The sequence below is a fragment of the Cricetulus griseus genome, chromosome 5 (genome assembly GCF_003668045.3).
Source record: "Cricetulus griseus strain 17A/GY chromosome 5, alternate assembly CriGri-PICRH-1.0, whole genome shotgun sequence".
NCBI classification, from domain to species: Eukaryota; Metazoa; Chordata; class Mammalia; order Rodentia; family Cricetidae; genus Cricetulus; species Cricetulus griseus.
Window position 1 is genome coordinate 61640485 of NC_048598.1, and position 72089 is coordinate 61712573.

The 72089-nt window shown below is 43.4% G+C and overlaps 2 protein-coding genes across 2 annotated transcripts; both read right to left on the reverse strand.

The window, feature by feature from the left end:
* Positions 1 to 14964: 14964 nt before the first annotated feature.
* Positions 14965 to 15917, reverse strand: LOC100761043 (tudor and KH domain-containing protein-like). Its single transcript, XM_035445834.1, is given in 2 exon segments — positions 14965 to 15788; positions 15791 to 15917. Coding segments are annotated over 2 exon segments (951 nt in total).
* A 36815-nt stretch (positions 15918 to 52732) lies between these two features.
* LOC100760752 (peptidyl-prolyl cis-trans isomerase A-like) lies at positions 52733 to 53261 on the reverse strand. The gene has a single exon (XM_027418120.2). It carries the CDS (start codon positions 53259 to 53261, stop codon positions 52737 to 52739), a length of 525 nt encoding a protein of 174 aa, XP_027273921.1. The 3' UTR covers positions 52733 to 52736.
* Positions 53262 to 72089: the final 18828 nt, after the last annotated feature.

Here is a 72089-nt window from a genome sequence, read left to right on the forward strand (position 1 = left end):
GAGCCTAGTGGCCTGCAGGTGAAATAAGAATAGGAAAATGGACCGTGAGTATTGACAGCTGCCTTTGCTTCTGTGTAAGGTTATGGAAAAGGGGTGAAATGGTTTGTTATTACTATATATTGGGAAAACAGGAAACAACCAAGGGAAGTAAAACACTGTTTCTGCGCAGCGGTGCATTCCATGGACAGCTGGAATACACACCTTGCTGATGTCCGCCTTAAAACCTCTCTCGGTAACCCCACTTCCACAAGCTGCGCTGTATCAGCTCTATCTAAGGCTGCCTTCCTTCTGCTAGCCGTAAGAATACATTCATTTAATCTAAATTTGAATTGAGTCTAAGTCTCTGGTTTCTCCCAGTGGACTTGAACACCACAATGATAAGGGAGACAAAGGCAGGTAGGTCACTTTAAGATCCAGGGATACCTAGCTTGGCTTATATGACAAAGTCAAGGCCTGTAAAGTATCCTGCCTCAAAAAATAAATGCTGGAAGGTGGCAGAGGAAAGATACCCTAGGTGGGCCTCTGTTGTAGCTATCTTAACTGTCAACTTGACACAGCGTAGAGTCATTTGACAAGTGAATAACAATTGAAGGGATTTCCAGATCAGGCTGACAATGCCCTATGGTGCATTGTCTTGACTATTAATGGATGTAAGGAGCCCAGTCTACTGTGGGCAGCACCATTCTCTGGGCAGGTGTCTTAAACTAGCTAAGCTTGAGCCCGAGGACAAGACAGCAAGCAGTATTTCTAACAGTTTTTGTTTTAAGTTTCTGCCTTGACTTCCCTCAGTGATATCATGTGGCTTGAAAATATAGACTGAAAAAAAAAGCCCCTTTCTTACCCTAGGCTGCTTTTGGTCAGTGTTTCAGTGTTTTATCTCAGCAACAGAATGAAACTAGAACAGCTTCTGCCCTCCATATCCCTACACACACACACACACACACACACACACACACACACACACACACACACACACACACACCATTTAATCCCCAGCTTTGGGAGGCTAAGGTAGGAGGATCATCAGTTGAAAGCAAGCCTGGGATACACAGTGAGTTCTAGACCAGGACCAGCCTGGGTTATAGAGTGCAACCATATGTTTAATTTTTTTAAAATCAGAAACAATTAATTGTCAGGGGCCAAAGAAACTCAGGACAAATGACAACTGTGATGCACAAGCTGGCCTCTTGCATCATCACAAGTACCTGAGCTTTTCTTCCCTTCCTTTCTTTTCTTTCCTATATAACCCTGCCATTTTAGCTACACCTTCTCTCAGTTCTCTCTTTGCCCTCTTGGTTCCCCCCGCCCCACCCCATCTGTCTTTTCTTTGTCATCTTGTTCCTCTGCTCTTGGCTCCTGGTTCTCTTTCTCTTCTCTTCCTCTCTCGCTCACTCCCTCTTTTCTCTCATGGCTCAGTCTATTCTGCTTGCCATGCTCTCTCTCTGCTCTGAACTCTTCTAGATGGCTCTGTCATCTCCCTCGTATTTACAATAAAAACCTCTTCCTCAACCATACCTAGGAGTAATAACATTTTTATTCACTAGTCAAATGTTTCAAGTAAACTTTAACATCCATGGCATCTTCCATTCAGTGAAAATTGCCAGCAGAGCCCATTGCTATCAGTAAGTATGTGAATGTGTGACTCTCTTACAAGCCTCAGAAAGTCCTTCAGGGGAGAATTTTGGGAATTGGTCATGGGGAATTCAGGGACAGGGCTTTCCTTGTGTATGTATGGGCCAAAGGACAATTTCTTTCCCTTTTTTGGTGTCTTTCCTCAGGTATCATTCAGCGTTTCAAAAAGGCAGGATTTCCTGCTGGCCAAGAACTCACCAAGTAGGCTAGACTTGCTGGCCTATAACTCCCAGGAAACCTCCTCTCTCCACCTCCCCAACTCTGGGATTATAAGCACTGATCACCTCACTGGCTTTTTAATGTGGTTTCCAGGGACTGAACTCAGGTTCTTGTGCTTGCAATTCAAGCACTTTACCCACTGAACAATAGCCCCAGCCCTCCTTTAGGTTTCTTTTTTTCTTTTTCTTTTTTTCTTTGAATTAGAAACAAGATGGTTTTACATGACAATCCCAGTTCCCTTCTCCCTCCCGTCCTCTCCTAACACCCCCCAAATATAACCCTACCTATCACATATCCTTTCTGCTTCCCCTGGATGGTGAGGCCTTTCATAGGGTGTCATCAGAGTCAATTGTATTAGAAGGGGATTTCTTGAGCTCACTTCATGGCTGCTTTCCTTCTACCTTCTTCACAATGGTACAACAAACAAAATTTGGAAGGACAGAACACATTAAAGGCTCTGCACACACCTGAGGAGTATCTCATGATCACAGGTGGCTTAGGTAAGTGAGAGAAGCCCGGGGAACACCGGGGACAATATTCTTTTTTTTTTTTTTTTTTGAGACATGTTAACTAGTTTATTATATGCCCGGCAGAGTAAGGAGACTAAGAGAGAAGAGGAACAGGGGTAATGGCTGACCGCCATGGTCGCCATAAAGAGGCAGAGAGAGCACGTGGGTGAAAGAGAGTGAGGAGAGAGAGAAGAGTGTGAGCAGCAGGGAAGTTGGGACTTTTAAAGGGAAGACTGTGCATGCACACTGAGATTCCACGCATGCCCAGAGTCCTCACACAGGCCTAATGTGTGGCAGGTGACGTGTTGATGACATAGCACATTTTCCTGTTCATGCCCTGACTATTGTCAGGGGGTAGGGTCTGTCTCTTAAAGAGATATTGCCGATCAGTATTAAAGCCTGAACCTTTCATTCCCACCTCTACTTATTATTAAAAAAGGAGGGGTGTTAGATATGGCAGGCTAAGGGATAAGGGCGTCGAATTCTCAAGACTGCTTCCTGCTGACGTGGGGGGTGTTGACCATCTTTGGGGGACCTGAGAAGGTTGGAGTGCTGCCATGTCCTGGGGTAGATGGTTGTTTCATTGCAGTCCAGGCTGTGCAGAACTCCCTGGCGCCTCTTAGACCTGCTTGTTTGGATCCAATTCAGCTCCCTGGAACTTACAAGAATCCTTAGAGTTTGTGGAAACACAAGTATTAGACATATTAGCAGCATATCCATGTTAGAAGCAACTTGGCTGAAAGCATTAACATTTTAAAATTGACAGATATTTTTTAGGACAATGAAAAGCATCTTAATCCTGACCTAGTAGTTATGATCGTACAGTGGTATTGGAGAACTGACTATGAACAGTAGCATGAGAAATAGAGAAATCAGGAACATATTTCATTCTTTTTAATGTCTCAACTCACTTTATCATCACTTAAGCCTTTTTATCCTCAGACCCTCATAACTTTAATTCATACACCTTACATTACCATCTTAGACCTTCCATTTTCAGACCTTTATACCTTCCATTCTCAGACCTTCATAACTTGCACTTATCTACCATGTTAGACCTTTCCATAACTTACATTTTTAGACCTTCATAACTTGCATTTATCCACTGTACTAACCTTTCCATCCTCAGACCTTCGTAACTACATTCCCAGACCTTCATATATCTTACAGTTTCCTATCTTCACATAGATAAATCCCAAAATACCTGTTCCTGAAATCTGTTTTGCTTTAAGCTGGCAAGACTACCAGTCATCAAAAGCATCAGAGTTCTTGAGAAGGATAAGACTTTACCTGAATTAATGATTAAAGAATAACAGAGACTTGCCAGCAGGCTACATGGACAGCCATCCCCAAGGTCCTCCATTCATAGTAGCGGGCTGCAGGACACCTGCCTTCTTGCTGATAGCATGTGACCTGTGGATTACAGACTATAGGAAGACTCGCCTACCATTGGCCCAAGCAATGCAAGGAAAGTCAATTCCATTGTCCTCTTGTCCACGGTCTGGAGTACTTTGTAGCAGTTGAGGTGAAGGGCAGGGTTGCTCAGTGACCATCGTTGTCACTGACTTGAGATGAAGTTTCTTCAGTGCCCATCAGTCTTCTTGGTAGAAATGGGGTGGAGCCAGCAGCTGGCCTATCTCTCTGTTATAAAAAGCTTTTTAACAAAACGTTTTAAATGCCATATTCTCTAGATCTCTGAGCTTTTGAGGACTGTCTGCCTGTTTAGTATCTCAGCAGTCAAAAATTTGCCTTTGGTTAGAGAAAAATCCCCTTTTGTAATAAAAGTTGTACCTTTGTAAACAGCTTACAGGATGGACTGAGTGGTATAAATATTTTGTTAATTTGAAATAGACCTTTGTGATTTTAAACTTTCATCATCATTTAAAGATACATGAGTTAAATTTAACTTGTATAGACTTAGCTTATATTTTAAGTAGTTAAATTAGACCTTTATGACTTTAAATGTTTACCATCATTTCAAGATACATAGCAATTTAGAAATATGAGACTTAGAACGGTTTAAGTTGTATATAGAGTTAGATAAGTATGAAGTTAAATTACAGGTACAGAGACAAGCAGGACTGGATAACAGTAAAAGGGGGAATCAGAATGCAATCTCTGATCTGTACATTGTAGCAAACAGACAGGAGATTTAAAGGGACAGAGTAGACTTAAACAGAGGGCCCTGGAAAGACACAGTATTCTGTAAGGAAGCCATGAGCAACAGAGCCAATGAAAGAAGAAATCACAGACAAAAATAAAATAAAAAGCAAAAAGAATCTGACAGAAATCAAAAATCTGGCAGTGGGCGTGCCTACAGGTAGGTCACATGACCAAGATGGTAGCTACCATAAGCCGCTTTTTTGTCTGTTTACCCGCTTGTTGGCTGCAACCAGAAAGGTTCCTTATGCATTTTCCATGGGTGAGGCAAACAAAAATGGCAAAAATCCACTCTCCGGAAGCTCGTCAGCCTGGAAGTGGTGCCAGGGGCCATGCCGGGTAGACACAGGAGTCTGATAAGGAGCCAGCAGCCCTGATACCAAGGACCCAGAAGTCCGAAACAAAACACACCGCTCCCGGAGCAGGGTGCTAGACTTGACCTATGGGAGATGCACCCAACAAGTGAAAGAAGAAAAAAGCAAGATGTTTGGCAGCAGTGCTTGCCTGTGCAAGTCACTGAACTGAGTGGGCAGGCCTAAGCTAGGTCACGTGGTCAGGATGGCAGCCCCCAGGTCAGACCACACGACCAAGAAGGCGGCCCCCCCGTAAGCACATTCTCAACTGCCAGAAGAAGTTTTTCTCCATGAGTCAAACCTCATTTGTGTGGAAAAATGAAAACCAACCAACCAACCAACAAACAAAAAACCTCTCAGAGGGTCTCAAGCAGACACTGCCAACCAAGAAGAAATACAGTTAGAGATAGAACAGAAGATGAGGGACATTCCCAGGTGAAAGAAAGTTCCCACAGGGAGGCAGAAGAACTCCGCTCATTTACCTACTTGCTGGCAGTAACCGAAACGTCCGTTAAATGTATTTCCCGTGGGCAAGGCCAAAAATGGCACAGATTGCTCTGTCTGAGAGCACCCAGCAGAAAGCCCAAAAGAGGCTCAGCAGTCCGAAACCAAAAAATGGACCCAGTAGACCAAAAGGCAGTGAACTCCAAAATGGAGTGCTGGGGGGTATCTTACTGGATAGCAGTGAACAGGCAGATGAGTGAGTTCCAGAGATCCTTAGTTTGAAAAGTGGCGAGTTAAAGTGTACAGAGTCCCAGCATCTCAGGCCACTGCAGGTAGGAGGAAGTGTCAGGAAAATCCAGGATGGAAGTGTGTTATGAGTTCAGATTTTAGGATCCTGGAAATTTCCCATGCCCCTGGCAGAAGTTACAGAGAAAGCCTATCTTGCCAGCAAGCTTCGTGAGAGCTTACAGAGAGAGCCTAAACCTAGTCGGGCGCCAAATGTTATGTTTTTGAAGAAAAAGAGGAGAAGAGGTAGATGAGACATGTTAACCAGTTTATTATATGTCTGGCAGAGTAGAGGGAGTCTGAGAGAGAATAGGAACAGGGGTAATTGCTGACCGCCATGGCCGGTCACCATAGAGAAGCAGAGAGAGCCTGTAGGTGGGAGAAGAGAGAGCAAAGCAGAAGCAGAGAGAGAGAGAGTAGAGTAAAGAGTAAAGCAGAAGCAGAGAGAGCGGGGACAATATTCTTGACCATGAAAATTCATGGTCCTGATACTATGGCCTTGAAGATATGCTAAGTGTCTATAAACCTGTGTTAGGTTACATATACTATAAACTATTGTATTAGAGAATATGCTAGATATTAAAGTATTAATTGAGTTCCATGATGGATGGAGGAGGGGCTTCTGAGGCCCTATCCCTCCCTGAGGGGCTATAGGTAGTTAATGGTGGCTGGGGAAGGAAGAGTTATGTTCTTCAGCAAGTGTAGACACTGGTAAGTTGCTCTTGCTTAAGTAAAAACCCTCCCACTCATGTTCATACAAGCAACATCAGTTAAATATAGTGGGACACACACATATCAAGGTAGTAAAGAAGGGGGGATTGTAGGGAAGAAAAGGGGTTCAGTGGGGGAGGGAGGGGCATAAGAGAGAGTAAAGAGAAATCCAACCAAAGTGCATTAGTGTTATGATAAATCTTTCTGCCATAAGCCGCCGAGCCCAACCGCCACATGTGTGCTCTACGAAAGCTGCCTGCCTGAGTTAGGGCCCCAATTAATGCACAGATAGACTTGTATTAGGTACAATGCTGCTTGGCCAATGACTAGGATTCTCATCTGCTAGCTCAGTCTCAATTATTTTAAATCTATATATTTTATAAGACTTATCTTATCAGACGCCTTATTGGCGTCCCTCCTTGCCAGTGGATCACATTGCGCCGCTGGAGGAAGAGCGGAGGGGAAAAAAGGACACTTCCTGTTTCTCCTTGCTTAAATATGAGTCTTCTTTCTATGTCACTTCCTGCCTGGATCACCACTTCTTTACTACATTTCCCAGAATCCCCTTTGACTCCTAGTCCCGTCGAACTTGCTGTCTCATTGGCCAAACAGAACTTTTTCAACAATCAATAAGATAAACATACACAGAAGTACTTTCCCCATCACATTAGTATATATATGAAATTGTGGAAGAATAAATACAATTTAAAAATAGATCCAAACAACAATATGGGAAAAAGTACATATATGCTGAATTTAAGGCTGAGGAGATTGTTCAGTAGGTAAAACATGTGTCTTTTAAGCATGAGGACCTGAATTTGATTTCTAGAACCCATTCAATAAAAGGGCATAGTGGAACATGTTTATAATGTCAGAGCTGGGAAAACAGACAGGCAGCCACAATAGCCTACTAGGTGAGTTCCCAGACACCAAGAAACTCTGCCTCAAAAAACCAAGATGGACAGTGCCTGAGGAATGACAGACAAGGTGTCCTTTGGTCTCCATGTGCTTACTTATGTACACACACACACACACACACACACACACACACACACACACACTGACTTGAGACATTATGGATGAAGGGCTGGTGAGAAGGCTCACTAGGTAAAGGTTCTGTCTTTGGGATTGGCATGGTGGAAGGAAAGAATAAATTTCTACAGTTGTCCTCTAGCTTCACGGTATGAATCACCCTACCACATAGTGGATAAATTTAAATGTAATAAGAACTTTTAAATGGAAAAAAGTTGTAGAAATGGTCCCCTAAATGAAAAATACAAAAAATCTTAAACATGAAAAACTCCATTAGATAGTCCATATTATTTACATTTGTAGTAATATCATGAAACTCTTGGTAGTCTGAAAAACAACCAATTCAGGATGTTTACCACCACTTGGTAATGAGGCTGGGATATAAAAAAGAAACTGAGGGGACTTTATACTTTTGTTTCTGGAATATACATACATACATACATACATACATACATACATACATACACACATACACACATACACGCATACATGTTAAAAGGAGCTAACTCTAGGGTCTAGGCCTGAGCCTCCCTCCTACCACATCTCTGCTACCTCACAAACTGTCTCCTGGGCCCCCCCAGGACTTAGTTCCACCTCTTGGTAGATAAAAGAAAATAGCCTCACACTAGGATCTCAGTACCTTGGTTGTTGGCATCCTTCTAAGGCTGGGGTTGGAGATCAAGAAGCCAAAGACTCTAGGGGTTTTGTTGTTATTTTAAATATTTATTAGTGATTGGAGACCAGGTCAGTGGTTAAGAGCACTTGTAGCTCTTGCAAAGAGGACTGGGGTTTGGTTCTTAGCATCCATGCCAGGTGGCTCACAACTGCCTGCTACTCTAGCCCCACTCCTTCCCCACTGTCTTTTTAAAAACATTTTTATTTATCTTGTGTTTAAAACAACAACAACAAAAAACCCCTTGAACTTGTCCTCCTATTACACCTTTCCAATGTTGAAATTACAGGTGTGACCACCACACTGGGTTTGTGTGACACTGAGGCTCAAACCCAGAGTTGGTGCCTATCAGACAAGCTGGCTACCAATTGAATTAAGCGCTACACGCATTACTTTTTTATGGAAAAGAAATGAAAGTTATTGAATCCCCAGTGGGTGCATTGAAATCTCTGCAGGAAATACTTAACAGTAAGAGAGATTTCTTCTTTGTAGGCCAGGCGTCTTTCAAAGATACACAAACATATTCACCATTTCTCATTTAGCAAATGCAAGTAAATTGGATTACATTTGTCTGGCCTCCCAAACCTGGTTCACTCCACAGTGTGAGCTCAATGCATGCAGAGTGACATGATGGTCTAGCAGGAGGCTGTGGTGGGTGTGTGCATGCTTGGAGGTGTGTAGTGGAAGAGGTGAGGGGGACAGCTAGTGAAAGATGAGTGTAGAGAGAGAAGTAGGGCACGGATTCTCAGTGGCAAGCACTCTTCAGCTGTTTTGCACTACACAGATGCCTCTAAAGAGCCTTCTGAGAGTAAGCAAAATTTATCTTTGTGTTTTAGAAGTATTCCTTTGCATAATAAAGACCATACACAAAAATATGAGACCAGGTCATTGAGTTAGGAAGCTGTTACAGTTTTCCATGTGACACATATTGGTGGCCTGACCAAGCCATGTCAGAATCCCTTAAGCAGTATTTATAGGCAATCCATATCCTTTGAACAGTATGTATTCTAAAGATAAAAAATAATTGCCATTGCCCCCATGACTCTCCACCCCCAGGAAATGCTCTTGTGTTGATTAGATAATTGGATGTGGTAGTGGTAGAAGGCTTGTTGGTTTTATGTGGGTGCCTGATTAGAGATTTCTTTTTAAAAAGATTTTATTTTGTTTTGCGTGTACTTGTATGTGTCAGTTTGTGCACATGCGTGCAAGTGCCTGCAGAGGCCAGACAGGTGTTGGAGGCCCCTGGAGCTAGAGTTACAGCTGGCTGGGAGTTGCTTGATGGAAGCATTGGGAGCCGAACTCCAGTCATCTTCAAGAGCATCAAGCACTCTGATCATTGAGCCGTCTCTCCAACTCCAGGAATGGGAGTCTTGAGTAGGTGGGGCAATGAGTATGAAATCTGGGGAATGTTTATAGTGAGAAACAGAGATGGGGGATCATGAGACTAAATGGTGGTGCAGGGGGAGGTAAGGGAATTAATTGGAAGGGTATGTGCGGTGGGAGAGTTGGGTTGAAATTTTGAGGAAGGTAATTCTGAATTTATCCGTAAGCATCAGTGAGCTTTGAGGCCCGTGAAACAAGCTTCACATTGCAAAGAGAAGACTGTCAAGACTCCTGTCAAGACTGTCAAGACAGACTGTCAAGACCAGATGGTGGGGCAGGAAAATCTGTGGCCACTTCAGAAATTAATACTGATTTCTCTCATTCTGCCCTGTCTTTTTCCCCAAACTCTGAGTTTTAAAGATATCTAAAATGTTGTAATTATGTCTTGAATGCATAAGAAGAACCAAATCAGGTGGAAACAGAATACAGAGCTATGGAAATTAGTATGTAAATGACTTGGCAGGACCACAGATCCAGTTCCCAGAGTGGCCACTTAACCATTCCTCTGCTGGCTTCTCAGCCTGCTGTGAACTTAAGAGTCAGTCCAGACAATTGGTGTACTCAAGTGGAGTGGGTCTCCAGGAGGCTCTTCTGGACACGGCTCTTCTGAAAGAGTCCCTTATGGGGAATTTAATTGTTTTAAGATTGGTTTTCTTTGGAAGAGTTTGTTTGTACACATAAGTTCTGGTGCCAACAGAGACAGGAAGAGGGTGTCAGATGCCCCTAGAGCTGTAGTCACAGACAGTTGTGAGCTGCCTAATGTGAGTGCTGGGAACTGACCTAGGTTCTTCTGTTGGAAGGAACCCTCATCTCTCCAGCCCTGGGAAGTTAATTTTAACTGGATGATAATAAAGTGGAGAGTTAAGATTCAGTAAAAGGGAGTAAAACACCCCAGTCCTTTTTTCTCTTGCTAGGATTTTGGGCTCTTTATCACTCTGACACACTTGCCATTTATGTCCCCGGTGTTCTAGCCTGCCAGATTTATTTTATTGTTGAGGAGGCATAAAGCTGCTTATGTAATTCTCTAGGCTGCTCTGCTAAATGTAGAGCTCCTGTGATCATCTCAATGGTGTCAGATCCCTGAATTCCTCAGGCAAACATGCTCACCCTCATTTCATTGGGAAAAAAGGAGCTGACCACATTCAATCTGGGTGTCTCCGTCCTGCAAAAGCCCAGTTATACAAATTGTGGGGTGACTGGAAATGTCGTAGTGAGAGTGGGGAGAGCTATAACCCCCACCAGTGATTTCTGGGTCTCTCCAGGTTGCTTCACTACATCTGCTGTTGGTAACTCGAGAAATGTCTTCTGTTTGTGAAAAGTCTTGGATGCAGGTTCCAGGGGAACTCTCAGGTGGGTTGTTTGGGGTAAAGAGTTTATTAAAAGAGTTATTTATGCTATACAGACAGACAGACAGACAGCAGTGTGGTGGAGGCTCTGAGGAGAGTTTGAGCCTGAACACCAGCTGGACAGAAAGATGGGAGCTCTGGGGAGGAATCAGGACCCACAAAGCATTAGTGGGGGCTTTTTCTCAAAGCTCCCGAGGAAGGGGTGGTTTCACGGTAGGATCCTTCAGACAGATCCTAGACAGAGACATCAAAATAAATGGGGGGTAGGGTATGTGGCCACCCACCCTTTTGGTGTAAACTGACCCCGCCCCCAGGTGAGAAACCCTGATCCCTGGAAGTCTGCTAACTGGATAACTCACAGAAGCCACAGTAGGATGTTTCTTGGTTTCTGTGAGACCAGAAGGCCTGCAGAAGTTACTGTGACCTGAGCAGTATTTGGTGTAGATTGTAACATTACAATCTTACACTTGGAATAGCATTCCTCCACTCCTGGACCACCTCTGTCTTCAGAGAACAATGTGGCAGTGTGGTTTATGGTGAGCTTTTGCATCTTATCATCAAGACCCCAAGCATCACTGATCATATCTGGACTTACAAATTTCTTGTGCACACCTCCCCTAGAGTTCAGGACTCATTGCAGAAGAAGAAACAGAAAGATTGTGAGAGTCTGAGGGAGAGGACATTTGCAGCAAAAGAATATTAGACAGACATGATAAGGTCACTGTACACAGGAACTCACCACTGTGACAGAATGCACAGGACCTGCAACAAGATCAAGCCAGACAAAATTCCAGCATGGATGGAGAAGGGGCTTGTGAAGTCCCACCCCTATCTGAGAAGCTATTGGTGACTGATGGCTGCTAGAGGAGGGAGAGTCGGTTTTCTTTAGTGATGCAGTCCCCAAGAGGCTAGCCATCTTCCAGCAGATGAGCCTACCCATGCACACACAGGAAGCACGAACTCCGTGGGTTTGCAAAAAGAACACATGAAATTGAGAGGAAAAAGAGTTGGGGACAGAGAAGGAATTGGAGGGGAATAAACGGAGGTGGACTTGATCAAAGCACATTATATGCATTATGAAATTTTCAAACAGTTAAAAAAAAGTCCTTGTGCTTTTCAGTCTTCTTTTTCCAAAGAGCTCAACACTAGCTGTTTAAGGGCTGGAAATAAATTGATTTCTTATCAAGGTCTAGACCTAGCTGAATAAATTGTGATACAGCTGTACTAGGAAATAACATGCAGACATTAGGAACAGTGAATTAGAATTATTGTGGATATCTTGAAGAGATTTGTATCACAAAGAAAAGGCACAAATATAGGTATATAATTTGGCTCCATTTTGTACAACAATGAAATATCCTAAATAATGTAGTAGACACGTGTATGCAAGGACACATTTAAAATAGTTTATGTGAGATTTTATAAATTAAAGAAGAAATGGAAAGATTCAGATTGTTAAAAAGTCATTAGACTCCTTTGTCCCTTCCTCATATCTGTTTAGCCCATCTTAATTAAAAAATTAATTAAAATCATTGTGTGAGTGTGTAAGAGAGTGTGGGGGATCGTGTGTGTGAAGGTCAGAGGACAACTCTGTGGAGTCAGATCTTTCTACCTGTACATGGTTCCAAGGATTGAACTCAGGTCTCCAGGGTCATGCAGCAAGCACCCTAATTCAGTGAGCCATCTGGACAGACCCTTAATTTTTGTAATCTAAAACAAGTTTTATCATTGTTTTATTTAATCCTGGCATGATTTTATACTTCTGCTTTTAGGGCACATGGCTCTTAATTTCTCTGCATCTGGCCAGTGCTTGTTATTTTCTACCTTCTGAATGGAAGATGTCATAATGCAGTTGGGGTGCTGTCTCATTACGGTTCTGTTTTATTTCCCTAAGGACTAGTAATGTTAGGGACCGTGTGTGTGTGTGTGTGTGTGTGTGTGTGTGTGTGTGTGTGTGTGTGTGTGTGTAAACATGTGTGGAGGTGAGGCTGCATGTCAGAGCCTGAAGGCAACTCAGATGTCTCAGGAGCTGTTCACCATGACTCTTCTGACACAGTCTGTCACTGGAGCTGGAGCTCATCAAGTAGGACAGACTGGGAGGCCACAAAACCACCATGAATATAGGAAAAAGGATCTGACTGCTTCAGTCTCCATTTCTCCAGTGATAGATTTTAAGCGTGTGTTTCCATGCTGTTTTTTTTTTTTTAATTTGGGCTTTAGGGGTCCTACTCAGGTCCTCACATTTTGCAAGGTAAGTACTTTACCTATAGAAACATCCCCTTAGCCCTTCTCTGATGCTGTTATGTGGGAGTGGGGGCTGCTTCCTACTGGCTTTCACTGTGACACCCATGTGGAACCAAAAATCTTGGGAACTGGTATATTAATGCTCTCTTTTCCCTGGTGAATAATGTTGACACTTATTCCACATGACTCTGTAGTAGTGCTGGTTTAAAAAAAGGGGGAGTCTCTGAAAGAAATGCACATCAAATCTCTAGAACATATGAATGTTATGTATTTGGAAGACAAAGGGCTTTGCAGACCAGCTTAAATTTAGGATTTTGAAATGAGGAGATTATCTTGGATTGTCTGGGTTCCTTTAAACCCAATGTCAAGTGACTTTTTAAAAAAGATTATCTATTTTAGGGCATAGTTAGAGTCACAGCAACACTGAGAGGAAGCTACCCTTGCATTCATTCCTGAACAGCCTCTCTCATGAATCAAACCCCAAGTGGTACTCTTGGGAGAATTGCCAACCTACATTCATACATCCTTGTAACCCAAAGTCCACAGCTTGCACTCACATGTAGTCTTGGTGTTGTGCTTTCCAAGGATACATAGAAGTTTATAATATGTATCTAGCTTTGCCTTGTACTATGGAAGATTTCACTAACCTAAAAAATCCCATGTACTCTGTTAGCCTGCCTAATCATCCTTTCTGATTCCAACCTTCTAGTAACCACTAGCCTGTTTTTGTTTAGTGTGTATGTATGTATGTGTGGCAGGATGTGGGAAGGTGGGTGCACACATATCCATGTACCTATGGGGGCCAGAAGTCAACATTGGGTATTATTCTCCAGTTATTTTTTCCAAAAGAGTCACCAGAATTCACTAACTGTGCTAGGCTGACCTTCCAGTGAGCCCCAGGAATCTTCCTGTCTCTGCCTTTCTGGTGCAGGGATTACCACCATGCCTGATTTATGTGGAATTGAAGATTAAACCCAACACTTTGCATGCCAGGCAAGTACCCTACCAACTGAGTCATTACTCCAGACTAACTTAATATTAAGGAAGTCCAACTTACCCATCCTTTCTTTCTTTCATGGATCATCCTTTGGTATATACAAATTATCATTACTGTGATAGTTTGAACTGTGAACTTGACACAATCTAGAATCATCTGAGAAGAGAGTCTCGATGAAGGAATGTCTACATTGTGTTAGCCTTTGGGTATATCTGTTCAGGATTGCTCATTGTGGGAGGCACCATTCCCTAGGTGTGAATGCAGGGTCCTGGACTATGAGTACCAAGTGTAAGCTGATCACCTTATTAGCATGTATGTATTTACTTTCTCTGTTCTGGACTGTGGGTGTGATGTCATTAGCTGTTTCAAGTTCCCACTGCCTTGACTTCCTTGCAATGATGGACGGTAACCTGGAATTGTGAACTTAAATTAACCCTTTCTTTCCTAAGTTGCTTTTTAAAAGTATATTTTATCATAGCAAGACCAATGAAACTAGGGTAATCACTTAACTCAACATCATCCAGAGTGTATTCTCTTTTACCTCTTGATAGTTCACTGTCCATGTTTAAATGTTAGGGCTGTGATTCGTACTGAGTTAAGAATGAGAAGTCGGTGTATCATTTTGTTGTACATGGGGATACCCAGTGGTTCAGTGGAGTTTGTTGAAAGATGGTCTTCTCCCCCATTGTATTGTTTTTGCTCTTTTGCTAAAGATCAGTTCACTATTTCTGGGGCTCTGTTTCTGGGCTCTCTTTTAAGCTCCATTGATCTGCTTGTCTGTTCTTTCTCAGTACTGTAATGTCTTGATTACTGTAGGGTTTTTGTAGCATGCCTTGAAGTTAAATAATGTCATAATTCCATCAACTTTGGTTTTTCATTTTTTAAAATCTTACTCAAAATCATTTTATTTAATGACAATAATAACTGATGAGAAGTTATCCTGAAAACTTCACAGTTGAAGCTACATAAGAAAACACTATATAGTTTCTTCTGATAAGCTGAGGGTATGTGCTGTCTCTTCAGGGCTCTTTTTGGTCTCATTGAGTATGCTGGCAAGAGAAGCATCTGTCTCAGTGGCCATGTCCTTCAACACATCTGGGACAGTCCCATCTTCTTTCACATCTTCAGGAACTTCTACTGCATATCCTTTGTGAACTAATTCCAGCCCAATATCAAGTTTCTTCCCATTACTGGTATCATATAAATGGATTTTTGGCCAACTTGAGTTTCCAGTCCGGTCACAGCTAGAGATCTTGGCCATCAATGGCTTCGAGTCAGCAAAATGAGTGAATCTCAAAATCTCATCTAGAGTTTCCTCTTCCCACTGTTCACCTGAGGGGGCGATTTGTGCCAGACTGCATTCTATTGCTTGAAAGGGAAGGCTCAGGAAGTCACTCCTGAGAGCCCTGAGTTCCTTCAGTGGGCGATCTCCATTATTTCCCCAGTCCACAAAATAGATGTCCCAGTTCCCATTTTCCAGGGTACCAAGAATCTGGGCTCGATACCAGGAACCATCTGCAGAATAACATGCTGCTACAATGTCTCCTACATGCACAGTCAAGTCTTCAGGCAGACTATTTTCATAGTGCTGGTTCATCTCAATGAGAAGTTGATCCAACTGGTGGCTGTGGGAGCCAATGATTTGGATCCAGAAGTGGGTAGGGTGTTCATAAGCAGAAATGTAGATGTCTAGACACTCATCCTTATGGAAACTGAAGTCAGGACTGGGAACTTTAATCATGGACATCTCTGGACTGTTCTGGGCACCAGAATTCTCAAGGCTGTCATTCCAAGGTTCCTCCAGAAACTTTCTTCTGGTCCTGCATCAACCATATCACCAGCACATATGCAGAGAAGAACCTCGATGGGTACAAGTGGCATCGAGGGATCATTCCATAAAGCTTCTTCACCAGCTCCATCTGGCTCCATTGCTGAGAGTTTCAGAACAGCCAGGCCTACACTGACAAACCCCTGGTGATCAGCAGGAACTCCTGTCTTTACCAGAGTGATGATGCTGTATATCGGTTTTTCAATTTTTTAAAAATTAAAATATGATTATATCATTTTCCTTTTCCTCTATCCAGCCACTCCCATGTTATCCCCACTTATGTGGCTCAAATTCATGGTCTCTTTTTCTTTAATCATTTTTACAGATGTACATATATATTCATAAATATATAAATAAAATCTGATCAGTCTGTGTAATCTCATTTGTATATATTTGATTTAAAAATGACCAGTTGGAACTTGATAACCAATTGGGCCTCTTCCCCAGGGAAGACTATTTTCTGCCACTTTCAACCTTGCTTAGATGCCTGTAGTTCTTACCTAGGGTTATGGTCTCTTGAGATGTCCCCCTTCTATGCTAGTATTTCTGTTGCTATAATCCTTGTTCAAGCAGCCATGTTTTTGATACTTCATAGGTACCCCTGACATTTCTGGGAAATATAATCTCACAGAAGATATCCTGTTCCCTTGTCTCTCACAACTTTCCTCCTCCTCTTTCTCAATGTTTCCCTAGCTTTAGATGAAGAAATTGCGTTGCAGATGGGTCAGTTGGGGCTGAGAAACACACTCATTCTCTGCATCTTGATCAATTGTAGTTTTCTGCAATGGTCTTATCTCTTGCAGAGAGATGTTTGGTTGAGGGATGATAGCTATACTTATCTGTGGTATAAGGATAAATATATAGAACAAAGTTAGGAAATATGCTTGTTTAGGAAAGTGGTAGTAGAAAACCTCTAGGATCCAGGACCTCAATAGGCCTGGGTAGTTGGCTAGGTTTTAGTAACAGACATGATTATCCTCTTGTTGAGTGGCTCTTCAGTCCAATTAGAGAGGCATTGGCTACTTCCAGGAGATGAGTGCCACTATTGTACCTTTAAGGATATGTATGTATGTATGTATGTATGTATGTATGTATGTATGTATGTATGTATGTAAGTATGTATGTATGTATGTGTATCATTGCTGGGTAGGACTATTGGTTGCTTCTACTACAATGGAAGTATGTAGTTCAGGCTAGATCTTTTTACTTCTACCTCCTTAGTGCTAGGATTACAGGTATGTGCCACCATGCCCAGTTTTCCCATTGATCAAGAGTCACTAGGCAGGGGTCCTAAGCCCATCTGATTCTTACATCCTCTACTAAGTCTGAGGCTTCAAGCACTCATTTACAAGTGTCTCCAGCAGAGCTTGGCTCAGTTTAACAGACAATCAGACTCCCCAGAGAAGGGCCCAGGGCTGTGCCCTCAGGAGATAGAGGAAGCTTCAGATTGTCTGGTTTTTGAAGTAGAATTTGAAGTTTGGAAGACAGAGATAAGTTTCTCATTTGGAGAGCAGGGAATCACTCCTTTCACAGTGGAAGTTTGTAGCAGATTGTAAACATGAAGGATTGGAAAATGTGTTTTAAAAGATTGGTGAAGCATGTCCAGACCCTGAGCTGACAGTGGCATCATGTGCTATTAAATTCTGACTTCAGAGTGGAAGGATATTTCCCACTGGAAAAAAGTGAATGAGAGTTGGTATTTGGCACTTGGCTAAACAAGCAAGGGGCATTAAGCATTCTTTGTCTTTCTGTCTTTCTGTCTGTCTGTCTGTCTGTCTGTCTGTCTGTCTGTCTGTCTATCCATCCATCCATCTATCTATCTATCTATCTATCTATCTATCTATCTATCTATCTATCGCCATCATCTTTTATCATCTAGCTATCCATCTATTTTCTTTCTTTTATCATCAATCTTTTTATCATCTATCCATCCACAATCTATCCTATCTATCTATCTATCTATCTATCTATCTATCTATCTATCTATCTATCCATCTATATCTATCTATCTATCTGTCTATCTGTCTATCTGTCGATCTGTCACCTGTCTATCTAGCAGAAAGAGCTCATGTAGCCCAGCCTGGGTTTGAACTTACTTTGTAGCTGAGGTTGACCTTGAACTTCTGATCCTCCTGCCTTAACTAACTACCACGCCTTGTTTATGTAGGACTGGGATATCCAAATCAGGCCATCCTGCATGCTATGGAAGCAGTTTATTAACTGAGGTATAGCCTAGTCCTAATGCTTTTAAACATTTTCATTCTCACCTAATATCATGATTTCCAAGTTGAACCTTTGCTGCTTCTCCTTGTCCACAGACTCCGGGGTCTCCTTAGCATGGCCTTCCTTCCTATCTTCATCCATTCTTTCTCTATGCTGTGAGTCTCTTCTTCTCCCATAAAGAACAGCTTTTCAAGAGCATGAGAATGCTGTGAGAGGCAGAGTCAGTGGTAGAAGGCTGTGGAAAAGAGTCATTGAGGCTCACAACACTTAGGGCTGGAGAGTAGGCTCATCCATTAAGAGCACTTGCTGCTCTTGCAGAGGACCCTGGTTGAATCTCAGCATCTACATGGTGGCTCATAATCATCTGTAACTCCAGTCCCTGGGGATCTGATGCCTTCTTTTGACCTCCAAAAAGCATCAGACATGCACATTGTGCACAGGTATATATACAGGCAAAACCCACATGCAGGTACTTTTTTTTTTTTTTTAAAGAGCACTCGATGCTCTTTCAAAGGACCCAAGTTTGATGGCCTGCACCCACATTGATTGTCTCACAGCTGCCTGTAACTCCAGCTCCAGGGTACCTGATACCTACCATCTTTTGGCCTCTTCAGACACTTGATTACATATTCAAGCACCCACACTCCCCCTCCCAACTCAGGTGGTTACAATGAGAGTTGTGGGACTGTCCCAGGCTGGAATAAACTGGCAACGAAGGTGGAGAAGGCTGGATGCTTCAAGTTGTCTAAGATTGAGAGTTTACTTAGATATCTATGTATTTAGGGAACTTTGGGGTGCTGTCAGTATTGGTTACTAGATACACAATATCCTCAGATCCCCCAGTTTCTCAGAGCTGATTACATGAAAGGAATTCTTCAATGAAAAGGCATTTGAAAATGTACATGGAGTCAGCATACCCAGCCAGGGCTGTGCATAGCATTTCTAACCACTCTTCAAGTGACCTTGGACTTGGAAACATGAGCTAGAGTTTTCTGTTTCTTTATTGGACACAAAACACCACTAAGATAACATATATTTTGAACCAACAGCAATTTTGGTTCCTGTAAACTTCAAGAACACAAGCTTTTCCTAGGAGAAAGGAGCGTTGAGAAGAAATGGACTTTTTATTGCCAGTGTTACAGTGACTTTTCCTTTCCTCTCCTTTTTTATTTTTAAGAGTGACATGTGATTTACTAGATGGCTGTATCCTAGAGTGTGTATTTCAAAACTGAACATGTTTGGTTGTTGAGTGGCCAGTTACTGCCTTAATGATGCCTTCTCACAATGTGGGTTCCCTGGAGGTGGTCATGGACAGCCAGGCTGACCATGCTGTCTTCGAGGTTCAGGCTGGAGCCCAGTGCCTAAGAGATGTGTCCGCAAGCCTGTTCCACCAAACAGGACAGTGGTTCCTGGCAGGTGCCACCTCTTGGGCTCCTGAGCCAGGCCAGATGCTCTCTACTGCTAGGTGCCTGTAACCTGAAATTGTCTATTTTTATCACTTCAGCCACTCTGTGGCAACTGGAACAAACCACTCACCTCTGGAGGTTTTGGGGGATTTTGCCATTAAAATGGGGGACTGGGAAGGTAGTTACCAAGATTACAAGGGGAGGTTCAATCCAAACACATTTTCCAAGGCTTTGGCTTCAGCTAAGCTGTGTAGCTGTTCCTTCCCTATTCTCCAGTTCCCCAAATGAGGCAGACTATGCCTGCCTTGCATGTAGGTTATCTGAACATGTCCTGTAACATGTCTATTGCCTCCCATCACTGCGGCCCAAGACATTATACTAATTTCTTGTTAGAATACATGAGATGATTAATGACTGTCAATGGTTTTAAACTTTTTCTTTTGGAAATATTTTAAAACAACATAGCTGTAGAATAGAGAGCTCCTGAATCTTTTTAAAGAGGTGTGCATGAAGGTATAGGTGCACACATGTGTGCATGGATATATATCTAGGCCAGAGGCCAGTCTCCACTGTTGCTCCCCGGGCATTGGCCTGGAATTCACCAATCCAGCTAGGCTGGGTCCTCCTGTCTCCACCTCCCCAGGACTAGGATTTAAGTGCCACCCCCCCCCACACACACTTCATTTTTTTCACATGGTTTCTGGGAATCAAATCTAGATTCTCATGCTTGCAAAACAAGCACTTTACCAGCTGAACCATATCACTAGCCCTGTTCCTGTGAGCTTTTTGTGCAACTTCCATAGCAATAACCTATAGACCCATCATCATTGCTCATTATTTCACAACACATGTAACCCCATTCCCTCACCACCAAAGGCCCCCCAAAACATACTCTGAATCTGAAAACACCTGATGGCAAAGAACAGCATCTTTGCAATCTAAGAGTGAGGAGCTGGGATGAATGCTCAAGTTTCCTAGTTCCTAAGCCAGACATGGAGTCTTTACATGATACAGACAGGCATTAAAATATAGTCCCCTTCTCTGCTGGTGATGTGGCTCGTTGGGTACCTGTTGCCAAGCTTCTTCCATCTCTTGAATCCACATGGTGGAAGAATAAAACCGTCTTCTGGCTTCTACACACACACACACACACACACACACACACACACACACACACACACATGAACACATGAATAAACAAACGAATAATTCTAATAAAAAATCTAGTAAAACAGGATGTTTATCTATTGCGGGGCAACGAATAGCTCAGGAATGCTTATATTCAGGCATTATTCCTCTGTGCCATAGAGATGGCTGAATGAGTTGATTTATTTCTCTGCTTGCATGCCTGTCTCTGCCACACAAGGAAACCATGACAAGTCAGGGCACCAATGAGGAGCGAGAGAGACATGGTGAGGATATGTTGAAGACTTCACCTTCACTCTGCAGACAGCCTTTAGGATTGCGAACTTGGCGTGTCATTCTCAGAGGCCGGGTTTCCTTATTTGTAAAATGAAGGTGGGTGACAATGGGGGACTGGTGGTATAGGGGTGCAGAACGGTCTGACTCTATGGCAGGGAGTGCAGTCATTTGGCCTCCCCGGGAAGCTGGCTCCCAGAAAAGGTAAATCTGCAGGTTGCTTGGGAAGGAGATGGCTTGGAAGCAACAGGAGTTGGGGGAGTTGTAGAAGCAGGACTGGGCTGAGGGAGTAGTTGAGGTCCAGGCACAGTTTGAGCCAGCCTCATGGAGAATACTGGAATGAGTGTGACCAAAATGCCAGAGTTGGTGCAGCTTGTCTCATATAGAAGCCAAGCCAAGGAGCAGAGTTAGGAATCTTTAAGATGCATGTGGCTCTATTTGGAGAGCCACAATCTTAGCTGATGACAGATTAACGTCCTAGAGCTGTGTTTTATATCTCAGCTCACCTGGCATGAGAGAGAGAGAGAGAGAGAGAGAGAGAGAGAGAGAGAGAGAGAGAGAGTGCTGGGCAGGATGGAGACAGTCAATCACAGTCATTCTGTCAAGTCTGGGTTTTAGTCTCACTCCATGGTCAGGTAGGCAACATGGTCCTGAGCCTTGTGATGTCTCTCTGTGCCTCTTGAGTTGTCCCCACAAGCTCATCTCTTATTCTTTGAATTTAGTTATTGTGTTCTGATGCCATCTGTATTCCTTCATGGGCATCTGGACTGGGAGGGGTTAACTCAGAACAAGCAAACCACTAACATTGAGTGTGTGCTGGGCTAGTAATATGCAGGAGCTGATTCCTTTCTCACTATGGAGTGTATGCACCTATTTGGAAGACATAATATGAAGGTAACCGAGCTATCCTTCCTCTCCACTTCAGCTTACCCTTTGGTGTAGTATCAAGGAAGGGAAGAACATCCAAGGTCCACATCCAACAGAGTGGTTACCCTAGGGTGGCTGGGCATCCGTGCTGGCAGCTCTTTGTAGCTGGGGCCATTTTCTCAGTGAGATTCTGTTGCTGACCAATAATGCTTTCACTTAAGCATCACCTGGAAAACCAGTTACCATGTCCCCCACTCTACAAAAGCAGGAGGTAGCTACTAACAAACAGAAAACTAGAAACAGCTGGATGTTGCATTCACAGGGGTAGTGGAAGGTGGTGGTACTCAAACACCATTACTCAGAGGGAGAAAAAGAAGGAGTCTGGACTCAGCCAAGGTAAAAAAAAAAAATAAGGTCATGCCCTAGCAAGTTCTTGGCCTTGTCTCCACTCTCCCTAGGATGGGACCATTCACCAGCTGCATACCAGAGTGGTTACAAGTTATCTTGAGGATGCCACATGCTAGCCTCAGCCTCTGTGACAGGGACCTGGAGCCCAGGAATTTTTTTGTTTGGTTGCTTGTTTTAAGCACACAAATGATATTTTATTTTATTGTGGCACATATGTGTGTGTGTGTGTGTGTGTGTGTGTGTGTGTGTGTGTGTGTGTGTGTATTTCTATTCTGTGTATGCATGTGTATGCACATGTATATGGAAGCCAGAGATCAACCTTGGGTGTCTGTCCATAGGCTTTGTCCACCTTGTTTTATGAGACAGGGCTTCTCACTGGGACCTGGGGCTTTGCCACTGAGCCTCAGGGACCCACCTATCCCTGATTCACCAGCTCTGGAGTAAGAGACAAATGTCAACTCTCCTGGCTTTTTTCCTTTTTTCTTTTTTTTATTGAGATCAAACAGATCCTCATGCAAGGTTCTGACAGCTTTACTCCCCAGAGTCTTCAGCCTTTCAAAGTGGCACTCATCTTCCCTGCTGCCTATAGACTGTCTAGGGAACTTGCTTCAAGAAAAAAAAATATTTTTGGTGTCTGGCTCAAAGGAGGAAATGGTAACTATAAGGATTAGACCGGGTCATGTCTGGAACTCAATGCCCTTGGCCACATGGGAAATCCATCATTCACCAACCATAAGCTGATTGACAGCATGGAACAAAGCCAGAGAGGATGGAGAAGTGCCATCCCTCCGGAAACCATACAAGTTATCTGCAGACGCCACTGGGGTCCACCCTGGAGAGCCACAGACACAACTGGCTAGTGAACTTCCTCTCTGTCCTGTTGAGAGGTGACCTTAGTGCTTGGCAGCAATAGAGGGGAACATTGTGAAGAATAGCAGAGAAAAATTCCAGAAACATCTCATCTTGGGTCAGCAGCAAGATGATGGCTAAGCACATTAAAGGTGCTTGACACCGAGCCTGGCAACCCCAGTTTTATCTCTAGGTACCATATGGTGCAAGAAGACCACCAACTCCCCAAGTTGTCTTCTGACCTCTACATGGCATGCCCCCTCCCCCAATAAATGTAAAAAAAATTAAATGAACAAGAAATCTGAAAAAAAAAACAGAAGAAGGAGAAAGACATAATAAAGAAAGCACGTGTCTTATCTTGTTTGTTCACAGAGGACAGGAACAGGTTAGTACTGGAGCTGAATGCCTGTCTCTGATAGTCCATCTCTGTTCAGTTGCCTCCTCACAGTCTCCTCGAATCAGGCTCATGGTTCAGACTAATGCTCACCGTGCTCCTTGAGAATTTAATGAGAGCTTCAAATCTTCTGTCATTTGTATTTCTAGGTCTTATCTCTATACAGTGTGTTAATATGGAAACTAATTTTGTGCTCATCAGATAGGGAAATGAATTGTCAAGGCACAGGTCTTTTAGCATTATTGGACGTTTTCCCCACCTCGTCTCTGGCAGTTGAGTACTTAATAATGTCCAAACAGAGGACAATTATTTTGCTGCAGGTCCTAGGAATGGTCCAGAAGTAGGAGAAGAGATTTCTGAGCTTTTTGAGCCTGGGTGAGATCCAGCCCTACCTTCCCTGTCTCCTTTCCTGGCTTTCTGCCTGTGAACCACCAGCACAGCTAATCTAACTGGCTTCTGGAAGTTTCCTCAATGCCTCTTACTTTCTCAAGCTGGGCAGACTCCTTTGTCTCAGCTACGTAACATTTTTATTTTTTTGAGACAGGATCTCATGTAGTCAAGTGTGGTGGTTTGGATGAAAATGGCCTCCATAGGTGTAGGGAGACACAGAAACCATGCCTCCTAAGGGCTGGCTATAGGTGTGCCTGACCACGCTTATCAAGGCGTGGGTCAAGGTGAGGTCAGAATGACTCGGCTTGGGCTCTTAATCGACCACCAGCACATGGAACACTCTCCTCCCCTTCGGCTGCCCCTTTTCTCTGGCCTCCCTGCCTTGCTGCTCCTGGGCACGCTCTGGCTTGCGTTTGGCTGGTATTTATCTGAATAAAGGTATCTTGAATCAACAAGCTTTTTCCTTCACATAGGCTCAGATGTTGCTGGAACTGTTTGGGAAGGATTAAGAGGTGTGGCCATGTAGGAAAATGTGTGTCATTGGGTGTGAGCTTTGAGGTTTTAAAAGCTCTCTCTTTGCCTCCTACTCGTGGATTGGGATGTGAGCTCTCAGCTACCATACCTGATTTTCTGATGCCATGCTCTCCTCATGATGGTCATAGACTCACCCTCTGAAACTGTAAGCCCTCAAAAAATCTTTTCCCTATAAGTTGCCTTGGTCATGGGGTCTTTCCACAGCAACAGAGAAGTAACAAAGACACCTGTGCTGGTCTTAAAAATCCAATATGTAAAGATGAGTACCTGCTCCTTTTCTTTCTGCCTCCCAAGTGCTAGGATTACAGGTGGTTTATGTGGAGCTGGGGATAGAACTCAGGTCTTTGTTTATGCTAGGCAAGCATTCTAGAAATTGAGCTACCTGTACATTCTTATTTAATCTTTGAAGGTTGCCATAATGTCACTTTCTCTGGAGACTGGGACTCTTTTAGCTTGCTTTTGGTTACTATAATGTGTAGTGGCTATTACAGCTATGTAGAGACTGAGTCAGGCAAACTCTAGGGAGGCTAGGCAGGGTGGCAGCAGAAGGATAGAGGGAAAGAGAGAGGGAGAAGGAAGAGAGAGGGGGGGAAGGAAAAGAGAAGGGAGAGGGAAAAGGAAAGAGAGGGAGAGGGAGAAGGAGAAGGTCCCTTGTGAACTACCAGGCACAGTTTAATTACTTTAAAGGGCAGTAGTGTGGAATCCACCAGGTGATGTTTCAAAGCTTGATGGCAACAAAAATTCCCTCTCCTAGTTTTAAAAGGTGTGTACCCCCAATTGTTAGCTTCCTGTCTAAGAAGCCCTTCCCCTAGAATATGACGAAAGAAGAAAGTCTGATGTGTTCTTCTGTGACAGTAGGAGCTCTTCTCCTCCCCCCCCCCCACTCCCTGGTAAGCCTAGGCCTGCTCCTCACCCACATCATTTCTGGGGACTCCTGCACTCCTGGCTGTCTCGTTAATGCTGCTTCCACTCTGCAGCAATGTACAGAAGACCCTCTTCCTGTCACTTCCCCTTTCTTCCATTTCTCCTAACTGTTCCTCAGCCTGCATGGATGGTTCTAACTTCCCTATTTGTTGGTGGAATAGCGGGGAGAAAATGATGGAGTAGAAAGAGAGGCTTCTTGGGACAGTTCTGAGCCAACCCCCAAGCCTTCCACTCCCCAAGTACTTGATCTGGTCTGTGGTGTGTCTGTTTGTGGTCACATAGAGGAAGTCTAGTTAGGCCTTCACAGAGGGTAACATGCCTCAGTTCCTAATCTTGGCCCTCACCTCGTGTCCTCCTTGAAAGAGAAACAATGACTACTCTCAACTCAAAAGAGTACCATTTCTTTGGAGCATGTTGGGAAGGGTGCCCCCTGCTGGTGTGGAGTGCAGCAAGCATAGAGAAGCTACCTGAAGGCCTCTGGTCTCCAGAGGCTGGCCTCACTGATTTCCCTTTCTACTATCCTGCCGTCAGAGTTTCCTCCTGTCCTTGAAGGCAGCCACCCCCTACCCTAGACATACAATCACAACAGGGCCCACAGTGTGCCCTGAGGTTGGGTTCTTTCTGCTCATATGTGATCTAGTCACTGATTCACGGGCCAGGTTTATCCAAAGGTTATTTTTCCTGTCATTCTGGCATAACTGTTATCTCAAATACACAGATTCCCAGAGACACTGTCATTCAGATCACATGATCCTTCTAGCTTATCTTAATGAAATAAAATTGCTCCCTAAATAGAGCGATTATCCATCCCTCAAAGGGGACTATTATTTTCTAGTATATTCATGGAGATGTCAGAGCCCTTCCTTCCCCTCTTCCTACTCTGCCCCAGTCCTCCTCTTGGTGAAAGGATAGCTCTGGTCACAGGAGCACCTACCCATTAGTGGTCGAGTGTCTGGGGTCCCGAGTTCAGGTCTCACTCCTAAGGCAGGCTTTCCTTAACCCCTTAAAGCACTAAGAAGTGATTCCCTTGCTAGTGTGTCCTTGGGACTGAAATTCACTGTCTGGTGTGTGTGTGTGTGTGTGTGTGTGTGTGTGTGTGTGTGTGTGTGTGTGTGTGTGCGCGTGCGTTCGCGCACACGCACATACATGTGCATGAACACGTGTGGATGCCAGAACTCAGACTCAGGTGTTGTTCCTCAGGACCCATCTACTCCAGTTTTCCTCTGGGATTGAAACATTCCACTCTCAGGGAAGCTCCTTAAGATAGAAGGCAAACAACTCAACATAGCTCCAGGAAGTCCCTGAAACTGACCAGATTCACTAGGCCTCTTCCTCCCAGAGTAAGCAATAAATACCACTGAGGGTCACTTTCAGACAAGCTATGCTGCAAAGACAGAGATAAGCCCAGATGCCTGGAGGAAGCAGAGACAACCCAGCTGGAAGGTTTGCTGAGCCACCTGGAAAGAACACTCTCCAACCTGTTGAGCTGCCTGCAGGCTGTACAGTGCTCTAGATGCTCAGCTTTTGGGAACTGTCATCCATGCTGTGGTGGACCTTGGATGCAGCTGCCTTTGAGTCATTTTTGCTTCTGTGAGTAATCCAAATAAGACTCACTGGTTCACAGAGTTGGACTTTGGTGGTATCGATACTTTGGTTCTGTTATCTCTGGTGGAGGCATGTATGTGCTGAGTCTCCCCAGAAAGAGTCTGTCACACAGCAACCTTGGTTTTTGAGTCAAGCTCTCTCATTTTTATCTGGAACTCAATGATTTCACAAAGCTGGCTGGCTAGTGAGCCCTTGGGATCTGCCCCTCTCCATCTTCTCAGCCCTCAGATTATAATTACACACCACCGTGCCAGACTTCTGTATGCAGATTCTAGTGCCTGAACTGGGGTCCTCGTATGTGTACAGCAAATGCTTTCCCAACTAAGTCATCTCCTCAATCCCACCATCTGATTCAGTGTAGCTCTGGAAGCTTCCAAGCCCCTTCTGAGGCCAGTCTCTTGCCCATTCTCAGTTTTGCACAAAGAAGGGAAGTCGGGCCTTCTGAAAGGAAGAACTAAGGAGTTGGCTTTGTCTGTGCCTCCATGACCACAGGAAGTGGTACTCCAGTCTCCTTGGAGATGGCACAGATTTAGGAGAAGAAGCTCAGCAGGAGACACACAGCCCAGCCTGCTCCCCAGGGCTGTGGCAATGGGGAGAGAATCCCCATGCAAAGAAGAAATGGTCCTACTTTGCAATTCAGGGATACCACTGGAGGGCCAAGAAACATTTCATATACATATAGCTTGATCACCTGAGTTTTCTGCCCACAGCCACCTCCACATATGGGACCTATTCTATCATTTTTGTAAATCTCTGAATATACCAAGTACATATTGTTTAGCACCTCTCTCTTGGTTTCCATTTTGGAACGTTCTACCAAGTTCCTGCCACTAATCTCCAGAGGTAGCATACATTACTGAGTTGTTTCAGCCTGTACTTCATGACAGGTGATAACATACTTTGTGAGAAATGGTATTTTTTACTCTAAGATCACCATGCACACTCTCAGATCATGCATCACCCGTAAAGCATGTGATAGACTCACAGTAGATTTGATTTACTGCTTTGATCTCTCTCTCTCTCTTTCTCTCTCTCTCTCTCTCTCTCTCTCTCTCTCTCTCTCTCTCTGTGTGTGTGTGTGTGTGTGTGTTGTAGCATATGTGTGTGTGCACAAAGGCCAGAGGAGTACACTTGCTGTCCTGTTCTATCACATTTGATGTGATGAACTTGGAATAATCTGATTCCAAGATCCAAGCCCCAGAGATCTTCCTGTCTCCATCCTTCACAAGGTTGGGGTTACAGGTGCTTGCACCACACCTGTCCATGTAACATGGGTGCTGGGATCAAATTCAGGTTCTCATGCTTGTGCAACAAGTGCCCTAATCCACTGAGTCATCTCCCTGGCCCAACAGTTCTGATTTACCTGAGACCAAATAGCAACTGGAATTGGAATGGACTGGGGTGGGCACACTGTTGAAGTGGAGCATCCTGGATACAAGAGTCTAAAGAATGAAGCATTGAAACCATCCACAGAATAGGAGACAGGGCTGGAGAGGTGGCTCATCCAGAAAGACAGCTTGCTGCATCAGCATAAGGAACTGGGTTCAAATCCACAGCAGCCACATAAAATGTGGCATCTGGCTTCATGTTCCTATAACCCCAGTACTTCTAAGAACAGAAGCCAGGGGATTGCTGGGGTTTTGCTGGCTGCCAGCCTCATTCCAGTGTCAGTGAGAGACCCTGTCTCAAGGGACTAAGGCAGAGAGTTATAGAGCATGACACCTAATGTCCTCTTTGGCCTCCGTGTGCATGTACACACCTGCACACAGATATGTACATACAACACACACACACACACACACACACACACACACACACACACACACACACACAGTGTCTTTTGGAAACATAATATTTTGCACATGACTTTGTAGCCCAAACCAGGCAGGAAGGAGACCCTGTGTCCTCAGGGTAAGGGAGCAGCATACCTAAGAGAATAGTCAGACGGAGAAGTTGTCCCAAAAGGCAAAGGGTCAGCCTCCATGTCCCATTTTACTGTAGCGAGGCATGCAATCTTTGGTAAGCCACTGTCCCTCTCTGAGTTTCACATTTGTCAGATGGGGGCAAAGTACATAATAACTGTGGTGCAGCCACCTTGCACTCCGAGCAAAGACAAGCGAATACAGATGAAAGTCCTCTGTGTGCTTAGCAGTACTAAGTCAATGTTTGACTTTAATTATTTTGCTCTATGTTTGAGGGAAAAGGAGAGTGTGCAGTAAGATTTAAAAATAGTTCTCTCTGCAGTTGAAGAAAATGAGTTTGAGAAAGGGATGACTTTAGGTTTGTTAAAGAATTTACTGAGGTGAACTTATAGAGATATAAGATTGGTGGTGAGAGGGTGGGGGAGAGGGGAGATGAGGGAGAGAGATAGAAAGGGATAGGGAAGTTAATTGTGAACTTAGATTCTAGGACCACTGGATTCCATCCCCAGCACCTCATAAGATAGGCATGGTGGCACACAACTGCAATCCAAGAACGGGAGAGGTAGACTCAGGAAGGGCAGAAGTTCAAGGTCATCCTCAGCTGCACAGTGAGTTCAAGACCAGCTCCTGGTAAGTGAGACCTTGCCTCATAATAAGAAAAAGGAGGAAGGCTGCTGCCTTGCTGTATGATGCTCTGTCCCATTATGGAATTCTGATAGCAAGAGCAACGTTATTAGACGGCGCTTCCCCACCTTGAACTTCCAAGCCCTTGAAATCTCAAGCTAAGTTTTTTATAGATCACTCCATGGTCTCCAATTACAGTGTCAGAAAATGGACTAGGATAGACTGTTTCTTATTTAAGGTAGGGGCCAACAAATAGCAACCCAGGAGCCAAATCTGGCCCACCATCTGTCTCTGCATAACATATAAGCTGAAACAGTGTTTTCAATCTTTTTTATTGAGTTACAATTATCATAATGTAAAATTAATATTTCAGGAGATAGTTTCTTCATTTTTATTTTAATTAACTAATTCCTTTTTATTTATTTTTGTCTGACAATTTCTTTTTTATTTTTTAATTACTACTCATATTTACATATCTATCCCCCATTCTCTTGCCCTCCCATCCTCCCATGTTCCCCACCAACCCCCTCACCCATCCCCCAACTCCTCCCCAGGGATAGTGAGGCCCTCTACAGGGGACCTTCAAAGTCTGTCATATCATTTGGGGGAGGGCCTAGGCCCTCCTTGCTGTATCTGGGCTGCAATAGTATCCCTCCATAGGGAATGGGTGCCCAAAGTCCATTTGTGCTCTAGGGTTAAAGACTGTCTCCAATGTCAGAGGAGCCATAGACTGTCTTGTCCTCCTAGCTGGCACCCACATTCAGAGGGCTTGGTTCAGTCCAATGCTGTTTCTCCAGCTTTATGACTACAGTCTCCATGCTCTCAGTAGGTCAGGTCAACTGTTTCTGCGGGTGTCTGAAGCACCGTCTTGGCTCCATTGCTCATCCCTCCTCCCTCTCCACAACTGGATTCCAGAAGTATGGTTCAGTGCTTAGCTGTGGGTGCCTGTTTCTACTTTGACCAGCTACTAAATGAAGGCTCTAGGAGTGGTAATCAAGGTAGGTATTAATCTCATTATAGGGGAAGGGCATCAATGGCATCTTCTCCACCACTGCCTGGATTCTTAGTTGGGGTCATCCCTGTGGATCCCCTAACAGTTCCCCTGTGTCAGACCTCTCTCTATACCTGTACTGTTTCCCTCTATCAAGGCATCTCCTTTCTTGCCCTCCTCTATTCCTCCCCTGTCTCAGTCCTCTTGTTCTCCTCCTCCTCCCCTTCTTCTCTTCCAAACTCCTTCCTCCCCCTGCCCCATGCTCCCACTTTGCTCAGGGGTTCTTGTCCTTCCCCCCTTCTTTGAGGGACTATGCAATCTTCTCTTGGGTCATCCTTATTTCCTAGCTTCTCTGGCAGTGTGGATTGTAGACTGGTAATCCTTTGCTCTATGTCTAAAATTCAAATATGAGTGAGTACATATCATGTTTGTCTTTTTGTGACAGGGTTACCTCACTTGGGATGGTTTCTTCTAGTTCCATCCATTTCCCTGCAAATTTCAAGATTCCATTCCACTCCCCCCCCCCGCTGACTAGTACTCCATTGTGTAAATGTACCACATTTTCTCTATCCATTCTTCAGTTGAGGGGCATCTAGGATGCTTCCAGGTTCTGGCTATTACAAATAATACTGCTATGAACATAGTTGAACATATGTCCTTATTGTATGAATGTGCATTCTTTGGGTATATACCCAAGAGAGGAATTGCAGGATCTTGAGGTAGACTGATTCCAATTTTCCTGAGAAACTGCCATAGTGATTTCCAAAGTAGTTTACAAGTAGTAGTACAAGTTTACACTCCCACCATCAATGCAGAAGTGTTCCTCTTTCTCCACATCCTCTCCAGCATAGACTAACAATTTATTTTTTTAGGATTTATTTTTATTATTTATGTCAGTGTGTGTGTGTGTGTGCATGTGTGTATATGTGTTTTTGTTTTAGTGTGTTTGCACACATGTATGAGAAAGCCAGAAAAGGTTTTGGATAGCCTGGAGTTGGTGGTTGTTGATCCACCATATGGGTGATGGGAGCTGAACTGAGCTCCTCTGGGAGAGCAGCATGTGCACTAACCACTAAGCCATCGCTCCAGGCCCGTTTGGCAATTACATACTCATATATAATGTATTCCGGTTACTCCTACCCTGGACCTTCTGTGATTTAATTTCCTAACCTACTCCTCCATATCCTGTCAGTCCCTTTCCCAGGGGTTCATAACCATCTGCACCATCATTTTATTGGAAATGTCCATTGGTGCCTTCTGGGGTCTTTGGTGGGTACACACCTGTGGACAATGATTTACCCTCTCCTTGAGATTATCAGTAGGGAAGAGTTCACCAGAGAGGGCCCATAAGCTCCTCCTCCACCCATTCCTGATTACTGATGGACACATTCTCTTGCAGATCCAGCGCACACATCTGCAGCTACTGTGAGCTCATGATTGCAATGGCTACATGTGCAATGTGGGTAAGGGTGGCTACATGTACAACGTGTGTGAGTGTGACTACGTGTACAATGTGGATAAGGCTGCATATGGTGGTCAGAGGACCACACTATGGACTCAGTCCTTTCCTTTCATCTTTATGTGGGTTCCATGGGCTGAGAAGTGGAAGAATATTTCCTCCAAGTGAGAACTCTGTGGAAAACAAATTTTAATGCCCTTTGTAAAGATGTGTGTGTGTGTGTGTGTGTGTGTGTGTGTGTACACGCAAAAGACAACCTTGAGTGTGGTTCCTCAGGAGCCACTCACTGTGTTTTACAAGACAGAGTCTTTCACTGGCCAAAAGTTGACCAAGTAGTAGGCTGGCCAGCAAAACTCAGGAAGCCCCCGTCTCCAGGAAATGCAAACTGGAAAATACAAGAAATTGCGGAAATACAAGCCTTGTGCCACCACACCCTGCTTCCTTTTAAAATGTGGTTCTAGGGGTCAAACTCATGTCCACATATTTACAAGGCAGGTATTTTACCATCTGAGCTATTTCTCCAGCTCCCATAAAGCTTTATTAGAAGATATTCCTGCCCATCACATGGCTGCTTTCTGGCTGCCGAGGAGGGTTGAGCATTTGGGATAGCAACAATATGGTCCACATGCTTGCATCTTACATCTGGTACTTTGTGGAAAAGTCTGTTGACCCTTGATTTAAGGTCTTAACAAGACTAGGATGGGCCCACTTCCTTTGGGAAATAGGTACCCCCTTCTTTTCCCTTTCACCTGGTTTTAGTGAATGATGGAGTTTACAAAAGAAAAATATGAGTGACTGATTTTTTTTTTTTTATGGGTTTGGACCGTCAACAATAGCTGTAGCTATGGAGTTCCAAAGGTCCCTGAGGAGGGTCAATTCAGGAAGACCAGGTGCACACAGGTCTCCAACCATCTAATTTTCAGTTCAATTTCCTAGCTTCCCTTACTGTTTGTAGTTGATGAAGCTTCGGGGGAACTGAAAGTGTGTTTTCCTCCTCCTCCTCCTTCTTCCTCCTCCTCCTCCTTCTTCTTCCTCCTCCTCCTTCTTCCTCCTCCTCCTCCTTCTTCCTCCTCCTCCTTCTTCTTCCTCCTCCACCTTTTTCTTCCTCCTCCTTCTTCTTCTGGGAGCCTAAGTCAGTTCAAGTTCAGGTCATCAATCCACACTGTCCTGTATCCATTTATTCTCAATGACACCTCTTTCTCCTCAGCATCTTTTGTATAATATTCTTAAAGTGTGTGAGTGTCCTGTCTAAATTGATTGACTATGACCAGCATACAAGGGTTCCCAGCACTTCTGCTGAATCATTGGCCTAAGTAGCATGCAAAAGTTGTTAAAGTATAGATAAAGAACAAGAGGGAGAGGTTTAAATTCCATGTTCTTTTTAATGGGCAGTAATGTAAAGGAAGCTGATTAATTAGTATCTTGAGTAGATGGAGTGAAAGTAGAAACAGCAAGAGACACTATGAGACAAAATAAATGAATGACTTCCACAAATAGTCCAGGCAGTCTTTAGAACATACTTGAGTCATGAAAGAAAGAGGTCTTCCAAGATCCCTAAAGCATGATGTCAGAGGGTTTTGTTGGTAAAGCACTTGCCGTGCAATCATGAGGACCTTAGTTTAAATCTTCAGGATGCACATGAAAGCTCCAAGTGTCCAGTTTGGATTTGACAGGAGCTTATGGTCATACTTGGCTATGTAGTTGACTTTGAGACTACTCCAAATTGTGTAAGGTCCTGTCTTTAAAAGAGGGAGGAGACTGGAGAGATATAGCTTAGTTGGTAAAGTGCTTGCTTTACAAGCATTGAGTAGTATCCAGAGAAGCATAATCATCTGAGGTTGATTGCTGACCTACACACACACACACACACACACACACACACACACACACACACACACACGCTCGAGTGCATGCATAAGGGGATACGAAACCCTTTATTGATAACTTCTTTAAACAAGGAGTCATAGTCCAAGACCAGAGAACAGACACACTTGGACATCTAAACAGAGTTCGGGGTTTTAACTGATGGCAGATGTTGGCTGTTTTGTGAGAACTTATTCCAGTGAGACAGGAGATGGGCAGCTTCTAACAATGGGGAGACAGAGAGGGAGGAAGGAGTCTTTTGGTGGAATGGTGTTCTCCAGTAGTCCATCAGAATCCACCTCAGCCAAATGCTGCCTGGGGGAAACTTAAGTACAGTATACCTACTGCCTTACACAGAACTCATCCCTGTGTAGAGGAGACATCACAGACTTTGGGTCCAAATAGCGACTCCAGGACACTGGACAGGCACTATTAGCCTATGGATATTCTTCAAATTTTTAAAATCTCATTAACATAACAGTCCTGCCCTCTTTTTCTAATTTAAAGTGAATGTAACCCTGAAACAACACTGGAATGGATAAATTTGGGGCCTCTCCCTATGAGTGGGGAGCTTGCCCTACTTTGTTTTTCATTTTATAAAATCCTCACTATTAAAAAATATTTGCCTTTAGGTGTGTGTGTGTTTAAAAGGGGTGGGGGCATGGCCTGTTTATGTGGAGCTCAGAGGTCATTTGCAGATGTCATTTCTCACCTTCCACCACTTGCGTCCTGGGAATGGACTCTGGTCTTCAGGTTTGACAGCAAGCCATCATTTCCCACTGAGTCACCTCACTAACCTCAGTCCTCCCTAGGTTAGTCCCTCCTCTCTGTCTAAGTGGTTCCTTTCTTCTATTTGCAACACAAGAGCTTGGTGAACAGACACCCTCAGCACCACCTTAGTGAGCACGCCCGCTTTGCTCATCTCCTGCTTTCTAATTCTAACGCCCCGTCTCCAGGAGCCCACTCGGCTCTGCTGTTTACCTGACCTGGGCATTCTTTTTCTTTCCCGGCAGATTATCACTCCTACTTCCTTTCACCATGACCAATGGCTCCCATCAGTCACATGAACGAGCTTAATCAGGGAACAGCTTCAGTTATTGCATCTGCAGAAGCAGCTTGTCCCAAGGACCATCTGTCTTCTCTTTCTACTTACCAACCATAAAGCAACCATATGACCTAAAGAATGAAGTCTCTGATTAGAAAAAAGTCACTGGGACAATATTAGGCTGTTCACAACTTGTTTATGATCCTATGGGCATCCTGTAGCTCCTAAGTCCTCTCAGTCAGTCAATCTATCAGGTTAGAGGAGACTTTGGAGGCAGTGGAGAAGGACAGAAGAAATCAGAAGTGCCTGTATTAGCCAGGATGATACAATGTGCAGCAGATGGGCACATTATACATCCTTACTGCTTGTGGTATAGAGGCACTGGTCCAGGAAACCAGAAGTGCCTGTGGTAGCCTGGATGAGCCAGTGCAGCAGATTGGCTGGTATAGAGGCGCTAGTCTGGGAGCTACTCAGGGATCCACCAGGTGCCTGAAACAGAATGTGTCAGCCTGGTCACACCAGTAGTGATGCCACGTCTTAGTTGTACTACAAGACTGTAATGACGGGAATCATTTCCATTGATTCCTCTGGGATAACCCTTCTGTACACTGTGAATATATGTTGCTCTCATTGGTTGATGATAAAAGCTAGTTTTGGCTTATAGCAAGGCAGAATATAGCTAGGTGGGAAAATTACACTGAAGGGTGGAGTCTGGAGAGACGAAAGCCAGCTGCCCAAGAAACAAGATGCCAGTAGACTGGTAATACATAGGTTAACTTGGCAATACATAGGTTAACTTGGCAATACATAGGTTAACTTGGCAATACATAGGTTAACTTGGCAATACATAGGTTAACTTGTATCAAGAGCTAGGTAGTAATAAGCCTGAACTATAGGCTAAGCAGTTTGTAATTAATATTAAGCCTCTGAGTGATTATTGAGAAGTGACTGTGGAATGGGACAGAGAAACCCCTGTTAACAATAGATCATTGTTTTCCAAATGCCTAGAGTTTGGGGCCTTTTTCTTTAAGACATTGTCTATTGTGACCCAGACTAGCTTCTAACTCAATAAGTAACCAAGGATGACCTTGCACCACTCTCTTGCCTCCACTTCCTCTGTGCTGGGATTACAGGTGTGTACTGCCACACATGGCTTTATGTGTGGTAATGGGGATTGAAACCAAGACTTCTTGCACACTAGGCATGTATTCTTCCAGTTGGACTCCATTCCTGCCTCAAGTCACAATACCCATTTAATTATGACATCTTTCTTCATGGTCTTTCTGTAAACAAATCATCTTGGAGCAATTCTGGGAGTTTCCCAGACAGGAACTGAGCTAGAACAAGATGCCAGGCATCCCTCAGCATGGTCACACATGAGCTTACAGTGGGGACAAATGACCAAAGAGCAGCTTCATAGAAGAACTGCAGACTCATACCCTCTCAAGAGTTACCATTGATGGCATTAATACTGGATCATGAAAGCTCCCAGTAAGACACAAGAATACTGTATCATAGCAAGATCCCAGTAAGGCACAAAGATCAAGAGAAACTTTTATATACTGCAAAAATATGACATTTTGTGTTGTCAGGGTCTCTAGAGGGACTGTTTGGAACCCTCTCTTCAAACATTTAAAAACATACTTGATTTAAATATGCAGCTTCCTTGACAAAATCTAAAAGAACTAATGCTTATAGAAAAAAATATGGGTTCTTTTTCATGAAAAAAATGTGTAAGCTTGTGTGTGTGTGTGTGTGTGTGTGTGTGTGTGTGTGTGTGTGTGCGTGCGCATGCCCATTGGTTAGAGGAGGGTGTGGAGTGATAGATCATTGTGAGCTGCCTGTGTGACTGCTCTCTTAACCACTAAGCCATCTCTTGAGCCCAAAGATTCCTTTTGTAAAATATAAAAACGAAGGCTTATAAATTATACTGATTTAAGATGGAAAGCTAAGAGGCTCTACAGATGACTCAGCTGTTCAGAGTGTTTACTGTTGTTCTAGATAGAGTTCAGTTCCTGGCACCCACATTGAGCAATTCACAACCTTCTGTAACTCTAACTCTAGGAGAAGCCTCTGACTTCATGCACTCAAGTGCAATGTCTTAGTTAGGCTTTCTATGCTGCAACAAACACCATGACCAAAGAGCAAGTGGGTATGGAAAGGGTTTATTAGGCTTATACTTCCACATTGCTGTTCACCACTGAAGGAATTCAGGACAGGAACTCAAACAGGCAGGAACTTGGAGGCAGGTGCCGAAGCAGAGGCTGTGGACAGGTGCTGCTTACTGGCTTGTTTCCCTTGGCTTTCTCAGCCTGCTTTCTTTTTTTCTTTTTTTCTTTTTTTGTTTTTTTTTGAGACAGGGTTTCTCTGTAGCTTTGGAGGCTGCCATGGACTAGCTTTTGTAGACCAGGCTGGTCTCAAACTCACAGAGATCTGCCTGCCTCTGCCTCCAGAGTGCTGGGATTAAAGGCATGTGCCACCGCCACCAGGCTTCAGGACCTGAATCCAGGACCATCAGCCTAGGGATGGCACCACTCACCATGGTCTGGGCCTTCCCCATTGATCACTAATTGAGAAAATGCCTTACAGCTGGATCTCATGAAGGCATTTCCTCAAGCGATACTCCTTCCTCTCTGATGACTCCTCCAGCTTGCGTCAAGTTGACACAAAAAAACCAGCTCGTACATGTACTCCCCCTTCCCTGTCCGCCACATACACGTGATTAAAAATAAAATGGATCTTTAGTAAAAGTTTTACTCTTCTAGATTAGTCTTAATGTTGAAACATTTTTTTTCCATCTGGTAATAAGGAAACACACACTCCTTTGTTATTATAAGGTACAACAAAATGAACCCCGCCCCCCGAACTTTTAAAAGAAGTAAAAAGTGTGTGTAAAATGTTATTTTAAAAAATCTCTTGTGACTCTTGTTTTTATGAAACATGTTTTCCAAATATGGAGGCTTTTGCATAATACCACCTTTAAGCTTCAAAACATAGTTAAGAAAACATTTACATAATGAAAATGAAGAATGTAACATTTTACTTTAATGTCAAGAATATGATTTGCAGTTTGGTCTCCACGGAGAAAAGAGCAATTGCTTTATGCAAATGGAACGTAGTCCGGGCTTTCAGTCAGAGACTCGTAATTGCATTATGTTGCTTATGATGCTACAGAATGCTGTCTCTTGTGACTTGGTGTTAGTCAAGCCCCAACAATCTAAAAAGCATATGTATCTAGAGGAATGTTTTCACTTGAACTTTCACAGACCTTTTATTTTATCTGAGGAGGTAGCATAGCTTCATGGCTCAAGAAAATCCCAACAACACAAGTATCCAAGGAACGATTCAGCTTATCTTTGTCCCTATCTGACAGCCAGTTTGTTCCCACTGGTAACCACTCATGTTAATTTTATGCTTTTCATTATAGAGTTTGCTGTTTCCTGTAAGCAATGTGGGTGTTCGCATTGCTCTCCTTGCCCCCACCTAAAATGGACTATATTCAGGTAGTGTTACTTAGCTGTCTGGTAGCTTTTTATTAGTCACTCATATATGGCCTCCAGATCCTTCCAGTTTTATAACGGTGTTGGGTGGTATCACCAAGGTCTACTCAAGTCACTTCTTTGAGATTTTATTCTTATAATTTTGTGGGTGTATGTGAAACTCATGTGGTGGAACAGAGAACTGACTCTCACAGATTGTCCTCTGACCTCCACACAAGTACCATGGCATGTGTGCACTCATGTACACAAAACAAATAAACATACCTGATTTAGCATTAAGTCAGTGCAGTAACACACAACCATAACTGTTGTGTTTACACGTAGTTTTCTTTAGTAATCACACAGAATTCCAACACAACTCCTGTGGTCCAGATGGGGGAAATGTTCCCCACAGACTCATGTGTTGGAACATTTGGTTCCCACTTGGTGGTGCTGTTTGGAAGGCAGAGCTTTAGGAGGCAGAGCCTTGATGTATGAAGTGGGTTTCAGGAGTGGGCCTTGAGGTTTTATAGCTTGTCCCCACTTTTTGTTTCCTCTCTGACTTCTGATTGTGTAACTAAGGCGCCCAGCTTTGCCTGCTTTTGGTACCATGGCTTCCTTACCACAGTGGGCTATGAAGGACTACACCCCTCTGTTTTAGTTTGGTTTCTGTTCTGATAAGATAGCCTGACACAAGCAACTTAGGGGAGAAAGGGTTTATTTGAATTTACAATTCTGGTCCATCATAGTAGGGAAGTCAAAGGGCAGGGACTTGAAGCAGTTAATCACAGCCACAGTCAAGAGCAGAAAGAAGATGAATGCATGAGCACTTCCCTGTATTCAGTGAGTGCTCTTTCTCCTTTGGGTCCAGGGATGCTTCTATTCAAGATAGGTTTTCTCATCTCAATTAATTCAATTATAAAAATCCCTGGCAGTGTGCCCATGGCCAACACAATCCAGACAGTTCCTTACCAGAAGCTCTTCCAAGGTATTCCTAAAACACCCTAAAGAAAAAGACCATTCCAGATCCAAAATAATTAGGAGCATGATTGTGGTTTGCAAATTGTGAACTTAGGTATAGTAATGCATGGTATAATTTATTAAGTAAGGAGTACTTAATATATTGATAATTAGAAAAGGAACAAAATATTCTAATTCAGACAAAAGCATTAATATACAAAGTTCTAATACCAGGTCAGATTCTGTTAAGTAAAATTTAATAAACTGTGGAAACAAGCAATTGTGATGTGACTAGCAATTTAGCAATACAGAGAGAGCACAGTTGATTGGCCTGTCTAGATCTTATGTTTATGAGTTCTCCACTTGCTGAATAATTCCACTAAGGAATAATATCAGCAAAAGGTGCTCTCTCTTGAGGGCTCAGAGGGCTCTCTCTGAGAGCCTCAATACATTTGAGTCAGAAAAAGAGTCAGGTGAGACCATGTTGAACTTCAAATCAGCACTTTAGAAGGTACGCAGAATAAAGATTTTAAAGTGTATTCATTCAGCAATATTTATTGAGCAAGAACTACTGTGCACTGTTAAAAACATTCTGTGGATGAATCAGGTAAGAAGCAACCTGACTCCATTTTAAGTCAGTCTTTTCTGAAGTGAAATGAACAGTAAGTGTTTTGTTGCCTGCTACTGGGTAGCATTACTGCTATAGACAGTGCTGGTGGAGTGATTCTAGAACCTGTCTATTGTCCTACTTTTGTTTCTGTTGTTGTAATAAAATCGAAGGCAACATTGGGGAGGAAGATTTATTTGGCTCACAATTATACATTACAGTACATCCTTTCAAGGAAGTCAAACCAAGAACTCGGGTAGCCATCTAGTCCTAGCACATCCACAGTCAAAATCAGAGAGAAATGAGTGCAGCACTCAGTTAGCTAGCCTTCTTCACTCTGATACAGTTCAGAGCCTAGCCTAGGGATTGGTGCCACAGTGGGCTGGCTGGGTCAATTAACCAACAAGACAATCTTCCACAGACGTGGCCAACCTGATCTAGATGATTCCTTAAGTCAGGTTCCAGGTAGTGGTGCATTGATATTTAAAACTAACTGACAGAGTTAACACAAGCACGTTACTATTTGTAAGACTAAGATTCTTTTGGTATAAGAAACAGTAGAGAATCTGTATGTACACACTCACAGAATTGTATTAGAAGGAATTACTCTACTTTACTCTGCTAGGATGATACCATAAGTGTCCTTCAGCCAAACAAAGCTGTGAGAAATGTTCAAAACTTGTTATAACTGTAAATGTCACCAACAATGCTAAGTTTTTTGGGGTATGAAAGTATACAAGAGCCCATCAAGTTTAAAAGCATTATATCAAGAGATATAAATTTTTAGGAACTCAGTGAGTCATATAGGTCAAGGTTCATATTAAGTGGTATAACTTTTCTAACATGTAAATAAGTAGTGTTGTGATTGGTTTTAATTATCTACTTGACGCAATCTACATGATGGGTGGCACTATTCACTGGACTGGATAAGAGTGGAGAAAGGGAGCTCTGCACCAGCATGTGTCTCTTGACTGTGGATGTGATGTGACCAGCTGCTTCAGGTGATTCCCTTACCATGGTGAACTATAATCACGAGTTTAGAAATAAATTCTGAGTAAATTTAGTCAAGTTGCTTTTATCAGGGTACTTTGTCATAGCAAATAGGAAAGGAAAGTAATGCACTGAGCCTTAAAAACCACAGCCACAGCCACAGTCTGTGGTTTCTGGGAATATGGTCTGCTAAGCCTATAAAAAATTTGCAAAGATAACTTCCAGAAAGGCTGTGCAAAATAGTATTTAATGATATCTTTAACTTACTGAAGAGTTGGCAAGTGATTAAGTAATGTTTGGATCATTATCTTAGGAAGGGAAAGGTACAGGAGGCAGCATAAGGAGACAGGAGATGCGGGAAATACAGAGATGCAATTTGTGGCAGTGAACCAGTTAAGAATGCTTACTGCTCTTGCAGAGGGCCTGCGGTTGGTTCCCAGCATCCATGTTAGGTGGCTAACAAGTGCCTGTAACTCGAGCTCCATGGATTTGACACCTTCTATTAGTCTACCTTCTATTAGTCTCTGTGAATACCTAAACAAATGTGTGAGCACAGAAAGGGGGTAGGGAGGGAGGGAGGGAGAAATGGAGGGAGAGGGGGAGGGAGGGAGGGAGGGAGGGACAGAGAGAGAGAGACAGACAGACAGACAGACAGACAAAGATTTACAAACATGTAGTTAGACATGGAGACCGGTCACCAGGCACACATATGGTACACATATAGACATGTAAGCAAAACAGTAATACACATAGGGTAAACCAAATATTTAAAAATATAAAATGCCAATCTACAGATTCAAGAATTAACACAAATTCCAGGAAATATTAAAAAGAAAAGAAGCAAACCTACATCTACAGAGAACTAATGGGGAAATGACATGGAAACAGGTGAGCAGGGATGGCTCACTTAAAAAGGAATGACAATGTCCTGATGCCTAATCTCTCCTAGGAAAACATGGAAGTCAGAAAACCACATCTTCAATGTGGGGGAAGCAAGCTGCTCCCAATTACTCCAGTACTCAGTGGACAAGCCTGTGAGTGTAAGGGCAGCATCAAGAGCTGCTGTCTTCTGGCATCCTAAGTTGTGGACATCCCTGTGGACTCTAAGGGAGCCCTAAAGAACTGAACAGAGAAAGATGCAGGCCAAACACTCTGCAGGTCTCATATTATGGGCTGGCAGGCCATTGAATTATTAAAACATCCTATGATTGTCACCAATCTTTGCTTATTCTTGAAACTTGTTATTGCTTGCCAACAAACAGTTCTCACAGTATCCTGAAGTCCCTAGTCACCATGTGACATGTATCAGTGTCATTCAGAGGCAAGTGGGGAGGGAGGAGAGAGTGGGAGGGAAGGAAGGAGGGAAAGAAGGAGGGAGGCAGGAAGGGAGGGAAGGAGAGAGAGGGAAAACTTGAGTTACAATGATGGTTAGTTTTAACCTTCAACTTGAGGCAATCTGAGGTCACTTGGGAAGAGAGTTTCAACAAGCAATTGTCTACATTGGGTTGGCCTGTGGTTTGTGGTGGGTTATCTTAATTGAGGTGGGCAGGCCTGCCCATTGTGGGTCCCGGGATGTAAAAATGTAGAGGAAGTGAGCTGAGTACTAAGCCTGAATGCCCTCATTCTCTCTCTGTCACTGAGGGTGTGGGTGTGACCAGCTCCTGCCACTGTGACTTGCCCCCAGTAGTAGACTGTAAGTAACCTGGAGTTGTGAGCGAAAATAAACTTCCATCTCTCTTAAGTTGAGCTCTACCTTGGCATTTTATCACAGTAACACCCTCTATCCTAGGAGAGTCACAGAGATGATGGTAAGACCACACTCTCTTTACCCCCTAATCATAAACATTCATGTTGCACCAATTGCTGGTGTAGACCTTGCTAAACAAATAGGAATCTTATAGGGTTTTAAAAGATTTATTTATATTTTTGTCTCTCTCTTCTCTTTCTCCTTCATTCTCTCTCTCTTCTTTTCTTTCTCTTTTTTCCCCCATCTCCCTTCCTTTTCTCCCACTCTCCTTTCCTTTAATTAAACTTCCAACATTAAAAAAAGATTTATTTATTTGTATGTGTGTGTGTTTGTGTGTGTATGTGTTTGCCTTCTGAGGTCAAATGAGGGCATCAGGTCTCCTGAAGCTAGAGTTACAGATGACTTTGAACTGCTTTATGTGGGTACTGGGACCTGATCTTGGGTATGCTGGAAGAGCAGCAAGCTCTCTTAACCAGAGGACCCGTCTCTCCACCCATAGAACCTTAGGTTTGACTTCTGTGAGGCAGAAACTGTGCAGGAAAGCCAGCTGTAAGTGTACTTTCCAACTGACTCTTTGGAGACTGCTGACCCAGACACCGTTTCGAAAGAACTTCACTGACTACCTTGCTGAGTTGGAATATTTTACTACAGTCAGCTTGCTTCTTAATTTAATATGCCCCAAAGGATTTACTGTTTCTTTTCTAGATTTAAATGTTGTATCTACCCTGTAGTGTCTGCACTTGGAAGGCTGAGGCAAGAAGATCCCTTGAGCCCAGGAGTTTGAGGCCAACATGATAGAATCTCATTTCAAAATAAATAGACGAAAATCAAACAGATAAACAAAGTGTGTGTCTAGAAAGGTCAGCTACGGGACTGACAGTGTGGTAGAAATGTTGTGTTGAGTGTTTGCTTCGTTCGTTTCTGTAGGAGACTTTAATAAATGTCAAAGTCTGGCATTGCAGGCTTTGTTTCCTCCAGCCCTCAGTCCCGGCCCACCCCCGACTGCTCTGTGTGCCAGTGCTTGCACAAACCCAGACCTTGCAGATATGTGTCTTCTCTAGTCATGTGTCTTCTCTAGTCAGCTCGCTCTGCGGAATTCCCTGTCTCTGCCTAGAAGGCCAGAATTACAGGCATGCTGCCATGTCCATTCAGCATTCATGTGGGTTCTGGGAATCTGAGCCACCATCCTCCTACTTGTGTGGCAAGCATTGGGCCGTCTCTCTAACTCCTGGAAGTCATGTTCTCTACAACAACATAGCAAAATGACTGTTGACTGGCATAGTTAAAAAAATCCCACAGTCTAGAGGCTGAGATGCCAAGGTATGCCTCAATGGAAACCCACGATCTATAACCACCCACAAAGGAAAATGGAATGTTTGCTCATTTTGCTGAGTGTTGCTCAGCAAGGTGGGAAGGGAGGTTTGAAATGGGAATGAGGTTCTGAGAGCAATGACTGAAGAACCAGAAAAGGACTGTGACACAGACTAAAATGAAGCTGGGCTGGTGGCATTCATCTAAACTTCCAACATTTGGAAGGTTGAGGTAGGAGATTGTTGTAGCTACTCTGGGCTGCAGACATAGAACAATCTTAAAACAAACACAAACAGAACAAAGTAACAAAACACCATTGGAAACAATAACAGAACACCTTGGGAAAATGTATCTATTATCTTAGCACAAGGGTTTTTAACCCTTTACATACCTAGCACTGCTTTGGCTTCCTTCCTTCCTTCCTTCCTTCCTTCTTTTCTTCCTTCCTTCCTTTGTGTTGTTCTGGGAATTTCATTGAGCTAGGGCCTCATGCATGTGGATAAGCAGTTGACCACTGATCTGATTCTAAGCCTAACAAACCACTTTAAATGTTGAAAATACAAATACACAAAACAGCAAATTTGGGGCTGTGGAATGGTACAGTGGCTAAAGGTGCTTGCTGCCAAGCATGAAGACCTGAGTTTGATCCCAGGGACCCACATAGAAGGAGAGGGCTAACTCCCAACAGTTGTCCTCTGCTGCATGTGTACCACGGCTTGTGTGCACTAGCATGGGTGTGTGAATAAAAGTATGCCAAACTTGAGTTACAATACCATACTTCTTATTAATGTTGCACTTAAGGCTTCACCATGGTCCAACAGCTTCCACTGAGTTTGAAGCAGTGGTGAGAGGTAGCCTTGCTGCCCAGGGTGTGGTGCAAACTTCCACAAGACACAAAGCATCCGAGAAGGAAGATTCTTTGGGGGATGCCAGGTGGTAAGAATAGAAGATAGAAATGGCTCAGCTAAGACAGGGACCTCAAAGCAACGGCTCAGAAAATATCTGTGGCCAGAGGAATGTCAGAAGAGAGCTCTGCTTCTGACCATGCAGCCTACCTGCTCCCTGTACCTTGCCCCAGTTTCTGCATAAGTCCTTTCAAAGCCCCTACACCATCACCCCCATAGACCCTGTTTCCTGAAACCCACCCTCCTAAACAGTAACTCTGCCCTTGCTCTCTCTGTCTCCACTTCTGTGGCCTGTGAATTTTAACCTTCATATTTGAGAGTCAAGAACCCAAAAGCTATTGACTTGGAATGCTTTAAGTTGCCATCTAGTTTCCAGCACCCTAGCTCCCTGAGAAAGGCTCTGTCATTCTCAATGTCACCACAGTAACCTCCTATTATCATATTATTCCCTTATCACCACGAAGATAATGAGATAGACTGAGGGTCCAGTCTCTGCTAACTCACATGCCAGAGTGACTGCCGACGGCTGGCTGAAGGTGTAAAGTCATGAGTCCATTTGTGATCATGCACACATATGGTTCAGGTGGCTTCAAAAACTCACAATGAATATCTGCTTTTAAGAGAATTGTGAGTGTGCTTGTGTACACAAACTTACACACATGCTCAAACACACTCACGGGAAACAGGTAGATGGTGATCTGCTTACAAGAGAAATGTGTGTGTACGTGCATGTGTGTAAGACACACACACACACACACACACACACACACACACACACACACACTCAAACACACCTAGGAAACAGGTAGATTAAATGTTTCCCCAAGGTGCACTCAGAGCCTTTATTAGGAAGCTTGGAAGGGCCCTGGGATCCCTCCCACCTGTTCAGATCCTGACTGCACTTTGAACTTGTTACAGCATTTTCAGCCATCATCTAATTTGTTTTCCACCAGCACTTTGGGGGTGGCAATATAGCTATTATTCTTTTGTTTCTTCTTTTGAAAACATATGTGTTTAAAGGAGAAAGCCACAGAATTAGAACACAAATTCAAAATGGAATGAGCTGTGAGAGTTGGGAGAGCTATTTTATCTTCAGAAACTTTAATGAAATGGAATATTTCATATATCTTAAAAATCTTTGCTGCCAAATTTAGGGAAAGGAAGTCCTGAGTGCTTATTGAGAGAGAATGCATTTGTTAAGGTCAAAATTAAAAAGAAAAAAAAAGCATATACTTTAAAAATAATCCAAACGCTATGGGAGCATTGAAAAAAAGTACTTTACATTTCCACCCCAACAGCAATACATCAGATGAGGGTTTGTGATATGGCTCAGAGGGTAAAAAGGCTTGCAGCCAAGCCTTCCTGTCTGAACTCGATCCCTGGATCAAGAAAACTGCTACTTCAAGTTGTTTCCTGACCTTCACACACTCACACATGCCAGTTACTAAATAAACAACATGCATAATAAACACATCATAAATGGACTGGAGAGGTAGTTCAGTAGTTAAGAGTGCAGCCCTTCCTGAGTGAATTCAATTTCCAGCACCAGCGTTGGGCAGCTCACAGCTGCCTGCAATATAGCTCTAGTGGATTCATTGCCCTCTTCTGGCCTTTGTTGGCACTGCACACACAGAGATAGCATAAATACACTTACACACACACACACACACACACACACACACACACACACACACACACACATAAAAACATAGCCTTAAAATATAACATGAATTAATAGATGACCCAGAGACAGATATTGGGGTTCAAACTTCAAACTGAAGATCAGAAAGGCAAAGTAGCCAGCCACTAATCCTTACCTCTACCCAGCAGCTCTCCTCACCATGGCTGGAGACTGAATGCCTCCTACTCTTTGCTGAAGACCCCGATTCTATATTTTATACCCTTCTAGTGCTGGGATTAAAGGTGTATGATCCCAGGTGTGTGCCTGGCTTCTATGGCTTGTGACTGACTTCGCTTTCTGTATCCTCAGGCAAACTTTAAGAAATCATATATCACTACATTAAAAGATATTTTTAAAAAAGCAAAACTAAAATCAGGTGAGAGAAGGGTGCCTCACAACTCCTTGGTGGTTAGTCTTAATTCAACTTGGTGCAATCAGAGTCAACTGAGAAAAGGGTCTCAACAGGGGATCGTCAAGGTGAGGCTGGCTGTGGCGTGTCTCTGTCTTGAGTATGTGAACTGTGGAAGGAAGACCTGCCTACTGTGGTGGCACCAGTCCTGGACAGGACAGTCTGAATTGTATAAGAAATGGTGAGCCAGGTTTTGGCATGCAAGCATTAATTCAGCGCTGTCTGCTTTTAACCCTAGTGCCTGGATTTCTCCTAAAATGATGGACAGCAACCTGAAACTGTAAGGTAGATAACTTTTTCCTCTTCTAAGCTGCTTTTGCCAGTGAATTTCATTATGGGAGTGTGAAGCAGCTGGTCACATGGCATCTGAAGTCAGGGAGCAGAGTGAGATGGATACTGGTGTCAGCTCACTTTCTCCTTTATTCAGTCTGGGATCCCAGCCTATCTGATAGTGCTGCACACATGCAGGGTGGGTTTTCCCACTAAGTTACTGGCATTTAGAAATTCCCTCATAGACATGTCCAGAGGTTGGTTTCCATGGTGACTCTGATCTCATCAAGTTGTTAAGGTTAACCATTGCACCAGGTGATAGCAACTTTTCAAATGTATTGTAGTTAAAAAAACAAGTGTATCTGTGTGAGTGTGTTTGAATCTCCACGTATGTAGAGGCTAGAAGAGGGAATTGGATTTCCTGGAGATGGAGTTATAGGTGGTTTTAAAACACTTGATGTGGGTGTGGGAATAGAACTTGGGGTTTCTGGAAAAGCCCAAGTACTTTTAACTGCTGAGCCAGCTCTCCAGCTCCTGTAATTGTCGTCATATGGGACCACTCCTGTTTACAGTGTTGGCATATGCATGCTTTAGTGTTTCTGTATTCATGGGCTCCATATAAATGTCACCATACAGTCGTTATTCCCAGGTCTTAGCACTTTAATTTAATAGCGCTTTTGAGATCCTTTGTGCTGTTGCCCATGTCAGATTCCAATTCTTATTCCCTCTTGCTGACTAGTGTTCTGTTCCACATGTACACTGCAATCTGATTGTCCTTTTTCCTTTCGGTGGTCAACTTTTTCAAGTTTCAAGTTGTGAATACAATTTTACAGTAAAAAGTGCTTACAAAGCCTTTTGCTTATATTCGTTTTTTATGTATCTTAGGTAATTAGCTTGAAGTAGGATTGCTGGGCCGTAGAGAGAACACATGTTTGCATGTTTTAAGGAAGTGCTTAACCATTTTCTCCAAAGTGATCTCCATTTTATGCTTTTACCAGCTGTTCTGGAGGACCCCAGTGGCTTTCCATGCTGCAGTGGTAGGTGCTGCCAGTCTTTGTATTTTAGGACATCCTGGTAGTGATAGCAAGATCTCTGCTGTGTTCGTCTGCACTCCAGTGTTCGCTTAAGATTTCATTTTAATTATATATATATATATATATATATATATATATATATATGTGTGTGTGTGTGTGTGTGTGTGTGTGTGTGTGTGTGTGTGTGTGTGTGTGTGTGTCTGTGAGTAGTTACCTGCACCACACATGGGTGCAGATGCTGACAGACACAAGGCAAAAGAGGACATCAGATCCTCTGGAGCTGGAGTTACATGGGTGCTGAAACTCAAATGCAGGTCTTCTGGAAGAGCAGCACAGAGCCATCTTTCTAGCCCCATGACTCATTTTGGGCACTGTTTTATGGGCTTTTAAGGAATTTGGATATTTTCAATGGAAAATGACTTCTGGAATCTTTTGTTTATTATTTTAGATAAGTAATTTGGCTTTACTGATTTCTAGTTCTTTTCCCAATTACATATTTTATTCTTAAATTTATTGTGTGTGTGTGTGTGTGTGTGTGTGTGTGTGAGAGAGAGAGAGAGAGAGAGAGAGAGAGAGAGAGAGAGAGAGAGAGAGGAGTCAAGGCCCTGTTATGTGAGGTACAGTCCTGTTTCTAACCAGTCCCTGTATTCCATGATGAGGGCTGTCTCTCTGCTGCCAGGCCTGAAACAGGTACCCTTGTTGTGACAGCACACATGGGGAGAAGTTGTTGACATGAAGAGACATGTCTGTGCTTGAAGCCTCCAGTCTCCAGCTAACTCCCAAAGCTCTTGGAAGCTCTGTGGTCTCTCCTCAACCTCTGAAGCCCTACTGCCTATGATAGGATGGATCCTCCACAAACCAGTGCTAAGGTTCAGCTGATGCATCCAGGGAGGAGGACAGTCACAAGCACATCCTATTAGCGTAGGGTCACTCATCCTTCATGGATACTTTGTCCCATTGGATTACTTGTCCACCACTGTCTGATTCACTCAAAAATACAATATTTTTAGTTTATTCATTTCTGACTCTTTAGGTATTATATTGGCTCTGCTGACCTGTGGTGACAGTCTCCATCCATCAGAGATGAAAGCTTGACACCCAGGTCAGTGACTTCCAGGCAATGTCTGTGAGTTAGTCTTCGGCGTTTGACAGTGGTGGGTGGCAGGATGGTGGCAGCAGTGGAGAGAGGTTATAAAAGCGGCTGCGCTTATCTAGAGAGTATACGGCCTTGCAGCCGCAACCATTGAAATAGATGTGGCTTTACCACAGCAGCAGCCAGGGGAAGCCTCTGCTGAAAGCCGAGGCCTATTCGACTCTAGGCAGCTAGAAACTGTCTCCAAGCTGGGTGGATGGTTCTGAGCAGCTCAGCGGCAGCGGGTCGGCTGATAGCCGGGAGCACCTGTAGAGAGAGGGTGCTTTCCGGGCCTAGGCCGCAGGCCTGGTGGAACCCATAGCCTGTCCCAAATGGGGTGTAGATTTCCAATATCCCGATCCTGACACCAGATATAGTGGGAAATTACCAATACGGAGTCAGGTAGAAATATAAGGGTATTTAATAGGGAAAAGCCTTACTTACAGAGAGACCTAGCCAGCTGGCGTGGCAGCGGTCTGTACGCAAGCCCAAAAGTGAAACCGAAAGAGAAAATGCAGTCACCCTACGTCACCCTGACCACGCCCTCGAAAGTGTGGTCAGGCACACCTGTAGCCAGCCCCTAAGTAGGCGTGGCTACAGCTTCCCCTGTATCTGTGTACTTATCTTCACGTCTTTATCTAGATCTGGACTTTTCAACAAATCCCAGACCTTTATTTCTAGTTAGCCTAAGGTTCCATACCATCTTAGATTTATATATCTGAAATGGTAGTCTCTCTCTTTCCTCATAAACCATTTCCTACCTAGAATTTTTTGTCTTGAAGAGTATCTTTCCCCTCCTCCAATCCTTTTCCTGTGGCAGTCTATGAGTCTCTCACTTTTTCTTGTTTTGTGACAAGGTCTCACGTAGTTGGCTTTGAACTTGCTATGGAGACAAAGATGATCTTGAACTTCTGATCTTCCTGCCTCCACCTCCCCAGTGCTGGGATTCAAGGAATTCACCACTTCTCCCAGTTTAGGCAGTGTTGGGAACCTACTGGGGCTTCCCACATTCCAGGCAAGCACTCTGCCAACAGAGCCACAGTGCCAGTCCACTCTTCACTTCTTGTTTTCACTCCCACTTCTTGTTGGCTCTCCACATGTCTCCATGGTCACTAACTTTACTGACCCCAGTGTGATGGGGAATGTACTGTGTATGTTCATCTTATTGATTATTGAATAAAGTATTTGTTTGGCCAATGAGACAGCAAGTTAGACAGGACTAGGTGTCAAAGGGGATTCTGGGTAATGTAGTAGAGAAATGATGTTCCAGGCAGGAAGTGACATAGCAAGGAGACTCATATTTAATAAAGGAGAAACAGGAAATGTCCCTTTTCCCCTTTGCCTCCTCCAGTGGCAGGATGTGAGCAAGACAGGGCACCAGCGAAAGGCATCCTCTATAAGATAAGTCTTATAAAATATATGGATTTATGATAATTAAGACTCAGCTAACAGATGAGAATCCTAGTCATTGGCCAAGCAGCATTTGAACCTAATACAAGTCTCTCTGTGTATTAATTTGGGCTCTAACTCAGGTGGGCGGCTGGCATAAATCACACATGTGGCTGTGGGGCTTGGCAGCTTTTGGTGGAAAGATTTATCGTAACACCAGTGTCCTAGAGTCTCACTGTTCCATCGCCTTAACTGTCATTACTTGGTTCTGTCAGTTGCCAAAGGATCATACTTGCCTGGACTCTTATCTTTCTTCTCTTAGCCTCTCCCCACATTCTACCTCTCTATACCACATCTCTCCACATACTCTTCTTAGCTACTTCAACAGTACTCCTTAAGAATATTTTCTGGATGCTCAGATACAATCATCAGTCAAAATTTTAAATATTCCGGATGGCTTCCTTCATTTTCTTAGAATAAAGTGAAAAACCCTTCTCCAAGTTTCTCAGAGCTCACCCAAGCCCATTCTTCCAGTCACATGCCAATCGGTTTTCACCGATGCCTGGGGCTGCTGCAGAGCTTACCATGGGATATTATTAATTCCATTTCTTTTACCTGTGACTAGGACCTCAGACAGTGCAGTGTGGCCAGACAGCTGGAGTCCTGCAGGGAGGAGCTCAGCTGTCCCCCAGCAGCCCTGCTAGAACTTGAGCCCTGAGCAGAGCTTAAACTCATCTGACATCAAAGAACCCATTCCCATTTTCCTCATCCTGGCTCATATATATTGAAGAACTTACTCCCATCCACCCCATCCTGGCTCCTGTGTCTTCCTTAGCATGCCCACTGGCAGAACTCTTCTTTCTACTCTTCCAGGTCCCAGCACAAACAAATCCTATCTGTCTCAGTGTTTTAGTTTCTTCTTCTTCTTCTTCTTCTTCTTCTTCTTCTTCTTCTTCTTCTTCTTCTTCTTCTTCTTCTTCTTCTTTTTACATTTGCTTTTATCTATCTCTGTGTTTCTCTGTTTATGTGTGTGTTTCATGACTGTGAGTACACACATGCCATGGTGTGCGTGTGGAGGTCAAAGGATGGTTTCTTTCCACCATGTGGATTCTCGGAATCAAACCCAAGCTGGCCAGCAAGCCCTGTTAACCACTGAGCCGTCTCCCTGGATTGCTTGGCTTTTTCTAACCCTCACTTTCCCTTTGCAAAGTAATAATTCATTCCCCTGTTGGGGGTTCCATTATACATGGAGCTACATGTTGCATTTCCTGTTGCTGTTTACCAGCCTGTCTCTTCCATCAGTCTGACTTTCAGGGGAAATTTTCTGTCTCAATGTACCCCACTAGGCTGACTACAGCTTTGCTAGTTTAGTGCACATAGACGTGCACAGGATGTAGCCTCATTACTGAGAATTTTGAATTTGCTTGTGGAATTTGTATTTTTTTCTAGTACACAATGGGATGCATCAAGATGGGTGACGTTATGATCTATGTCATGTTTAACAAAATGCAGCATCAGATGAAAGAATAGTGGAAATGTGTGTTGGAGGTAAGAAAGGCAGATCTCAGGCTAGATGCCAATCTCCCTCTGATATTACCTGAAGTCATGTGATCCTCTTCCTGCAGAGAAGAACAATTGATCAATTCCTAAATTGTCCCCATTCTTGCTTTCGATATCTGACTTAATATTCCAAAGCTCAGTTTGTTTAAATAACCATAGATGCTTTTTGCATATACGTATCTGTGTGGGGAGTATATATGTGTGTGTGTGTGTGTGTGCATGTGCGTGTGCGTGTGCGTGTGTGTGTGTGTGTGTGTGTGTGTGTGTGTGTGTGTGCAAGGGTATTTGTTCAGGTGTGCAAGGGTATTTCTTTTTTTTCTTACTTAGTTTTTATTTCATAATAATAAACTTAACTCTGCAATCCAGCTAGACTTGGAGGGGACTGAGAAAAATATAGAAACCAAAGAATTTCAGTGAGAGCAGAGATTACAGGGCATTTCGAGCAGAGCAGATAGGGTGGGGATGCTCTCCTGAGCTACAGAAGGAATGGTCTGGTAGGTAAGAAGCCCACAAGTCAAAAGAATTAGAGTTGCCCACAGTTGGAAATGGTGATCTTCTTACTGGTCTTGCCATTCCTGGACCAGAAACGCTCCATGGCTTCCACAATGTTCATGCCTTCTTTCACCTTCCCAAAGACTACATGTTTGCCATCCAGCCACTCAGTCTTGGCGGTGCAGATAAAAAACTTGGAACCATTTGTGTTTGGTTCAGCATTTGCCATGGACAAGATGCCAGGACCTGTATGCTTCAGGATGAAGTTCTCATCCTCAAATTTCTCTCCGTAGATGGACCTGCCACCAGTGCCATTATGGCATGTGAAGTCGCCACCCTGGCACATGAATCCTGGGATAATTCTGTGAAAGGAGGAACCCTTATTTCCAAATCCTTTCTCTCCAGTGCTCAGAGCATGGAAATTTTCTGCTGTCTTTGGAAATTTGTCTGCAAATAGCTCGAAGGAGACACAGCCCAAGGATTTGCCATCAGACATGATGAAGAACACGGCAGGTTGACCATGGCTGCAGGAAGAGGCAACAGGGGACAGCGGCATCTGCAAAGCCCAAGTATTTCTTTAGGTGTGTATATACAGAGGCCAAAGTCATTGTTGGATTTAGGCTGTTTTCCTCTACCACTCCCTACTATTAGTTTTCTTTGATTTTATTTTTAAGTTAAGTATTTGTGTATGTCTGTGTATGTGTATTTGTGTCCAGGTGCCCCCAGAACACCTTGGATCCTCTAGAGTTAGAGTTGCAGGAAGTTAAGTTGTAAACTGCTCAACATGAGTGCTGGGAACTGAACAGAGCAGCAAGTGCTCTTAACCACTGAGACATCTCTCCAGCTCCCTCCAACTTGTTCTTCAAAACAAAGTCTTTCACTGAACCTGGAGCTCACTGATTTGGTCAGATTGGTGGGCCAGTGAGCTCCCAGAAATATGGCTATTTCTGCCTCTCCAGTGCTAGGATTACAGGTGCATCATGCCAGGCACAGCTTTTACATGGGTGCTGAGGATCCAAACACAGGTCCTCATGCTTGCACACCAGGCAGTTTCCCTGCTGAGCCATCTCCCAAACCTGGCAAATGCTCCTGGATGGCATTGGCTGGGGTGGCTACCATGTCCGGAGCAGCTCCTTTATTTATGACATAGCTACATACCCTGCTTCCTGCTGGGATATGAAGAGCTGTCACCTGTTGTGGGATAATATTTTTGTACACTGTGAAGATTTGCCACCCTGACTAGTTTACTAAAAAGCTCAGTGGCTAATAGCTAGGCAGGATTTTCGGGGCAGAGAGAATGCTGGGAAGAAAAAGGCAGAGTCTCCAGCCAGACGTGAAGGAAGCAGGGAAGCAGCATGGGCAATACAGAGATAATAAAGCCACGAGGCAGGAAGTAAATGAATAGAAATGGGTTAAATGAAGTTATAAGAGCCAGTTAGAAGCAAGCCTAAGCTATTGGTCTAGCTTTTGTAAGTAATAATAAGTCTCCGTATCATGATTTGGGGGCTGGAGGGACAGAGAAAGACTCACTGCAGTTACTACTCAGCTCCCAGGCAGGTGTAAATCCAGGCACCATTTCTCTCCCTCTTGTTACTCACTCACACAGATCCAACCCACTGGCACTGGGCTGGACAGCACAGGTATGTGAGCTCCTCTGAGCAGTCACGTTCATTCTAGAATTCTACCAGCTCCCAGCTCTCATACCCTCCTCTCTTTTGTTTTCTCCTTAGACCAGATTTTCTGGTTCATTAACTTCATTGTATAGTTGTTTGGCTGAAAAACCACATCAAACACTTTTTGGAAAAGTCAGGCTATAAATATAAAGCCAACATGAAAAAGGAGAAATAGTGTACCAGGAAGGAAAAAAAAGAGCTCATTATGGAAATGTTATTAAATGTAGACAGTTAGAAAGACAAGAGTGAAAACTATACTTAAAAGTTATTTATGTGTATGTGTGTGCATCTCTGTGGGTATGCACATGTGTGTGAGGCTAGAAGAGAGTGTCAGATCCCCTGGAGCTGGAGTTACAGGCAGTTGTGAGCCACGTTATGTGGGTTCTAGGAACTGAACTCAGGTCCTCTGTAAGAGCAATGAGATCTGTTAGCTGTCGAGTCATCTCTCTGGACCTGAAAATTGGCCTTTTAGAGAATACCAGCTGGTGTGTATGGGCCGGATGACAATTTCAAGAGTCAATCCTTAGGTATAAGTGAGTTTGGCTTTCAATCCTTAGGTGTAAGTGAGTTTGGCTTTTGAAACAGCTTCTCTTACTGTCCTAGGGCTCATTGATTAGACTAAATCGGCTGCCCAGCAAGCCTCAAAGATCCGCCTGTCTGTGCCTTCCCACACTAGGATTTCAAGTACCTAGCATTGTCCTTAGGTGAACATTGATTCACAAGGAAAAGGAAGCTTTGCCAGGCTCACTGTCCAGGCCATTGTTAGCACTTCCTAAACTGTTCATTCTCACCTGGTGCTCTGTCTTCCGGGAGACATCTGCTTCCATGTGTATCTGCACACCAGAAGAGGGCACCAGATCTCACAACAGATGGTTGTGAGCCACCATGTGGTTGCTGGGAATTGAACTCAGGACCTCTGGAAGAGAAGCCACTGCTCTTAACCTCTGAGCCATCTCTCCAGCCACCTGGGAAACATCTTTCTTTATCTACTAGCCTTCCAAGGGTGAACAAAGATCTCCAAGAGCCAAGATTTTCTACCCATTGCTCCATACAGCTCTTTGACCTTCTCTGCCCTTCAAAAACAAGGGGTAGTTTTCTGTGAGGCACATGGTCTTTGCCCCAATTTACCCGAGCCTGCGCTTGAATAAAACTCTCTGCTGCCGATTTCTGTTTCATGGTTTGCTTTAGTAGAGGTGGTAGGTAGGGGAATAAAGACATTAAATAATGAGTGGAAATATCAGCCCTGTGTGAGGTATGGTGTGTGTGTGTGTGTGTGCACGCGCGCGCGCGCGCGTGCGCTCGCACACATGTATAGCATAGGTTGACTATAGGTGTCTTCCTCTATCAAATTTCATCTAAGTTTTTGAGACAGGGTCTCTCACTGGAGAGACCTGGAGCTCACTGACTGACTAGAGCCCCAGGCATCCTCCTGTGTGTGCCTCTCCAGAGCAGGAATTTCTGGTATGCTCTTCCACAGCAGGTCTTTGACATGGATGCCTGGCATCGGAACTCAGGGCCTTAAGCTTCAGTCCAGGAAGCACTCATACACTGAGCCATCTCCCCAGCCTTCTCCATTTACACTTTCTAATGCAACAGTAAGAATACAATAACCATGTCTCTGTGCTTGGAATTTTAGAATTTACCCAATATAACTTAGAGATTTCTCAATTTAATACAGACAATTATCATTATTGTTGTACAGTGTCCCATTGTCTGCTACTGAATAATCTATATAATGAGACCTTTATTGTTGGAGACTTGAGTTGTCTCCAATCTTCCCATAACACAAACAGTGATGTAATGAAGATTCTGTGTTGTGGTGAACACTTGTCATTTTATGTGAGGGCACTTAGGCCTGTCAAATAGACTTGGAAATCTCACTGCCAAGCCACCGGGTAAACAAGTTTTCAGCTTGAAGAGATTTTGCCAAATTGGCTGTGTTTGTTCATATGCTGATTAAGACTCTTATAGCTATGTTTTGAAGGAATGTGATTTATAATATTATTTCATAAAATGCTTTGGTAGCTTTCAATATCAGAATAATGTTTGCCTTAAAAAATGTGTGCAGGAGTGATGGGTCAGTGGTTAAGAGCACTTTTCTGTTCTTGCAGAGGACCAGAGTTTGGTTCCCAATACCTATATCAGGCAGCTCACAACTGCCTGCAACTCCAATTTTGGGGGATCTGACACCATCTTCTACACACACACACACACACTTAAAAAAAATAAAAGTATAAAAATGCATTCCCTATGTTCTTAGTTTCCTTCAATCTGGGGGAGGGTATTTAAGGTTGATTTTCTTTTTTCTAAAATATTTGATTTGTGTGTGTGTGTGTGTGTGTGTGTGTGTGTGTGTCTACTTGGTGCTGGAGTTTCCTCCATGATAATGTTTTTCAATGATAGGCTCAAATTTTTAACTGAATCATGCAATGTAACATTACAAAAGTGGGAAACTACCTGTGGCCCCATTTCACATAGATACTTTGGTTGCAAAAATGTCACTTTATTAATGATTTCTAATATTTCGATCAACACAATAGCCTCTGAAAAACTGACTTGGCTTAGGAGGATGGCTCAGTCACTAAAGTACTTGCATTGCAAGATGAGGACTTGAACATGGTCCTCAGAGCCTGCATCTAAAGAATCATGAGGCCAGAGAAATAACTCCACAGTTCAGGGCACTTACTGCTCTCCCTAGGAGCCCACACTTAGTTCCCAGCAGCCATGCTAGGCAGCTTACTCTGTCCTGTAACTCTTGCTCTGGAGTACCTGGTGCCCTCTTCTGGTCTCTCTAGACATCTGCACAAATGTGAACATAAGCAAACTTAGACTCTCACATTCATATACACACAACAACAATAACAAAAGAGCAAGGCTTGGTGGTTCATGCTTATTATCCCAGCTTTGGGGAAGTGGAGACAGGTGGATCCCTGGGGCCCACTGGCCAGCCAGCCTAGCTAAGTCAGGTAGTTGCAGGTTGGTGAGAGAGCCTGTTTCTAAACACATTGGTCAGCACCAGAGGCACAACCTTTATAGGAAAGGAGAAGTCCTCTTTTATCTATTCTTGACTTTTAAACCTACCTTGGAGGTAAAAATCCCCTTTGAACTTCAAAAGCTAAACAGCAGGCCAGGCATAGCGGTAAATGCTTTTGATTTCAGCACTCAGGAGGCAGAGGTAGGAGGATCTCTGTGAGTTCTAGCTCATTCTGGCCTATATAATGAGTTCCAGGGCAGCCAGAACTAAATAGAGAGACCCTCTCACAGACAAACAAACAAACAAACAAACAAACAAAGCTGAACAGCAACAGCTTACTCTTGGTCTATGTATTAAGGCCTTGTCCCAGGCAGATGGGTGTAGGAAGGAAAACACTGAGCCACAACACACTTGCAATCCTTCCCTCTCCTCATAATCAAACACACATACTTCCACATAATTAGGATTCTTCATCATGTACTTTCTAACATTTTTTCACTTACGTATATGCCACAAATACTGTTTCCATACCATTAAGTACTTTCCAGCAACATGATTTAATGGCTCTGAAGAATTCAATTAAATACGCAGTGGGAACAGAAACAAATTGCTTAGTTTCTCTAGAGGGTGGTAGCATAATTCACTTGAGAGAGGTTTTGTTGTTGTTAGAATAGAGAAACTCTTCAATTGGCTTTGTTTTTTCGAGTATTTTATTGTTCGACTATGTGGGTATGTGCACGTGAGTGCAGTGCCTATACAAGCCAGAAGAGGGCATCAGATCCTTTGGAGCTGGAGTTATGCTCAGTTCTAAGTCACTCTTTGTGGGTACTGTGAACAGAACTTAGGTCCTCTGCAAGAGCAGCAAGGGATCTTAAGTTCTGGGGCATCTCTCCAGTCCTGCAAGGGGCTTTTTGTTTGCTAAGGGTCACAGCCTGACGTTCATGACAGGCAAGAGGTTGAAGTGGGGAGGTCATTCCTTCCTTTCTGGGCTGTGAGGGAGGGCAGGAAGGCCTTCGACTCAGCTAAGTGAGAAGGACTTGGGTGCCTGCAAAAGCTGTCAACAGTGGCAGTGATGGAGCTTCATGTTGTTACGTGAGGTATCCAGAGGAGTTCCATTAAACTGGATCTTTGGCTTAGTTAGCCTCAGACATGTGGTATTAGATGGTATGAAGCAAAGTTAGAATTTATTAAAAGGCATTTTTTAAATGTAGGTTAAGCACCAGAGTTAGGAGAAAGAGGAGCTAGAAAACAAAGGAAGCGCGGCTGTTGGCTCATCATGTTTATGTATAGGGTTTTTCTGATTTCTTAATTTAATGTATGTGTGTAGGTGTATGTATGTGTGTGCACATGTGTGTGCATACATGCACCATTACACACAGATGGGTGTCATAGGAGTACTTGAAGGAGTTGGTCCTCCCCTTCTACCGTGTGGGTCACAGGCATTGAGCCCAGGTCTTCAGGCTTGCTTCATGAGATGATCAGCAGAGCCATCTCACTGGCCCTCATTGTTATTTTAGCTTTCTTCTTTGTGTAAGAGTTGCTGTTGGAACTCTTCCGCAAGCGTCTCCTGCCATAGTGAATGTTGTTATTAAATAAACTGATCACCACAAATATGCTCCAGTGCCTTTCTACACTAAACCAATCCTTGCAGCCCCCTCCTCCTTACTCAATAATGTGGGCATGCACAGGCTATGCCACTTACATGGAGGCCAGGAGAAAAACTTGGGTTTGGTCCTCACCTTTCCACCTTACTTCAGTGTTTCTTGTTCATTCTGCTGCATACACCAGGCTAGCTGGTCTCATAGCTTTCATGGATTCTCCTGTCTCCACCTTCCTTCTCACCCGAGGTGCTCTGGGGTTACAGGTGCTGCCTTGGCCAGCTTTACATGGGTTCTCCCATTTGCATGGATGCTCTTTCCCCACAGCCCAGCTACACATATTTAAAAGGCTTGTGACCCAGAGCAGTTTTGCTTGGAGTCTGCATTTAGCCTGCATCTGTAGAGTCATGATCCTATTAGAACTGCTGCTTTGCATATAGTTTGTGAGTCACACAGAGACTTACTGGGGTCTGAATGAACAGACTTCCTCTCTCTGAAGCTCTTTTAGTTTCTAAAGACAAGGATAATTCACGATTAACCTTGTCAGTTTGATTTCATGGAAATTGCACTTAGAAAGTGCCTTGAATTTTATATGTACTTTGGTACATTTATTTGTACGTGTGTCAATATGAATAATATTGGATTCTCTGTCCTTTCTTTGTTCGGAGTGAAGGCAACATGAACATTTCCATGCTTTGTCTCTGTAATTCCAGAAAAGAAAGAAAAACAAATACAGAGCCCCACTTGCTGTAGTGTTTGCTGCCAGGAATTAGTCTCAGTAATTTGATTCAAAGATATTTATGACCTACTTTTTGAGTCACTACAGCTCTGGCTGGGCTATTTCTTACCATCAATTACTGGGAAACCAACGTCCGGGCAGAGATGGAGTCTGGCAATTTCAGAAGCCTTTTCAAGTAGATGGCACTACCAACTAGCCGATCACGAAGGTCTGTTTTCCTAGGGTTGTACACAGGGCCAGGGGAAGGCTTTCCAGAGCTGGTTGCGGTTGATCTGTCTCAGAAGCTCCCAGCAGTAATGAGATCTCGTCTGGCTTAGTGCACAGGCTCCAGTTCTCCCGAGAATGCTTTCCTTTCATCAAGAACGGAGTCATTTTAGTGCAGACAGGCTCATGCCAGGAGAAAAAGAAGAGTTTCCAACAGTGCTTGTTTACAAGTCCTTTCTAACCCAAGTGGTACAAAGAGGACCGTGTGGTGGACACCTGGGAGGTCAAGCCCCTGAAACAGATAGGTGTTCCTCATGAAAACATTTATAGAACTAAGCAATAGGAGAAATCTGCCAGTAAAGGGCCAGTAAAGCTGAAGATGAATGAGGAGTGTTGGACTCTCTCGTTGTGTATGGTTTCCTCTAAGTTGAAGTACTCCCTCCTGGAAGGAGGAAAGACACTATGGTCTCTAAGGAAGCTAAGGAAACTGGCTAAGCTTGGCTGTTCATATGATTTACAAGTCCCATAAAGCTCATACAATCCATAAGGCTCAGGAAATTCATGCAATTTACAAGGCTGGGGAAGGTAGAAACTTAGGAGAGTCAGGAGGCCCTTCCCTAAGGTTAGAAGAGTAAACAGTTACTGGGGAGAGGAGATTGTGTGGAGCTTCCTGCAAGTTTGGCAAAGAGCCTCAGGGATACAGTTTTGCAAGTTGTCATTTATACTTGTGTCACCAGAGTCTTAAATCCCAGATGAGCCCCTAAAGTGTTAAGGGGTTCTCTTGGTTGAGAGGTAGTTGTCTAGGGTCACCACTGAGTTCATTCTGTGGGAAGGACAAAGGTATATATGTCTTGGAAAGAAGATCCACACAGAAGAAGTGAGATATAGGTGAAGAGGGGTCACTGGTGCAAGGAATGTGGAGTGCGCTTTGGAGAGGGGGAGCAGGGCCACAGGGCGAGCAAAGAAACGGTTGAAGGGAGGAGGCCTGCTGACACGGGGAACACTGGAGAAGACACCCACAGAGAGAAAAAAGAACCCAGACAACAAACTTTATGCAAACACACACTCCCCATTGGTATTATAGGAGGGGGTCCCAGAAGTGGGAGTCTCCATGAGGGGGCTTTGGGCCCCTGTAATCCTCTCCTTTAAGATTCTCTTTTCCCTTATTGATCCCACTCACCAGCCTTTAGTAAGTTGTAATGGTTACAAGTCCTCTGGATGGGCCAGCAACAACCTTCTCCCCAGGGTGGGGTGTGGGATGAAAGAGCATGCCTTCCTAAAGGGGCCAGTCCTTATTTTCCAGATCAGGCCCAGCTCTGCTGACTCCCACTTCGTGGGTGGGCTTTTTGGTGGTGAAGCTGCCTTTGAGTAACTCATGAGCCTATAAGAAACCGCAGTAAATTCACTGGTTCACCATGCTAGACTTGGGTGGAATCTCTCTTTCTCTCTCTCTGGCCTGATGTGCTACCCTATGCAGGATGGTATGTTTGCTACTCTGCCTGGGGTGATGTTATTGTACCCTGCCCAGGTAGATATCTGCTCCTTAGGAAAAGTCACAGGACACTTTCTACCTATCCTTTTGTCCTAGAGGCTTCTTGTAGAGGTGGCCTCATTTGGGCTGGGTCTAGGAAAGGCAAGTAAGCTGAGTCATGTTAGTGGAGGATTTTGTCTTCAGTCAAAAATTTGAAACTTTGCTCTTCATGGATTTTTTTTTATGAGTTTTTATTTCACTGTGAAAACATTGCTCTGTTGGTTTGAATAGCGCTCCTCTTAAATTCATATCCATCTAAAATCTCAGAACATGAGTTTTTTTGGAATTGGTTTTTTGCAGATGTGATTATTGCCAGAGTTGTTAAGGTCCAAGCCAGGGCCCTGTCAACTCTGACAGTCTAGCTCACCCACCCATCCAAAGACACCAGCTAAACAGATCAGCAGTTGGGAAACGTCAAGAAAAGAGATTTATTCAGTGTGGCTATATTGGAAAGAGGAACAAATAAAGAGGTCAGGGACACTCTCAAGTTCATCTTCAGGATCCTGACAGTGTGGTTTAGGATTAGTGAGCAGAAGGCATGCATAAGTAAGAAGTCCTGGCCAAGGTGTGACCCTGTCCAGCATTGACCTATCAATTGACTCGAAGGTCTCAGGTGTTGGGCCATGGAATCTTTTCCTGAGGAATCCTCATTCTCAATCCACAGGGGATGCTTTGTTGTCAACATGCAGTGTGAGGGCTGTATTGCTACTGGGGAGAAAGCATAATCCAAACTTCAGGCAAGACGGCACTATTTGCAGCAATCTGGTAGCCCATCAGTCCATCACCAGCGCAAGAATTTCATAGCAGGGTCAAGGGTCAGCTGAAGGCCTCAGGGCAGAGTCAGTGTCCTTCCTAACAGCTGGCAGCTGCTGTTAACAACAGATAGGCCTTGGGCTGATTTAGGGGCCTTGGGCTGGTTTAGGGGCATTGAAGATGTCTGTATTAGTTACTTTCTCATGGCTGTGACCAAATACTTGACAAAAGCAAACACAAGCAGCATTTATTGTTGCTCAGTTCATCATGGCAGGAAAGGCATGGTGTCAGGGTCTTGTGACAGCCGGCCACATTTACCCACAGTCAGGAAACAGAGAGAAAGGGATGCAGGCACTTAGCTCACTGTCACATCTTTTATTCAGTGCAGTATCCCAGCCTGTGAGATGGTGCTGCCTACATTCATGGTAGGTCTTACGGCTCCAGTTATTACAATCTGGAAACTCCCTCACATACATGCTCAGATGCTTTTGTCCTGTATGACTTGGAATTCCATCTGATTGACAAGAGCAACCGCCACAATGCTGCTTGAAGGGTACCACCATAGTCTCCTGATGGCAGGGAAACTCCATATGTCTTTGGATGGTTGGGTGAGCTAGACTGTCAGAGTTGACAGGGCCCTGGCTTGGACCTTAACAACTCTGGCAATAATCACATCTGCAAAAAACCAATTCCAAAAACTCCATAGTTTCTCTGTGTACCCTTGGCTGCCCTGGAACTGACACTGTAGACCCGGGTGACCTGAAACTCAGAAATCTGCCTGCCTCGCCTCTAGAGTGCTGAGATTGAAGGCATGCCCCATCACCACCTATCTAACCAGGGAGACTTTTGCAATGGAACGAAAATTGTGATTAGGAGAAGGAAGGTTCTAGTATTAGTGTAACTTTATTTGAACCACTGATTGAAAAGTCTGACTGTATCCAAGCTGTAAGATCACCCGATCCTATTTTCTCACTTAGCAATTACTTACTGGCTATCTACAATGTCAGACGCTGCACTGAGTGATGCAGTAAAATATGTGGAGTGTGAATTCAATAAAATCCAACATCTCTTTATGATAAAAACTCTGTTCAGAAGTTTATTCAGAAGGAATAAACCTCAGTACAGCAATGGCTGCTTATCACAAACCCACAGCAAACGCCATGCAGCACCCGAAGAGTGTTCTCTCTAAGATCTGGATGAAGTGAGACAAAGTTGTCAGTGTCTGCTTTCACCTCTGTTATTTATTACTGAAAGTCTTAGCTCATAAGGCAAGAAGAGAAAGCTGAGCATATGGGGACAGAAAGGGAGCAGGCAGAAGAGATGGCTCAGCAGTGAAGAGTGCTTTCTCTTCTTCCAGAGGACTGGAGTCCCTTCCCCCTACCCACATTTGGTGGCTCATAGACATCTACAAATCCAGCTCCAGGTGAGCTGCAGATTTTTTCTGGCCTCCATGGGTAATTGTCCATACACCTACACACAAACAACATAATTTTAAAAGGTGAAAATAAATCTTAAAAAACTAAGAAAGAAGCCCAATTATTCCTGTTAGCAGATGGTGTGACCATATAAACACTTGACCCTTGAACAATGGGTGTGAACTCTACATATCTACTGATAAGAAATTTTCCTTCTGCAGCAACTTGAAATGATTCACAGGTGAACTATATAGCCTATAAGCTGTAAAAGTTAAGTATGCCATGAGTGCAAAAAATACATGCACTACCATTATGTATTATAAAAAGTTAAAATTTGATTGGGGTATGGTTCTATGGATAATACCCATGAGGACCTGAGATCTCCAGAACTCATGTAAAAAAATCCAGTCTGTGGCATATGTCCATTACCCCAGTGCTTGGAAGGTGAGACCGGAGCTCTCCTGGGACTTGCTGGATAGCTAGTTTATCCAAATTAGTGAGCTCTAGGTACAGTGAGACATACTTCCTTAAAACAAGGGTGGAAGATCAACTCAGGGAAACACCTGACACGGACATATGTCTTCCACACCCATGCACACACATATGTGCGTACAAGAACACAAACACATATGCACACACTTACAAAACTTGCTGGTGGGCATGGCGATTTCTGCCTCCAAACCAGCACTTGGGAGGCAGAGGCAGGCAAATCTCAAGTTTAAGGCCACCCTGATCTACATAGTAAATTTCAGGATAGCCAAAGTCTACATGATAAACATTGTCTCAAAAAAAGTATTAAAACGCATGCACATAAACATACATCATACTTGGTGCCCTTCACGGTGAAGAGAAGCATGCACATATATGAAGATACAGCATCCACTCATATCTGCATAAAATTAATTACAGTAACACTGTATTACTGCAATAATTCTTTGGCTACCTCCTGCTGCTTCTTCGGTGAGCTTGTGTTGTGATTACCTACATAAAAGTCTGCATGCATGTCACTGATCTTTACTACATGAATAGTTTTTCTCTCCAATAAATTGTACATCCCAGTAAAAGACAACTCCTTATAGTCCTTGCCTATTTTTCAGCATCAGACAATATACAACATATGTGTTCATTGGCTGTTTCTGCTGAGATGAGGCTTCTGGCCAACTGAAAGCTATTAGTAGCTATGTTAGGGGGAAGCCAAATGTTATACTCAGTTTTGTGTTTGTGAAGATTAGCATCCCCATCTCCCTTGTTGTTTAAGGATTCAACTAAAGCCTTCACCAAAAGACCATTAGAAATCATAAACCTACCCAGTAGAGGTACAGGACATAAAACTCAGTAGCATTTTTATATACAAATAATGAACTCACTGAGAAAGGAATCATAAAATAACTCCATTCACAATAGTTACCAGAAATACCTAGGAATAAATTTACTCAAGGAAGTGGATGTTCTCTACAGTGAAAATTATATGAGCTAAATTGAAAAGATGCAAAGAAAGAAAGACTTTTCACAGGTTGGAAGAAGTAATATTAATATTGTTAAAATATCCATGTTATCTAAAGTAAGTCATAAATTCAATGCCAATCCCCACTAACATATCAACAGTACTCCTTATGGAAACAGGAAAAATAGTCCTAAAACCCATATGGAAACAGACAAGACCACAAATAGATACAAAATGCTGAGAAAAAAAAGAAACGCTAGGGCATCATAAGACCTAGTCTCAAGTCATAATGCAGTAACAGGAAACAGCATAGCATGAGTATAAAAACCAACAGATCATAAAAGTAAATCCATGTATCTGAGGCCATCTAAATTTCAGCAACAGTGCTCAGAATATGCCTGGAGTGAAGGCTATTTTCTTAGTTCATTTCCTGTGCTATGATAAGATACCTTGATAAAAGCAACTGAAGGGAGCAAAGGTAGTGCTGGCTCACAGTTCCAGGTGACAGGTGACAGTTCATCCTTGTGGGGAAGTCAAGGTACAGGAACTTGAAACATCAAGTCATACCACATCCACCGTCAAGAGCAGAGAGAAGTGAACGAATGAATGGATAAATGAATTAATGCTAGTGCTCAGCTCCCTCTCTCCTTTTCATTCATTCCAGGATTCCAGCCCATGAAATGGTGCTGCCCACATTCAGTGTGGGCCTTCCCACCTCCATTAACCCCACTGGGAAAATCACTCACAGGTATGGCCAGAGGCCAGTCTAGTCTGGACAATTCCTTATAGCCCTCTCTTTCCATGCTCTATATTGTGTCCAAATGACAAAGCTAATCGTCACCATCAGTATCTTTAGTAAGAGATGCCAGGGAAATTGGTTATCCATACATAGATAAACAACCCCATGTCCCATTTAACTTGATTATCAACTTGTCACAGGCTAGATTCATCTGAGAGGAGACTCTTCAATTGAGAAATTGCCATCGAATTGTTATGCCATCTGTGTGCATGTCTGTGGGAGATTGTCTTGATTATTAATTGATGCCGGAGGGATTAGCCCATTATGGGCAGTACCATTTCCCAGGCAGGTGGCCCTGGGCTCTGTAAAATACTTGATGATTATGAGTTAGCCAGAGAGCCACCCATCAAGCAACATTCTTCCATGGTTCCTGCTGTATTTGTGTGGCTGTGAGTGAGTTGCCTAGAGGTGATGATTCATGGAGCAGCAAGCACACATCTTGCCTTCAAGTCTTGCCTTAAGTGCCTTACCTGACTTCTGGCAATAGTGGACTGTGACCTGCAAGTGTTAAAAGAAATACACACTTTCTAAGTAGCTTTTGGTCAATGTTTTACCACAGTAACACAAAGGAATCTGGAACATTCTGTTTCCAACCATGCATTTCTCACTTCTGACTAACTAAGAAAAAGAATCTCAAAACAGATCAAAGACATGAATGTAGAACCTAAAACCATGAAACTACTAGAAGAAAACTGGGGAAAAGCTTAAGACAATGGTATAAGGAATGGTATTTTTATAACTTCAAAAGTACAGATAATAAAACAAAAATTGTGTGATTCATGGGCTTATGTCATACTAAGAAGCCTCTGCTCAGAGGAGATGAACTACAGAACAGGAGAAAGTGCTTTCAAACTATTTGTCTGGAAAATTGTCAAAAGACAAACACAAATAGCCAAAAATGTGCAGAAAATGTGTGACATCACTGGTCATCATGGAAATGCAATTTGAAGTCATCCTGATAAGAATGACTTTTATCAAAAGGAAAAAAAATGTAGTCAGTGTAGTAACAGTGTGGTGGGTCTCCTCAGAACTAAAACCAGGTCTACCCATGATCCTTCAATTCCACTTCTGGATTTATTTGCAGAGGAAGTGAAATCTGTACACCAGACAGCTAACTACACACCCATGCTTAGTGCATTTTGATTTGCAATAGCTAAAAGATATGGAGTCAATCTAGGTGTCTATCAGTGGTTAAAAGTAAAAGAAATGATACATATACACAACAGAATGTTATTTAGCCATAAAAGTCATTGGTGGAATATTACACATTATAGCATTCAATATTTTAATCATTAACATTGCATATTACTTGATATTACTATGAAATAGTAAATATTAATATTTTCTTTTCAACAAATTGTGTATCACAGTAAAAGTAATTTCTTTAATTTTTTATTTTTTCGAATTTAAATTAGAAACAAGCTTGTTTTATATGTCAATCCCAGTGCCCTCTCCCTCCCCTCCTCTCCTGCCCCCCACCAACCCCCTTCCCATCCCCTTTCTGCTCTCTAGAGAGGGTGAGGCCTTCCATGGGGATCTTCAAAGTCTGTTATATCATTTGGAGCAGGGCCTAGGTTCTCCCCCGTGTGTCTAGGCTGAGAGAGTATCCCTCCATGTGCAATGGGCTCCCAAATTCCATTCATATACCAGGGATAAGTACTGATCCACTACTTGAGGCCCCATACATTTCCCAGGCTTCTTAACTGACACCCAGGTCCAGGGGGTCAGGATCAGACCCTATGTCTGGGCCCATGAGCTACCCCTTGTTCAGGTCAGCTATTTCTGTAGGTTTCTCCACCCTGGAGTTTGCTCATCACTCTTTCCTCTCTGCAATTGGATTCTAGGAGTTCATCCCAGTGTTTAGCTGTGGGTGTCTGCTTCTGCTTCCATCAGCTACTGGATAAAGGCTCCAGGATGGCATATAAGGTAGTCATCAATCTCATTATTGGGGAAGGGCATTTAAGGGAGCCTCTCCACTATTGCTTAGATTGTTAGCTGGTGTCATTCTTATGGATCTCTGGACATTTCCCTAGTGCCAGATTTCTCTTTAAAACTATAATGGCTTCCTCCATTATTGTATCTCTTTTCTTGCTCTCCTCTATACTTCCCCTGACTCAATCTTCCTGCTCCCTCATGTCCTCCTCTTCCCTCTTCTTCTCCCCTTCTCTTTCTCCTAACTCCCCCTCCTCTCCCCCATGCTCCCAATTTGATCAGGCGATCTTGCCCCTTTCCCCTTCTCCAGGGGACCATGTATGTCTCTCTTAGGGTCCTCTTTGTTTCCTAGATTCTCTGGAGGTGTGGATTCTAGGCTGGTAATCCTTTGCTCTGTGTCTAAAATCCATATATGTGTGAGTACACACCATGTTTGTCTTTTTGTGACCCGGTTACCTCACTCAGGATGGTTTCTTCCAGTTCCATCCATTTGCCTGCTAATTTCAAGATTGCATTTTTTTTCCCCCACGGAGTAGTACTCCACTGTGTAAATGTACCACATTTGCTCTATCCATTCTTCAGTTGAGGGGCATCTAGGTTGCTTCCAGGTTCTGACTATTACAAATAATGCTGCTATGAACATAGTTGAACAGATGTCCTTGATGTATGAATGTGCCTCTTTTGGGTATATGCCCAAGAGTGGAATTGCTGGATCTTGTGGTAAACTGATTCCCATTTTCCTGAAGGACCGCCATACTGATTTAAAAAGTAGCTGTATGACTTTGCACTCCCACCAACAGTGGAGAAGTGTTCCCTTTTCTCCACATCCTCTCTAGCATAAACTGTCATTATTGTTTTTGGTTTTAACCATTCTGATAGGAACGAGATGGTATCTCAGAGTTGTTTTGTTTTGCATTTCCCTGATGGCTAAGGATGTTGAGCACTTTCTTAAGTGTCTTTCAGCCATTTTAAATTCCTTTATTGAGAATTCTCTATTTAGTTCTGTACCCACTTTTTAATTGGATTATTTGGTGTTTTGAGACTAGATTCTTGACTTCTTTGTATATTTTGGAAATCAGCCCTCTCTCAGATGTGGGATTGGTGAATATCTTTTCCCATTCTGTGGGTTTTTGTTCTGTCTCGTTGACTATGTCCTTTGCCTTACAGAAGCTTCTCAGTTTCAGGAGGTCCCATTTATTAATTGTCAATCTCAGTGTCTGTGCTACTGGTGTTATGTTCAGGAAACAGTCTCCTGTACCAATTCTTTCAAGGGTACTTCCCACTTTTTCTTCTAAGAGGTTCAGAGTGGCTGCATTTATGTTGAGGTCTTTGATCCATTTGAACTTAAGTTTTGTGCATGGTGATAGATATGGATCTATCTGAAGTCTTCTACATGCCAGCATCCAGTTATGTCAGCACCATTTGTTGAAGATGCTTTCTTTTTTCCATTGTAAAGTTTTAGCTTCTTTGTCAAAAATCAGATGTTTGTAGGTGTGTGGGTTAATACCATTGTTTTCAACTTGATTCCATTGGCCTACCTGTCTATTTTTGTGCCAATACCAAGCTGTTTTCAGGGCTACTGCTCTATAATAGAGCTTGAAGTCAGGGATGGTTATGCCTCCAGAAGTTCCTTTATTGTATAGGGATGTTTTGGCTATCCTGGGTCTTTTGTTTTTCCAGATTAAGATGAGTATTGTTCTTTCAAGGTCTGTGAAGAATTGTGTTGGGATTTTGATGGGGATTGCATTGAATCTGTAGATAGCTTTTGGCAAGATTGCCATTTTTACTATGTTGATCCTACCTATCCAAGAGCATGGGAGATCTTTCCATTTTCTGGCATCTTCTTTAACTTCTTTCTTTAAAGATTCAAAGTTCTGGCTATACAGGTCTTTCACTCGTTTGGTTAGCATTACCCCAAGATATTTTATGTTTTTTGTGGCTATTGTAAAGGGTGATTTTTTCTGATTTCTTTCTCAGCCCATTTAACGTCTCTATTTACTATGGCTACTGATTTTTTGAGTTAATCTTGTATCCTGCCATTTGCTGAAGGTGTTTATCAGCTGTAGGAGTTCCCTGGTAGAATTCTTTGGGTCACTTATTTAAACTATCATATCATGTTCGAATAGGGAAAGTATGACTTCTTGCTTTCCAATTTGCATCCCCTTGATCTCCTTTTGTTTTCTTATTGCTGTAGCTAGAACTTCAAGGACAATATTGAAGAGGTATGGAGAGAGTGGACAGCCTTGTCTTGTTCCTGATTTTAGAGGAATTATGTTGAGTTTCTCTCCATTTAGTTTGATGTTGGCTGCTTGTTTGCTGTATTTTGCTTTTATTATGTTTAGGTATGTTCCTGTTATCCCTGGTCTCTCAAGAACCTTTATCATTAAGGGGTGTTGGATTTTGTCAAAGGCTTTTTCAGCATCTAGTGAGATGTTCATGTGGTTTATGCAAAATAAGCCAGATACAGGAAGGTAGAAACTTCATATTCTCTCCCAGATATGAAAGCTAATGAAAGACCCCCCAGACCCCTAAGGGGCACAGGGTCCCAAGGAGCCCCCGAGACTCAGAAACCAGACCAAGAGCTGCAAAAGAAAGAGGGTTTATTGAACGAATGCGCATTCGGGTGTCAGCAATATCGGGAAAGCTGCACACCCCAGCATGGGGTGCAAGCTCCTTATATAGGAAAAAACTGCAGATCAGCATACAGGCAAGGGGCACAAAGTGATTGATTACAAAGTATGATCTCATGTTAGTGTGGTCACCCAGGTGTGACCTGCTTTTCTATAAAGGAAAAACCACAGAACATACCCTGAAAAGTCCTTGATTGTCTGTTGGCCAGCCAGGTGTGACCCAAAGAGGGTTGTCTTGGCGATCGCCCCCGTCTAAACCATAGGATGTGCCCGGGGTTGGGGCCAACTTCCTTGTAATGGGCGAAGGCCTGTGAGAAACTTTTTCTCTCTGTGAACTAAAATCTTTTAAAACTTTTTCTCTCAGCAAACTAAAATCTTTCACTAACAAGTTGATTTTTAAAGTGGAAGAGAGTAGAATGCTAATTACCGAGACTAGGAAGATTAATGTGCAAAATTGGAGAATTGGTACCAAATGTAAGTCGGTAGGAGGGATATAGGCTTTAGTGTTCTATGACACAATCAGTGACCACATCTCTGAAAACAAACAACTTAAAGGGAAGAATCTTCTTTTTTGGCTCATGGCTTTGTAGGTTTCAGCTCATAGTCCTTGGCTTTGTTGAGTTGAGGCTCATGCTGAGGTAGAAACTCAGGACAGTAGGTATGTGTGTATGTCAGCGCCTGCTTATCTCATAGGAGGGAGGGAGGAGAGAAAGAGAGAGAGAGAGAGAGAGAGAGAGAGAGAGAGAGAGAGAGAGAGAGAGAGGAGGAAAGGACTCAGGACAACCTACTTCCTTAAGCTAGGCTCCACCTTCTAAAATTTCCATCACTGTCCTATATAGTGATACTGGCTAAGGACAAACTTTCAGTATGTGAGCTTTGGAGACACTTCAGAACCCAAACCATAGTAATGTTGTAGATAAGGATAGAGGGTTTGAAGTCTCCAGAGAAACAAGATGAAAATGCTAATTGCCTCAATTTGTTTGGCACCTACTGTAGGCATGTATGAAATACCATAGAAATAAACGTGGATTCTAAGATTCTTAATCTTGTCTGGAATCACTGAAATGTACTTCTGGGTATGTCCATGAGAGTGTTATCAGGAAGATTAAACTGAGTGGGGAAGACTCAAATTAACTGTGGGTGGCATTATTTCATAAGACATGATTCCAGGCTGAATGAAAAGGAGAGAGTGTGCTGAGTATCAGTGTTCCCCTTGCTCGGCTTCCTGACTGTGGATGCTACGTGACCCACCTCCTCACTCTCCTGCTGCCATGCCTTCCCCACCATGATGGACTATACCCTTAGACTATGAGCCAAAATTAACCCATCCATACCTATGGTGCTGAGGTTAGACATTTTATTACAGCAGTGAGAGAAGAAGCCCTTCTAGGCTGTCTCTGGGGCTGTGATGATCAATTCTTGTTAATTTGACTGCTTCTGTAATCAACCAACACCCAAGCACCTGGGCATGTCCATGGGGGATTTTCTTTATTGGATCATTTGGAGTGGGAAGACCCACCCAAAATTTGGGCCACACCTTTTGGTGGCAGCCTTCATAAAACCATCATGGAAGGCTGAAGCTTTTGCTTTTGGCCTGCTCACTTTCACTGTCTGTGGCAAGTTAATCAATTCTGCTGCTGAGGCATTCTTGGCTTGTATTAGAACCTACTTTTTTGTGATTCTAAGGTAGAC

What these genes read in the sequence shown, in the direction of transcription:
- LOC100760752 (XM_027418120.2), bottom strand. Translation starts at nt 53,261, where the DNA reads ATGCCGCTGTCCCCTGTTGCCTCTTCCTGCAGCCATGGTCAACCTGCC.